General features: G+C 42.3%; 4 protein-coding genes and 2 long non-coding RNA genes across 9 annotated transcripts; 1 reads left to right on the top strand and 5 right to left on the bottom strand.

Annotated features, from left to right (window-relative positions):
• Positions 1-2849: 2849 nt before the first annotated feature.
• Positions 2850-13112, bottom strand: rbm12 (RNA binding motif protein 12). Of its 3 annotated transcripts, XM_035151166.2 has the most exons (4): positions 12967-13112; positions 10820-10902; positions 8951-9019; positions 2850-7679 (listed from the first exon to the last, which is right to left on the bottom strand). In XM_035151166.2, the coding sequence occupies exon 4, from the start codon at positions 7649-7651 to the stop codon at positions 4943-4945; it is 2709 nt and encodes a 902-aa protein (XP_035007057.1). In that variant the 5' UTR covers positions 7652-7679; positions 8951-9019; positions 10820-10902; positions 12967-13112; the 3' UTR covers positions 2850-4942. The 3 variants fall into 3 exon arrangements, with proteins under 3 accessions (XP_035007057.1, XP_035007056.1, XP_035007058.1); XM_035151165.2 differs by lacking the exon at positions 10820-10902; XM_035151167.2 differs by lacking the exons at positions 8951-9019; positions 10820-10902.
• A 1074-nt stretch (positions 13113-14186) lies between these two features.
• On the bottom strand, positions 14187-19951 carry nfs1 (NFS1 cysteine desulfurase). Its single transcript, XM_035152758.2, has 13 exons — positions 19598-19951; positions 18776-18852; positions 18570-18686; positions 18321-18404; positions 17391-17543; positions 17166-17259; positions 16876-17010; positions 16627-16784; positions 16439-16544; positions 16238-16319; positions 16058-16141; positions 15604-15693; positions 14187-15349 (listed from the first exon to the last, which is right to left on the bottom strand). Exons 1-13 carry the CDS (start codon positions 19701-19703, stop codon positions 15286-15288), a joined length of 1350 nt encoding a protein of 449 aa, XP_035008649.1. The 5' UTR covers positions 19704-19951; the 3' UTR covers positions 14187-15285.
• Positions 19952-21041: 1090 nt separating this feature from the next.
• On the top strand, positions 21042-28007 carry c3h6orf89 (chromosome 3 C6orf89 homolog). Of its 2 annotated transcripts, none has more exons than XM_035151966.2 (8): positions 21042-21346; positions 21996-22262; positions 22773-22938; positions 23362-23510; positions 23844-23995; positions 24131-24266; positions 24850-24973; positions 26044-28007. In XM_035151966.2, exons 2-8 carry the CDS (start codon positions 22074-22076, stop codon positions 26124-26126), a joined length of 999 nt encoding a protein of 332 aa, XP_035007857.1. In that variant the 5' UTR covers positions 21042-21346; positions 21996-22073; the 3' UTR covers positions 26127-28007. The 2 variants fall into 2 exon arrangements, with proteins under 2 accessions (XP_035007857.1, XP_035007858.1); XM_035151967.2 differs by having other exon boundaries at positions 21043-21204.
• Positions 28008-28106: 99 nt separating this feature from the next.
• On the bottom strand, positions 28107-32741 carry dram2b (DNA-damage regulated autophagy modulator 2b). The gene is made up of 8 exons (XM_035151968.2): positions 32497-32741; positions 31095-31311; positions 30827-30894; positions 30582-30724; positions 30318-30495; positions 30106-30188; positions 29489-29581; positions 28107-29016 (listed from the first exon to the last, which is right to left on the bottom strand). Exons 2-8 carry the CDS (start codon positions 31223-31225, stop codon positions 28882-28884), a joined length of 831 nt encoding a protein of 276 aa, XP_035007859.1. The 5' UTR covers positions 31226-31311; positions 32497-32741; the 3' UTR covers positions 28107-28881.
• Positions 32742-40791: 8050 nt separating this feature from the next.
• LOC124851556 lies at positions 40792-43543 on the bottom strand. Its single transcript, XR_007032582.1, has 3 exons — positions 43365-43543; positions 41917-42086; positions 40792-41816 (listed from the first exon to the last, which is right to left on the bottom strand). It is a non-coding gene; the product is annotated as an uncharacterized LOC124851556 (long non-coding RNA).
• Positions 43544-54948: 11405 nt separating this feature from the next.
• Positions 54949-56250, bottom strand: LOC124851553. The gene is made up of 3 exons (XR_007032578.1): positions 56119-56250; positions 55331-55500; positions 54949-55230 (listed from the first exon to the last, which is right to left on the bottom strand). It is a non-coding gene; the product is annotated as an uncharacterized LOC124851553 (long non-coding RNA).
• Between the last annotated feature and the right edge of the window lie 4698 nt (positions 56251-60948).

Here is a 60948-nt window from a genome sequence, read left to right as displayed (position 1 = left end):
AAATGCAATACTTAGGTGTATGGATAAAAGTATGGCATTTTTGGTATTTCTAATATCATAGGAATTGTATTGTCATTATAATCTCAATGTATGTGTCTCAAGTCTGAGCTGCAATTTAGCATCACAAAAGCCAGACTAGAAATTATTATTTTGTATTAGGAGGTAGGGAGGCTGCAACCACATTTGCAAAAACAAAGGCCACTGGTGTCTCTTACGCTTAAAACACCAGTAAGGCTGCAAATTATTTAATAACCTGCTGTATTAAGAATGCCGCCTACGAAGCAAATGGAGCCACAAAGCCTTAAAGGCCATAACTAAAAGAGGAGAGCACAAAACCAAGAGATGAGAGGAAGAGAAAGGGCCCAAAGAAAGTACTATGTACCAGACTGCTCAGTCTCAAATCAATGGTCCTTCTGGTCTATCATATTGGTCCTGTAAAACACTAAAAAAATCTAAAGGGCTGAAAGCAATTGTTCTTATTCAAGGTATTCAGGTTTTATAAATGTTCAGCTCAATGACACGACACAAGGAATAATATGATTTACAGTCTTGTGCAGAACTGGGTGTATTTAGACAAATTATTAATATCCACTGCAGCTATAAAAGGTACAGTAGTACCTATACGATAGATGAGTCTATACCACAGACCAGCAGCAGTGTTTGGACATTTTAATTGGTGCATTACAAAGCAAAACTACTTGCACTGTGTTCAATTTAGACACTTTGCCAGCCTTGTCTGTAAATCTTTCACATTCACTAAATAGAATTTAGTATATTCTTTATCCATTTTACTTGATACGACTGATTTTAATATATTTCTTGGTAAAAGGAATTATTTAATACCACATACTGCCACTTCAAAACTTTGACCAAAAAACAGCTTTCAGCTTCAACTATATCTCCTGGCATACGTCAGTAGATTTAGTTTGTTTCTTTGTTATGGAGATGGTTAAAGCTGAGAACAAGTGGTGGCACATGCTTTGGATAAAAACTGACAATATCTGCTGAGGAAGACTGTGACATGGGGTTGAAATCTCCAGAAAAGGCAAGTATGTGAACTTTTAGCTACTAATCTTGTCAAACTACTGTTCTCAAAGTTAAGAATGAATTTCCACACGCTCTTCAAGACTGATTAAATTGTGTAATTCTGTGATGTTGAAAAGCAGAAACTAAAGGCGACTGCAGCAGAACTGTGTCTGATAAACTTTATCCACTGGGATAAAACAGGAAAGTCAGAAGTTCAATTGAAAACAGTTCAGGCAGAGGAGAAACTGAATAAACTGAACACAGCAAGAGCCAGAATCCTCACAAAGAACCATGAAGTTTAATTTTATTCATCCTTTGCAGCAGAGGAGTCAGAAAAAGCTGCTGAGCGCCAGCCAATAGAAAAACCAGCACATTTTAATTTAATGTGGAATCCTGTAACACACATACACATACATACATACACACACACGCACGCACACACACACACACACACTTAATTTGAAGTTATAGTGAAGGTGACAGACATTCCAAAGACCCCAAATCTGTGAGACTGAATTTTGGGGGAATGATGCAGCCTTTGGTCTGAATAACATCATATAGCTTCAATGAAGAACCAGAACAAGCTTCTAAACAATACAGGTAACATTATTACAGGCTAAAATCTATGTACCATCTACAGGCTAACATGTATGTACCATCTACTGACCGCTAACTACAGGCTAACATGTTTGTACCATCTACTGACTGCTAACTACAGGCTAACATGTTTGTACCATCTACAAGCCACAAGCTAACATCTCTGAACCATCTACTGACTGCTAACTACAGGCTAATATCTATGAACCATCTACAAGACACAGGATAACATGTATGTACCATCTACAGGCTGTTAACCACAGGCTAACATCCATCCTACTAACATTTATGTACACAACAGACCAACTACAGGCTAACGTCTGTATACTATCTACAAACAACTAACATCTACAAACCCTTTACAGGCCGCAAGCTACAGGCTTACACCGATGTACCATCTATAGGCCACTAACTATAGGATAACATTATACATGCACAATCTACAGACCACTGACATCTATGAACCTCCTACAGACCGCTAACTACAGACCAACATCCTAGACCATCGGCCACTACCTGATGATTAAAACTACAATGACACTATCCACTATGCTACAAACTAATACGTACCATTTGCATGCCACCATCTAGTGTTACAAACTAGGTGGCAAATGAATGCCTCCACCTGCAGACCACCATCATCTCCAGACTACCATCCAAACTAATATGTACCACCTACTGATAAAATACAACAACCAACAGGCCTTTATTTAAAATGTACACACAACCATCAACCAATCATTTGTATAATATCTACATGCTGTCATCTACCTTATCAACACCATCTACATGTAACATAAGTGACAATCAACTTAGCACTACCACCTCTATAGGCGATGATTCAATTAACATTCAAAGTTTACCGTTACCATCGATCTACAAGGTATCATACAGCGAGTCATCACTGTGAAGGATTGAATCCCTTTAAGGTGGATCTAAGATTGTTGATGATTGTCCACAGGCTACAACTTAACATTTACAGCTCTTCAATAGACTGCATCATTTCTCTCGTCTTCTAAATGGACCATCTTTATGTCTGTCACTCACCTTTAAGTCCTGCTTTCTGTCTATTGATCAGGAGGAGGGGGGCCTCAGCTGGTGATTAACAGGTCGGTGTCAGTAATTCATCAATGACCTCTCTACAACTTCTGCAGACCTGCATCCAAGTCTTTCCGAATTTTTCTTTACTTTAACACTTTTCTTTTCCACACGCACGCACGCCCAGGCAGTGTTTTATTTCACTTTATTAAGACCTCATGCACACAAACAAACACAGTGAGCACAGCTAGTAGAGCATTGCGATCAGGGTAGCCATTTAGAGGTAAATCATTTCCTGAGCAGATGTTTCATTTTGAGTCAGAACAACCTCTACTGATGCTTTCTGCTAGTGAAGTTCGGTACAGCTGCATTTGTGCACCAACTATAAATGGTTCAGTGGCTTTATTTTCACACCACACAAGCTAAGAGCAGATGAGGTGACAAACAAGATTTAGACCATTAGTCTTGAAAGCATTGACGTTTTTCAGGCAATATATAATTATACATAACATTAAATCATGCCAAATTAATCCAATAAAAAGGTGGTAGCTTTGTCTCCATGATGGCCTGTCAGCAATTTGCTTCCCTGCTACTGTAGCAGTGACCAGCAGTTAGCATCTATCAGCCACTGTTTGTCAGAAATGAAAGTTAAATATTGGGCCCAGCTGCAAGCAGAAGTGACAGTTTCAACTTCATATTTTGATCCACTATATAGCTAAATTTCCAATATTAAAAAAAGGCAAAGATTGCTTTTGACAAAGTTTAAAATTTAAGTACCTCATACTGCACTGAAAATGTCAGAATGAAAGTCATCCGTGTTCCAAATAAAACCAACTCGGATTACAATTCAAGATGAAAGAAAATTGACCCAGAAACTCAAAAATGAATGAGTTTCCATCATCCATCCATCAGCAGACAGTGAAGAGCAGGCAATTAGAGAGAGCTGATTGCAGGTGAGCATTAGTGCATCAGGAATGTCCTTTTATTAACCAAAGCAAAGACGACTCCACATCATGTATGGTTATATGATCATACACATTTGTTTACACTGACAATAGGAACAAAAAATGAGCTTCGCGGTGGAAACATCCAAAACATTGTCAAATCTACATACAACAAACAGCTACCAAACTAAAAATGCTAGACCTCATCTCAACGTTCTACAATCCAAAAACCTACTGAGCATGTGCAAAGGAAAGGCTTGGGGGGTGGGGGTAGTCGCATTGTCAAAACACAGCAACATCAGAAAAATAAGACAGAGGGAAAGGATTCAGCAGCCCCAGTGCATTATTTACAAAATTAAACAAGAGTAAGGAATCTGTCCATCCCACATCCACAGAGCACTGCAAAACAGAAATGTATAGTCATGTTACCATAGCAACAGGATCAGCCTCTTACAACAATGCAACAGGGCATGTCAACATTTCACCACAGCAACAGAGCATTAACTTTAGATAACAGCAACATAGCTTTACATTATGATTTTATCGTAGCAACAGGAAATGCAAAGACATTACCATAGCAACAGAGCACCAAGATGTAATCTACAGCAGGTTTTACCATAGCAACACAGCATGTTAAACTTGTCATTGCAACATGGCATTTGAAGATTAGACCACAGCAAAAAAGCATTTTAAGAGTTTATCATAGCAACAGAGCATTTTAAGATGTTACAATAGCAACAGAGCATGTAAATATTTTTACCATAGCAACAGAGCATTGACATGTTATCATGGCATTTGTACTGTGACTTTTCATCATATATTTTTCATAGCAACAGAGCATGATATCATCTTACCATTGCAACAGCACAGCAGCACAGCATATTGAAGCGCATAAAGCAAGAATTGCTCATTAAACCATCATGTTACCATAGCAGCACAACAGGTGTAGAGTATGTTCAATGCATCAACTCTTGACATTATTGGACAAAATGCTGCAAAGCTGTCATGGAAACAAGGCAAGATGAGACCAAAATCACCAAAATCATCATTATCATCCGTTTGTGTTACGACAGTCAGTGGAGGAGCTGCAGGAAAGAACAGTCTGGATCAGAGTCTTCCTATTGGACAGACTGCAGGGGCTGGGGCCTACCTGCTATTATCTACACACAAGGAGAGGGGGCGCTTTAGTAATAACTGACAGTGAGCAGACAGGTCAAGGTCTAAACTGAAAAACATTGAGTTTTAAATCCAATCTGGTATATTTGCTTTTACCTAGATTGTTGATCCAGGTAGGTGTAACATCTTGTATCTACAGTTAGTCTGTTTTGGGTAGGGCTTTACCCAAGGCTTATTTTGACTTTACGAGCGCCAATAGGTCGGTCATTGAGGTCCATGACAGCAGCAGCAGCCTCCTCATGGTTCTGAAAGGCCACCATGGCCTCGCCAGTTGGTAGGCCTTTCTCACTGAACTGCAGGCAGACTGAGCCTTGCAACACCTGGTAGCCATAGAAGAAGTCCATGATCTCATCCACGGTTACAGTGAATGGCATGTTCTGAAGTTTTACAATTGTTGGGCCAGCAGCACCACGTTGACTATTGGGATTGTTGGATCCGCCGGGGGCTGGCTGGTTACGGAGACTGTCAGCTCCTTGAGTGAACACCTGCTGCCCACCTGTGGCCCCACCACCTGGACGTCCTTGGTTGCTGTTAGCACCTCCTCCTCTATTCTGTCCTCCTCCACTTGCTTTTCTGTTGGCACTTTCAAAGGGCACCAAGCCTCTAAGCCCATCTTGACTGAATGGAGCTCCTCCTCCAGTTCCAGTTCGAAAGCCTGGTGGCTCCATGATTGGTGCTCCAGGAAGACCGGCAACTAGTGGTGGAGCCACACCCAGATTCACGTCTCCCAGCCCTGCTGTCAGGGGAGGCAGAGGAGGAGGGCCTGCCAGCCCATTCCCTGGGGCTGAGAATGGAGTCACAAAGGGGGCATTATTGAGGTTCCCCATAGTGTTTCTGAGAAAGTTAAACTCTTCCCCACTAATCCCAGCAAATGGGTTGATCTGGGGCTGCTGGGGACTGGGCTGGGTTTGCTGGTGCGGATTCTGATTTTGGCCCTGCTGATTTTGGTTGCGTTGACCCCTCTTGTTCTGAGGGGGAGGATTTCTCTCGATTTCCTTCATTTGCTCAAAGGTCACTAGGTGGATAAAGGCATCACGGCCATTGAGTTTTTGACGGTGCAGTCTTTCAGCTTTGCGGGCGTCTTCCTCAGTTCGCAGCTGGAAGATGGATTGCCCTAAACCATTGCCATGGCTATCTGTCAGAACCTTCAGGGTGTCCTCATAAAGCCCTACACCATCGAGGAAGGCACGAACATCCTTCTTGGAGATGTTGTAAGGAATGTTGGTGATGTGGGCGCAGTTCCTGGGAGCTTTCAGGCCATCCTGGTTCTTGCCATCACCCTGTGTTGCTTCACGTTTGCGGATGGAATCAATCTTTTCAAGCATTCCTTTCCGGCTGATTGGCTGGACCTGTATAAAGCGGGTGCCCATGTACTGCATGTGAGCACCCAGAGCAGTCTTGTGGTCCTGTTCTGCTTTGAACTCAAGGAAGCCTTCTCCTGTGGCTCGCCCATTGGGTCCATAGGCGATGTAGACACTGTCCTCGACAATAGACAAATTGTTAAAGAACTCCTTAATCTGTTTCTTGTCTGCCTCATAGGGAAGGCCCTTCAGGTAGACACAGAATTCCTGCCGGTGGGGAGATCTTGACCTTCCTCGCTGATCCCTACCTCCGGACCCAGCATTACCACGACGGTGCTGGTGGTCGTGAAATTCGTTGATGTGATCTGATTTGCTGCTATTATGTGGAGCATGACCCATCATACCGTCACTGAGGCTGGCCCACTGCCGCTCAGAGGATGGAGTGATTTCAATGAACCTTTGACCCATCATGCCACCTCCCCGCTTCACTGCTTCAAAGCTGTCCTGAGGTGAGAAGAACTTAACCATAGCCCTGCCAGTTGGCCGACCTTGCCCATCCCTCAGCAGACGAGCCCCATCCACACCCAGACCCCGGAAGAATTCCCTGACCTCCACCTCTGAGCAGGAGAATGGGAGATTCTGCAGTAGGACAAACAACTCATCCGGATTAGCTATTCCTACCCCAGTGGCTACAGCCGCTGCAGCCTTCATGTGGGCCTGAAGGCCAAGAGAGGCCAGGGGGGAGAGAGGATTAAACAGCATTGAATTGGGGGTTCCAAGAGGAAGACCTGGGCCTAATCCTGCTGGGGGAGGTAGGGAGGGGTTAAAGGGAGGCAGGGAAGACATGTGGGAGAGGTGAGACATAGGAGGCATTGGAGGGCCTTGTGACATGGGGGAGACAGTAGGGACAGGGGGTAGCGAGGACACTGGAGGTGGAACTGGAATGCTGGGCAGTGTAGGCATGGGGGGCATGGAAGGCATGCTGGGAAGTGGAGGGATGGGCGGGGGGCCTGCATTGAGTGATGCAAGGGCTGTGGTGATTGTAGGTGTTGAGCTGTAACTGTTGGGGAAGCAGTGCACTATGCTAGCCAAGCTGGCTGCTACTTTGTGGCTTGGTGGCTCCTGTATTGAGCTTGCAGCTGTCACTGAGGCAGAGGTGTTACTGAAACCCTGGTTTCCATGGCTACCACTTCTCCCCCCTGCCCCTGGCTGCACTGTGGGCATAGGGGCTGTGCCCCCTTGCCGATTGGCATTCCCTGCTGTAGGTGCAGCTGTTTCAACAGCACCTGCTCCAGCCTCAAACCTGCGGCGACTGAGTTCAATCATATTCTGCATTTCTGTCTTACTGCTCAGCAACAGCGACACTTTGGAGCCTTTAATGGACCCGCCTGTACGCATCATCCCCAGCCGAGCATCCTCATCAGTGGCAAAAACGATGAAGGCCTCGCCATGCTCACCCCCTACGATGTGCACTCCCCCGTCAGGGATGGTGAGGCCTGAGAAGAAGTGTCTGATGTCCATGGTCCCAGCCACTATGGGCAGACCCTGCAGTCTGATGACTACCGCCATACTGACTGCTAAACCACAGCCCTACAACCTGGGGAGAAAGCAACATTACTGTCAGATGAAGAGCAGAAAGAGGGAGACCAGTGGTTTCCAGATGTTTTCTTGGGAAGCTAGCATGAGACTCAAATTGAGAGCTAATAAGAGCTTAGCCAACATTGCTTACATTTCAGTTTCTAAAGAATAACCACAGATCAATCTTTGAGCAACCATTTTTAGATCCTGACATTTGGAAACCAGTGGTTTTTGGACAGAGTTTGTGGCTAAAATCTTAGCAAAATAGGCAGAAAACAGCAAAACAACCCTAAATTGATAGTCTCCAGCCACCTATAGCTTTTCATACAATTGATTAACCTTTTCTGACTCTTTGAAAATCATTAGATCAAGCTAAAACCCCAACAGTAGCTATTTGAAGCATTAAAATAGCATCACTGTCCGTAATTTTTAATGTTGTAAAAGAAATACACGAGAAAGAATAAATAGCACTGATTTTAACAGTCAAATATTTATATATAAAAGGGAATAAAACACCTCAGATCACCACACTGAGGCTGAGCTGATGCTGCTCTGATACATGGTATATTTTCTTCAACTGTCCGATGTTATGCATTGGAAATTATGAGCAACTGAAACAAGGTAATGGGTTTGCAAAACAGACTGAAACATTTCTCAACTGCTGGTAGCTTTCATTGTTGAGCCTGAAAAACGTTTTCCAGCTAGCTAACTACGCCAATTTCCTTTTTCTGAAGCAAGCATGCACCAGGGTCAAGTCACATTTTATGACTCATCCCAGTGAATTCTGATTGGTTTCTTAAATAAAAACCCAACACAGTTCCAACACGTCATTTAGATTCCTGTAGACTTTGAAGTACCTTGTGGTTTTACCTTCTCTCTTTCAATGAAACTACACAGCCTAATGTCAGACTTGCACAAGAAACGTTTCCATGTTGGAAATTTGAGTCTACAGTATGCTTCAACCTAGGTGCTTGTCAGATGATCTAATATCATCTGAAACCCCATTTCAGAAGATGGAATCAACAGTTTTAAAACTTTAAACAGACAAGCAAATATTGGATTTAAATATATCATTCAATTTAGTTTGTTTGAAGATTACAGTGACCTTCAATCTCAAAAGAGTTGCTCTATATTAGCCCAAAAGTTTGAATTTGTGTAGATTTGTTTTTTTAAAGTAACCTTTACTGTTTCTATCATGCAGTGCAAAGATATTGCTTGTATGTTTGGCGGAGTCTTAAATATTTCGTGCAACAGTAAACCTTCAAGAATCTCATGCAACTTGTAACTCACCAATGCAACTAAGCTGTGTGAATAGTTTCACTGTATACCAGACTGATGATTTCTGTAGGACACTGAAACCTGGTGAAAAAGTCAGAGAACAAACATTCCTGTTCAAGACATCTTGAATGGATTTAACCTTTTACAGAACAGAACGACAGTAAACTTTTACATTAACTTCCGGTGTTGCTTGGCGTTTTGAGCAGTTGGCCCGTGCTTCATCAGTGTGAATAACTGGCTCTCATTAAAACTCAAAGTGTTGAATATTTAAGTGTTGTGTGATGTAAACTGCAAAATCCAAGAATTCTAACAACTACAGAAGACTTTCAAAACTAACAGCAGGAAAACCACATCTTGCAGACACACCTGACACTAGACTTGAATTGACCACAAAATAAGCAAAGTAAAAATAGGACAAGACATGTGGCGCTATAATGCGTCCAATGATCTTAACAACCAGCCAGCAACCACATGGCAAACAGCCAGCAACCTCCTGCAAACACCAAACAACCACCAGGCAACCTATGCCTATCCGAAAGCCAGCAACACCACACAATTGAGCAGCACTGATCCAGCTGCTTCTTGAATCCTTAAGCAGCACCAAATCAGCCGAAAGCATTTCAGCAACTGGTTGTAGCACACCACTACACGAGCAAAGTGTCAACCACAGAATCTGCAATGCATTGTCAACAAACATTAGCAACATGTCAACAGGAGCAACAGCAGTAACTTGTCAACAAGAGAAGGAGAAGCAACATCATCCAACATTTTAACAAAAGCAATGTCGGGTACAGGTAAACCAAAGCAACATTAGCATACTGTCAACCAGAGCAAAATTAGCATTATATCAACCACAGCAACATGAGCAGTAATAAACCAGAGCAACATTAGCATTATGTAAACCAGAGCAACATCAGCAACTAATGGCCGGCACCAAAGATAGTAGCAGATCAGAAGAGAAAGCAAACAGAAGAGAGGTGCAACACTGATAAAAAAACAACTGAACAATCCTCCGTCTCATCACTGGTGGTAACAATGTCTCTCAGACAACATCCTCTGGTTTTTAGGTTTTAACTGTGATCCTTGACTGCCACTTTATAGATTATAGTACTGGATGAATATCAAACAACATTGACATTTCAGCCAATCTTCAGCTCATGAAATTTGTTACCTGAAACAAAACAAAACTTATCTATTTCAGGCAGCTCCCTGGAGCTCACAACTTTCAACCATAGACTGTATAAAGATGGTCAACATGACAGATCCCCAAAAGTATGGCCAAAGCAACTCTACTGCCACCAGGGGTATGGCTGCGGTATTGGTAAATAAAACCTTGCCTCCTGCATGTTAGTGGGTGGAACATAGACCAAACAAAAAATTTAAAATAAAATTGTATCTTTATCTTATCACACTGAAGTATGTCCAAGTGCAGTTAAGTTCAGATTTAATTAGAGATGTGTCATCCATCTTTACCTACAGTCTATGCTTTCAACACAAAGTATGACAAGATCAACATTGTCATCAGGTCAACCACAACACAGACAAATCCCCCAAAGCGGAGATATGATTGGCAATTCATCCAATGCTCCTTAAAAAAAAAATCATTTTTCAAGGGACATCAACTCCTCTCTTCTGAGTGTCAGCCTGCATCACGTCTGGGTGAAGCGTCAACAGCAGCAAGAGGTTAAAACTCAAGAGAGGAAACGGCAACAGCAAATGTCAGAGAGAAAGCCAGAGTATCCAAAGTGAGGGACAAGGGTTTCACTGAAGCTGCAGTTTGCATTCACATGAACAAAGAATCACAAAGGAGACTGAGAGAAACCTCCTTAACAGCCAGAAAACCAGTGCAAAAAAATCCAGAAATATAAAGCAAAAGACCACCTTGATTTCCCAAATGTTGTCGTCAACCTCAAAAACACAGCAAAACGTGTAACAGAAGGAAAAAGTGGGACGCCGCCAACAGCCTGCAACTCAAACACAAAGAGAAAACTGCTTTTAGAACAAGGATGAGCCAACCTAACAGAACAATGGTACATAATCTGGAGTGATGAGGCCTGGAGCCCACAGCCCGACACAGGTCAGAGATCCACTGACCTGCACTGAGGACCAAAAGAGAACAAAAACAACAGAACAGTTTCAACTCAATATACGAGGAATCATTCAGAGACTCAAATACAGCCCCTTTCAGACATGCAATTTTCTTAAAAAACCTCCAGATACTTTTAAGCAAACGTCACAACAATTAGATGAGGTCGGACCTGCAAAAATAAATAAAAAGACGTCAGAAGAATTAAGAAAAAGTTTGAAAAACAGAGAGAATGTTTTGAAGAGTTTATAAATTCTTTAAGTGAAAAGTGTTTCCCAGAATCTTTTTAAATGATTTGCCCCAAGGCTTAAACATAATATAGAAAATCAAATCATCGGTCCCCATACATTTTCAGCTTTCATTCCTGTTCACTCCTTATAGTTAGAATGCATACACAATATAAGCAAAATAAATATTTAATAAATAATAGCCTAGCAATAATCCAGACTGAAAGTGTATTGTATGTTCTGTCTAATAAATTAATTATCTTATAGTAAAATATATTTGCAGATCTACAAAGTTGATCACAACTGTAGAATGGCAACAGTGTTTCAAAAATGTTGTTAGGATTTATATTCTTAGTCAATTACCAGACACTTAATGTTTAGGTGCTGTATGTATTCTGCAGCACAACCCCTAACCCAATCAAATAGCAAGTTATTAAGAATAATCTTCACAGACAAGTCCTGCAGCAGATGGTCTGACTCCATGGAGTCCTGATCTTCATGGAGTCAGTCTGGGATTTAATGAAGAGACCAAAGATAATGAGAAAAACTAAATCCACCAAAGAACAGTGAAACAACATACCTGTGTGGTCACAGCTAACATGCATTTTTTTTCTTTTAACTACTGTTAATATTAAATGAATTAATAAATAAAAAATGTTCAAGGTATTTTTTAAAAAAGCATTCCGTTTCTATTTATGGAGCCTAAAACCATTGATAGCACAATGTAGCTATCTGCAACGAGCTAATATCTGTCGAATATCTGAGCTTAAACGGTTGTTATATCAATTATTTGATTACTTGTTTACATATTAAAGAACTTTATAAATTGTAGGCAGTGACAGTGTCAGAGCTTGATACGTAAACTAGACCCAAACAAAATTAAACCCCAAAGATCAGTTAAGTTAGTCCAAAGAAGGTGGCAGCAGTTTTCACAATATATAATTTAAGAAAATCACTGATGATGATTTTATAGTGAAACAGAAAACTTGAATGAACTGTTCATTCTTCGATCCTTCTTCAAGGTAACTTAGCTTTGATTGTTTTTACAGACTTCACGTCAACATCACCTTCAACCACCAATTGACAGCAAGCTAGACGTTCTCCATGACAACTGTCACTCACATTTGTCAACAGTCCATATGCTCAGCTGATGACGTTGTGTGTGTTTGTGTGTGTGTGTGTGTGTGTGTGGGGGGATGTCAGGACCCGGGGGCGTGGTCTGTGGTCTCCTGGTGTGCTGCTAAAAACTACAAAAACCTAAACCCCTGTGAACTGAGATCAAAGCCACACACACCTCCTGCCCTTTTCCGGTGACGTAAGATCGTGAAAACTGATAAACTGAAAAAAAAAAACCACTTTGAGTCGACTAGCTAACCGTAGCTAGCATCTTTTTTAGCAAACACCACGTTAAAACAGAACATGCCCGATTCTTTTCACCAAGCAGTGATTCCATTAAACACACGTCCGGCTGTGAGAGGCTAGCACTCGTAGCTAACTAGCTGAACGACGCCTGTTTAGCACATCTTAGCTGCCTGAGCGGGGCTAGCTCTCTGTTAGCCACCTAGCTGCTGCTGAGCCTCGCTTTGTGTGTGTGTGTGTGTGTGTGTGTGTGGGAGCGGAGCAGCGGCCAGGGTGCGCGCTTCTGACGGCTCCTCTCGCGCTCAGCTCCCGGTGCGAGTGCGTAACTGAGCGCGCTGCCGTCGCCGGATTCTTACCGAGAGTTTTGTGCACAAACACCCTGAGGTTGAGCTCGTGAACCGGAGGAACCGGAGGCCTCAGTCTCTGCTGCTGCTGCTGCTGCTCGGTCTGCAGCCTGCGACCGTGGCTAATGTCGGAGCTAACACCGCGAGAGCTCACGTGGTGACGCGAGAGCGGGCGAGCAGCGGCCCCGTGACGTCAGAGGCACGTGGGCTGGTATGAGATAAAATAAGATAGTCCTTAAAATAATCCTTAAAATAAAATAAGATAAGATAATCCTTTGTTAGGAGGGGAAATCTGCAATATTACAGCAGCGAGAGTCAAAATCAGGCATCAGTAGGTAATAAGTAAAATGCAATACTTAAGTGTAACTGTATATACATTTATCTGCTGCATATATATATATATATATTTCCTCATCTGCTGCTACCTGGTCCTGTGCATATGTTCTTCATTCACCTTAACTGTACATCATTTATGTCTGTATTACCTTCAGTATTTATCTCCTTTTAACGTCACGTACACGACTCTTCACTTTATAATTTTAGTAGACTGCCATGATCTTTAACTGTCCGTGGGCATTGCACTGACGTCATCGTTGTTTTCTTTCTTGTTTTTACTTGTTGTCTTGACATGCTCCCTGGGCCTTAGAATTGCCCTCCGGGGGACAAATTAAGTTGTTTTGAATTTGAATAAGGAAAATAATGCTTAATAATACTAATACCTATACTGGCAATACTACTGTTTAAATATAAAGGGCCCATTTTAGGGTAAAGAAAACAACAATTCTTACAATTTAGATGATTACACACTGGTGAAAACATCACTAGGATTATTTTGTATTCAGTTTCTGCCAATAGTAACTGAATACAGTTTCTAAGGCTTTCACCTAAACCTTTAAACCAGAGTTAATATAATGTGATCACATGTAGTTCTACTGGGAGCAGGGCTGGTTGCAGTCTTACTGCTGCAGGAAGCAACGACCTGCGACACGGCTCCTTCAGACACTTGAGTCAGTCTGATACTGAAGGAGCTGCCCAGTGTAATCAAATGAACTCAAACTAATTTTCAATATCAAGTATTGTCATATCACAGGAAGTCTGATTGAAGCCTGTATTCAGATTTTCAGTGTTGAACTAATACCACAGGTTGTACTATAAAATCTACTGTGTGCAGCATTTTCCATTAAATGTACTTGTTTGTATGATAACAAATATTTAATAAAAATAAGACAGAATTTTTTTTGCATAACCAAGAAGCAGCAGTTTATTGAATAACAATATATATGATGAGAGTAACAGTAAATACTGGAGTCTATGAATATAAGTAAGAGGCTCAGCTGACAACATCCAGGAACACACAAACAATAATTGAAATCCTCCTTCACATTTATCAAGTGATTCCGTCAGTTTGTTTTCCTGTTCAGAGTCTCAGGATCAATGTCAGACACTCGCATGTGACGAGCTGCTGTGGTCAAATCACTGCCTCAGTGTTGTAAAGTGTTCCGGATCTAAACAGAAGATGATGTGGGAATAGGAACAAAAATAAAATTTAACACTTTTCTTTAGGTCTTGTATCTGTAGTTCTTTACATCTTTAAAAACAGTCTGAATAAAAGGTGTTATCATATAATTATTATTATCATCATTTGTTCATCATGAGACAAAAAAGCAAAGACGTCTCTTCTGAACATTTGAAAATACTTAACATATTTAAAATGCCTTTTCAATACATCCCACACTCCTGTAACCTAGCTTTGAACGCCTCAACTTTAAATCTCTGGATGTAAATCCTGTGTTGAGAAATAATAATTTACATATAGTATATCACAGTTTCATGTCATATCATCACCAATAACTCCTTCTCTTGCACGTAAATATGTGTGAATCAAAGCTGGTTTAGTAAACTCGGAGCTAACGGTGCCAAATAAAAAACACCTTCATGACAGCATCACTGAAGTCAAACTCAGTGAAACCAGGTGACCCAAAGAAATCAGATTAGGACAAAAAGAGTTTGTGATCCAGGCCTCTGACAATTTCTCAGTCAACACACAGAAGCAACTTGTTGAGCGACAGAGGTCGACTGATTTACAACAGAGTGAAAACAACAACAAGAGGTTGTCGCTCAACTCTCTGAGCAACGTCTCTCGACAGCAACTACAGGAGCATCAACAGAGCAACAGCTACAAACAGACTTCAAGTCAAGACAGGAAGATTGTGCGTGTTTGTGTACGGGAAGAAAAAAGCTGGTCCGTTCCCAGAATTCCCTGGGAACCATTATAATTGCCGCTATCATCTTTGTCAGCAGCTAGGAAGTGGAACTAGTAGTGGGAGGAGTCTAGTGCTGGGTCCACTTGATGCTCTTCAGGTCGATGCCTTCCTGAACCATCTCCCACAGCGGACTGACATAAAGACAGACACAAAGTTAATGGGTGTTTCACATAATAATATTAGCATTTAAAAAAAATGTTAACTTGACAGATTTACAGACACGTACTGTATGTATAGGTTAATGAGTCGGTTCCAAAGTACCATGCTCATCATTTCTATCAGTAATAATAACATTATGTTCACTAAACACAAGATCACATCACTTGGGAGAATTGTAGAAAAAAATACTAAAATAAGAGAAACCCTGGAATCCAGGTGAACTCACCTCATCTCTCGGAGTCTGCTGACCTGTTGGATACATTTCTCTGCCGTGTAGTCGACTTCTTCCTCTGTGGTGAACCTGCCAATACCAAACCTGACACACAAGCACAGGTTCACATTAATCTACGTGAGATTAGGATGAAAAAAGGAAATAAAAGGACTTCTTCTTGTGTGTGAGTCTTTAATGTGACATACGATCTTAACAAATGTACTTTGGTTTTGACGGCTTCTTTTTACAACAAATTAACTTAAACTTCTTTAGAATCTTGACGATCAGCAGGATCATAATTTATACCCTGGACCTAAAGACATTTTATTTCACTGAGATGACAAATAAAGTTGATTCAAATCAGATTAAGTTATTTTCAAGATTTTAGTCTGGATATTATCATACTTATTATCAGGATTATGATCCATTATTACGATCTGATTCCAGCGAGGATGACCAGTGTTTATACCTGATGGAAGAATGAGCCAAGTCTTCATCTGCTCCGATTGCTCTGAGGACATATGAGGGCTCCAGGGACGCTGACGTACATGCACTGTCCATTGAGACAAACACAAATATTAATTCATCTTGAAAGAATAAACTTATATTTTCATAAAATTCGCTCCTGTTCATTTAGAGCGACTCTGACCTGCCAGATGATAGAGCGATATCCTTCAGTGCCATCAACAGACTCTCTCCCTCCACGTAGGCAAAGGACAGGTTGACACAGCCTGAAACAAACACACGCACAGATAAGTTCATCTGTCTCATAAAACCGAAACCTCGAACATTAAGTCAGACAAGACAAAGGTTTAGTTGAAATTGAAGCAAGACTGTGGTGTGTGTGTACCAGGGTAGCGTTGGACTGAATCTCCGTTCATTGTAACGTCAGGTGTCGCAGCCTGGATCTTCTGGACCAGGCGATTAGCCAACATGGACACTCTGTGATGATCATACTAAACACACACACACATACACACGCTTAAGGATATTTGGGTACATTTGCTGTGTTTGTGTGTTTGACTGTGTTTGTTTTACCTCCATCTCCTGCTGGGCGATGCTGCAGGCAGCTCCCAGCCCGACAGCCAGTGGGGTGGGGACAGTACCGGAGCGCAGCCCCCTCTCCTGCCCGCCCCCGTTCTGCAGCGGCTCCATACGCACCCGAGGCCGGCGACGCACATACAAAGCCCCCACACCTGTACACACAAACACTGTCTCAATCTAACTTACAGGTATGGGTGGATCTGCACAACCCACAACCCAATAACTGCTAATGCTTGGGCTAACCTTTGGGTCCGTAGATCTTGTGACCACTGATGGACAGCAAGTCAATCTTCCAGTCGGTGACATCCATGGGAATCTTTCCGACAGCCTGAGCAGCATCGGTGTGAAGGAAGACTCCTTTAGAGCGACAAATCTGACCTGAGAACAGGAAGAGGAAAATTCAATGAGTCCACAGTTTTGATCAGAGTAACATATCGTAAACATGGTGAAGGCTCCACATGGTCACAGGGATATGATTTATTGAGACAAATTGAAATGGGGAGTAAATAACATGTACGTGTTGTCATAGTTACCAATTTCCTTGATAGGCTGCTGGACTCCAATCTCGTTGTTGACAGTCATCACTGACACCAGACATGTGTCAGGACGAATGGTGGCCTCAAGCAGCTGAAAACATGCACACACTTATTTTTAAATACACATATTTACTTCTGTATGTTTAAAAAAATGCCCAGTACATTTTCTGTTGTATATGTTGACTCTTGTGTAGGTTCTGTGTGTAAATTCTGTGTGTGTACCTCCAGGTCCAGCAGTCCATTCTGCTTGACTGGCAGGTAAGAGATGCTGAATCCTTCTGATTCCAGAACTCGACACGAGTCCAGGACACATTTGTGTTCTGTCTGTGTGGTGATCACGTGACGCTTCTTGGCCTGGTAGAACCTGGCCACACCCTGCATGGGACAAAGAGGTGTGGTCATTAATTACCTCATAAAACTGGTTCCAACTCTGTTCCAGAACTGTTCTTACAGTGTTCTTCTGATCTTAATGCATTCTCATAGCGTTCTTGTTTGGTTCTCACTGCATTTTAATTTGAATTCGCAGGGTGTTCAGGCATTTTTATATCATTCTGTTCAGTTCTTAAATTGTTATAAATGCACTCGCTTTTGTTTTTGTTCTGTTCTTATTGTAATAGTTCTCACTGCATCCTCGTTCTGTTCTTTTTCATTCTCATACTTTGAGAGACACCTGTGTCCTTACTGTTCTCAATCCATTTCCACGTATTCTAAGTGGGTTATGAATATGTTCTCACTGTGTTCTCATATAGTTTTTAACATCAATGTTGAGTATTATCAATTCTCTGTTTTCTTACCTGTTCTCAAGCTGTTCCCACTGTTCCTGTTCTGTTCTCAGGGCATTTCATTTGTCCTCATTGCATTCTTAATTTGTTCTCATTTTTAACGAGTCCTACTTCAGTTCTTGTTCTCATGCTGTTCATAAGGTGTTTTCATTTTACTCTCAATCTGTATTTGCAGCTACATTCTCTGTCTCTTCTTCCTGATTCTCATTTGTTAGTGTTCTCAGTGTGATCAGACTGCGTTCTCCTCCGCTCTTGATCTGTTCTCATTGATAATCAAAACAAAGGGAGGAGGGGATAGTGGTGAGAGGAGGGGAAGGACAAGGTGATGAAGAAGAGAACAAGGAAGTGATGAAGAGGAGCAGAGTGAGACCTTGATCGCCATGTTGTTGGACTCTGTGGCTCCACTGGTGAAGATAATCTCTCTGGGATCAGCACCAATCAGGTCAGCTACCTGCTGCTCAGAGAGAGAGAGAGAGAGAGAGAGAGAGAGAGAGAGAGAGAGAGAGAGAGAACACAGTTATTGTCGCTCTATCAAACTAAGTCTTCATGGAATGAAGAACATGATTGAAATCAAATGTTCTTTACAACATTTACAAAATAGAAATGATTGTCTGTCTACCTTCCTGGCAACCTCCATGGCGCTCTCGCTCTCCCAGCCGTAGGCATGTGTCCTGGAATGAGGGTTACCGTAGTAATTCACCTGGTAGGGCAACATGGCGTCCAACACCCGGGGGTCCTGCACACACACACATTAGTGAGTTCAGGACTAAATAACTCTTCCACTGAATCTAACATTTACTACATCTATGACAACATAATTGTTACCATAGGTGTGGTGGCCTGAAAATCCATGTAGAGGGGGCGGAGCTCATCTTTCTCCAGTTCATGTTTCTTGATGAGCTCTGCAGCACAACAACAGGCAGAAGGTCAACATGAGTTTAATCAGATCGAATCTGAAACAATGAGTGAGACTTCTGTGACGGGGGGGTGGGGGGGGTCTGTCAAGTACTGAAACCAACCACTACACAATGTTGGAATAAAGAATAAACCTCAATCAATATTGATTTGTGGGAACATATCGTCTGTGAACGACTCACATGTTGATTGAAGTGTTTTGTTCCTCATGGCTCTCTAGTCTGTGGTGCAGCTTAAATATATTGATCGATACCAACAGACATTTATATTATATTTTTTAATCCCACAATAATCCACAGTGGTCAGGGCCCATCTCTAAAACCTGCATAAACCCAAATAATCGCTAAGATATTCAGGGAAATCACATAAAACAATGCATAACATAACTAAATAAAAATTAAAAATGTAATTAAGGCTATAAATATTTGAAATTCAAAACAGAGCTGGTGCCATTTAATATAATAAAACACGTTTGCTTGATAATCTACTTGAACTATTGATGAATTATCAAACTTAATTTCCAGTCAGATATCTCGTTCTGTGTTTTATTGTTTAAAGTGAGTTCGTAGTATTTTCTTATCGGTCACGTGTCTTTTATCTAACGCTTCACTCCTCGGTTTGTTTGCTGTGACGGTTTCTCGTGTCCTCGCTAAACTGCGTCACTTTGGGATTAGCTTCATGCTAACCGCTGCCGCTGCCCGGAGCCTTGGACACGGGTTAGTTTGAGGTTACCTTTCTGCAGGGAGCTAGCGGCTCTGCCCTCTGAGCCCAGCCGCAGAGGGAACCAGGTGGCCGGCCTGAGCAGCCGGGAGGAGACGGTCCTGCCCGGGGAAAGCATCTTCAAAGGCGGGCTGGTTTCACTTGGAAGACCCGCTGACCTCCGGAGACAACAACGAGCGGACCGCAGCCGAGAGTGAACCGGGGTGAAACAGTCGAAGCGGCCGGTTGCAGAGGAGGAGAAACCGAGGAGACAATTAACGAGTAAAACCAGAGAGAACAACGTGGGTGAAGTTTGATGTAGTTTGAGAAGCTGCTCAGTCACATCCAGGTCAAAGTGAAGGTGGAGGACAACACGCACTTCCGACCTGGACCTTCACAATAATGCACTGTCAACAAAAACAGTAAAACGACAGGATGCTCAACCAGAATAAATGTGGTTAAATATATATTTTTATATTTTTAACACTACCTATCCTGCATGATTGTTATGGAGACAGGGTATTTGGAGATATTTGGCTTTTTAAATTGACTTTGTTGTCCACGGTTCACGTTTTACTTATTTTATTTGTCATTAGTTCATATCTGATGCTTGTTGTTTTGTTTGTGATTGTTTTATTTTAGTGTATGGCTGTTTTCCATAGTAATTACTCTCATTTTGTATTTCCTGTTGTTATATTTTTTTTTTAAGCCACATTAAAACATTAATTTTTTGGATTCCCGGAACATGTTATCATCCATACGGCAGCTTGACGCATCGCTGGGTCGGTGCAGTATTTTAGTTGCACAAGCACCGGAAACAGGCTTTGTGACGTCTACCGGACACCCTGCGCTCTCATTGGTCAGTCTGAGTGTTTTGTAACTACCGGGGGCGGGGCTAATGTTGTTCTCTGTCCTCTGATTGGCTACAAATGGGAGTTTATGAAACGTGGGTTCAGCTCCTCTGGTGTTATTCTCAGTTCCAAAGATCATTTTCTCACATTATCTGGAACATTGTTTTTTGAAATTTAAAGTTCTACGACTTATTCCCACACATTATATCAACACGTTCTACCTTTCTGTAATCCTTTAGATGTTTTCTAACCACACCAGCAGAAAGAATGGAGATATATTATTGTTCTTTGTGCCAAAAAAGAACATTCTGCCTGAATTTGATTATCTGGGACAGGTCACTTTAATGTTGGACACTATTATTAGGATTTAAGACTAAATCACCTCGGTTTATGCGTGTCAGGCTCTATATTACCAATTTTTAAAAAAGCATGATGAAAAAATTACTAAGAAAAAGTATATTATTCATAAAGTTATATTTTTGTGTGTGTTCTTTTTGCTCATCATTTATAAACAGTATCCACAGTTTGTATCTCTGTGGCTTTTAGATTGAATTAAACAACATGGTTTGTGATTGTTGTGGCCATATCTTCACCCAGCAGGGGGCAGTAACATGCGCGGAGGCGTCACAACTACCCAAAAAACAAAAGGAGAAGAAGAAGAGCACCGTCGGTTTGTGGCAGCCATGCTCCGTAGTTAGCAACTTAGTTTATTTCCTGTATAAAACATTGATTTGAGTCCGTGACGAGAGACATGAGCGTCTCCTCAGCAGCGGCGGATCTCACGCTGAGGTCAGATCTGCACTTTGTGTCCGGAGTTTGTTTCTGCACGGAAACTGAGAGCGTTAGCCGAGGCTAGCATCACAAGCTAACCTGTCAGTGGACTGCTGTCAGTACGTCAGACACAGCTGCTCTGTGCTTCTCTGCGCCTCCGGTAATAACTTGCGTTGTTATGGCGAAACCTTCGTCAATGTGATGATCACGTTGCTTCATTGCGTTTCATCGCGACTGTTTTCACGTAACCAGCGAGTGACGTTTAGAAACTGTTTCGCACTCAACGACATCACGCGTCTCTGAATAAACTAGTTCATGTTACGTAGTTAACTAAACTTCTAGCCTAGTTCATTATATCAGGTCGCTTCACTTTACTTCGGTTCAAAACGGTGAAGTTTACCAAAAATAAAGGAGATATACAAAATATGTATTCATCTATCATGACTTAAAAGTTGTATTACACTTCATCTCAACAGTAACAGTCTACCCTTTGCTGTAATGCATGTTATAAATACTCGAGCACTTTATGTTGTGTGTTATGTTTATATTGAAAAACCCAGTCCTTTTCTCTCCTTCCTGCTCTCTGTCTGGATGACATCACAGGAAACCACAATATTTGGTTCTATTTAAAAAGCCAAGGATACGCAAAACTATCTACCATGGCTTTTACAGGTTGAGCACAGGTTGAGGAGTAAATACAACTTTCTCTCTGCAAAAGGAAAACGAGTTGATGAATACCACAGAGCCATAATGATCAACTGGTGTTGAAAGTTATGATGTGTCAGCTAACATCTCAGTCCACTTTACAGGGCACACCATGCTCCTAGACCCCAAAGCGGCTGAAGATTGATGCGTTTGACCACGAAGCTGCCGTCACCGCTGCTGCCATGGGAACGACGACGAGCGAGCCATGTATCTACGACAAACTGTCCGAGAGCATAGACATCCTCCGCCAGTCGGGCTACCGCTACGGCATGTCGGAGAGGGAGATCGAGAGGTTCATCAAGCAGGTCCTGGAGACCAACGAGCCCAGGAGAGAGCCCCCGCAGTTCCCCATCCTGAGAGCCACCATCAAGGTCAGGCAATGCAAATATTACACTGCACAGAAACTCAATTATTCACCTAAGACCCGTAGAGCACTTATCATGTCAATGTCTGTTAACTGTGAGGATTTTCTCAGCTTGTTATTGTTTTTAATAGATTTCTCTTTTAGTTTTTTAAGTGTTTGTCGGACAGGAGTAACATTTTATGACTGAGGCTTTGGTACAAAGTTTTTCCCTCAGTCGGCAGCACGGCAGCAATAAAACGGCACAGAAATTTCACATTAAATGTCTGAAGCTTTACTTCTTTCGGCGAAAGCAGAAAACTGAAGCTTTATATTCGGCCCAAATTTTTCCTAGAAAGCAATCGAATCAGATCAAGCTGCGAGATGAATTTATTTCTAGAAAATACAAATTATACACTTGTTCTAAAACAAATCATTTATTTGTCAGAGTATACAGACATTTAAGGTTTACTCACACTTGTCTCTGCTATGAGGAAGGACACGTCTCTCTGTGTTGCTAATGTCCCTGTTGTCTTTGCAGTTTGTGGTGGCAGTGGGCCTCCTGCTGGTGGTGGTGCTGGCCTTCACCTACCCTCAGACTTCCCCCCAGCTTGGTCTGGTCAACCTGGGCTGCTACAACTGGTCGTCGCCCCTCAGCCACGTTCGCCTGTTGTCTCTGCCCATCGCCAAGAAGTACAACCTGCAAGGTCTGAACACCATCACTCAATATTTCTGTTTCCAATAGCTCTCACAAACGCACACATAAAACCACACTTACATTTTTTTCACTGAGAATGTCGCTTGTATCGAATGAAAAGTTTTATGTTTTTTTTTAGTCAAACACAGATTGTTGATTTCTGACACATTAAATGGTTGAACAACCACAAAAAGTGGGAAAGATGACCAACCACAGCAGACTGGGCATTTTGGGCTCAAGAGCTAAAATTTAGCATTCACCACAATGGGTGAAAAGAGGCACTGTAGCATGGGATAGGAAAAATATTGAATATTTTTAACATGAAAGCATGTTAACCCATCAAAGTTAACCCTCAAATTACCTGTAAATGGCGCAAATATGGTCAATTTAAGACTTAAGTAGTTTGATTGGAGTAAATGTGTGGTTTGTGCAGGTTTCCATGAATGGTGGAGCGCCGGCTCGCTCAGGCACAGTCTGGTGAACTGTTCGGGCTGTGCAGAGATCTCCTCTGTGCTGGAGGTCCCAGAAAGCCTTAGAGGGACGGTGAATCTGCGACGGGGGCCACAGCTCGTCCTGCTGAAGGTCAGAGATCAACACAGCCGCAGTTAGCCATCTGAAAGGCCAACCCCCCCCCCCCACGTCACACCCATGGCGGCAAACTTTGTGAACAGCAACTTTACAGAATACAAAATAAATTTATCTCAGGTTTTTTTAAATGTGAATGATTAACAGCTTCAAGTTGGTTCGGATGAGACAAAAAAACATAACATAACAGTGCAGGATGTTTGGAAACATGTTTGTCATTACTTTTTAAATCTGTTTGCACTCTTACCACATAACGTCATATGAAAAGTGTTGTGTGATCATGTCCCCCCCTATTCAACCAAACCCTCTTGTTCGTGCCGGTCCCTGCAGGGTGGGGAGTCTCTCAGCGTCCAGCGGCAGCAGCTGGAGGAGCTCTACTTGGCCCATTCAGGGTCCATGTCCATTCTGCTGGAGGAGGACGACGGCCTGCAGAACCACAACTTCGGCCTCCCTCAGGGACCCGCCAACTTCACCCTGCTCTGGTGCACAATTGTGTTAAATTATGAGAGAAAACTTCACATAATTTGGATTCATGTGTAATATTTCGTTCAGTTTGATAATCTGTTGCCCACAGTGGTATGTAATGATTGACGGTGTGTGTTGTGTTGTCTCTGCAGGAGGTTCAGCTCTGGAACCAGGGAGAAGGTGTTGAGGTGGCTCTTCCCCAAGGCGGAGCTCTGTCCCCTGCTGGACAGTGCGGGGACCATCCTGCAGCGGTGCCTGGTCACCCACAGCACAAACTCCCAGAGCAAGGTGAGTCCAGCTGAGTCCAGACGTCCCCACAATGAGAGACACAAGGACTAAATAGACCTAAATAGGGTCTTATCGTTACTCACAGGAAAACTACAACAATAATAACTATCCGTAGTAAAGTTGATGTGTCCTTTCAAAATAAAATGACAAAATAACAACCAGTCTCTGAGACAAATGAAACACATATCGGTGTCATGATGTTTGATATTACAGACACAACAGGATGTCAGACATACATCACTGCCCTACACATTTCCAGTTTCTACACAGGTTTCTATCTAAGAGCAGACTGTGATTGATTAATGCTGCTTTCTGTTCATTTGTGGACATGAAATATTAAATAATTGCTTTTGATAAATTGCCTCGTGCACACAAATATTAGTTTTCTTCCATGACAGCTGCGGCTGCTGCTGCTTGATTTACTTCCACTCTAAAATATTTAATTTGCTGTATTTCTACAGAAGTCTGTGCAGTATGCATATGTGCAGTTGTTAGGTAGCAGACTGTGGGACGTCAGTGGTGGTCTACAGCACTCGATCATCATTCAGTGTTTGTTGTGGGTTATCTGCTGCCTGTGTTACAGGGCGTCAGGGTGCTGGGCTGGCTGGTGGTGGGTGAGGGGCTGCCCACAGTTCGAGTTCTGCCTGTTCATCGCTGTCAGAAACACTGCAGCTCCTTCAACCTGTGGCTCACACCTGGAGACATGGGTAACGTCTGCTGCTTCTGTTTCTATCCACAAACACATCAAACATGTGGACATGGGAAAGAAATAACTACTTAATACTACAAATCACATCAGGCTACAAATACATTTAGTCTCTATCACAATAAATTCATTATTTAATCAGAGCCCCTGAATTTATACAATATAGTTTTTATCTTGTTCTCACAAATTATCAGCATTTTCTGTGCATTATTATTTGAGAAATTATTAAGTAAATTACTAATTCAGCCTGATGAGGATTTTTATACAACTGATAAGGACTTGTATACATTTGAAATGTGTTTTTTAAAAGGTGCTTTGTAGAAATGATTGTTTTTTATCTTGTACACACACATTATTATGTAGGAAGTTAATAGTGGATTATCACACTAGACTGATGAGAGGTTTTACAATTCATCAACTCACTTACAAGACCGTGCAATAAATAATTTGATACATAAATTGACTTTCCAGATATCAGATATCTGTCCTATCACTATCCACCTGTTAATCTAAAGGCATCAACAACTACTCAAATCCAACCAAACTAACCATAATAATGAGATAATGAAAACAACAAATATTAATACAAAGTAGCAACCAAATAAATGAAAGAAATATTTACTGAATATTGCAAATAAAATCAGTCATCAGCGGCCTGTGATCGTCTGGGCACGACAATGTACAACACTGATATTAATATTAGTGCATGAAACATTTACAGTCATTCATCTGCTCATACGACAAAACTCCAGATTCCGTCATGAGACTTTCAGCTCAAACCACAAACCTTATCAAATGCACCACTTCAAAGTCAAGCAAGTATTTCCCACAGAATCACAACTGCTTCTTTCAGGCTGCGAACAGTTCAACATGTCCACATGACAAACAGGAGAGAAATGATGGGAAAGATCATAGGTGAACTAAAGCGAAGCATCTGATCTGCGAACAAAGCAGCTTTTCTAAAACTCTCCCGCGTAGAGTTTGAGGTGTGTTATCTGCAGGAACTGTTTCATGTGGCTGCTGAAGCTGCCTGGTCTGACAGTTGTTCCCTTTGACCTTTGACCTGTGCAGTGTACGCTGACCCTCGTTACTGGCAGATGGAGCTTTTCCCCGGCCGAGGCCAGAACATCATCTGTGACGGATCGACCTTTTAACTTCCGGGCGGAGCGCAGCGAAGGAGGACAGAGTTGAGGACCGGGAACACGCAGATCAGCTGTGAATGTTTAAGACTTCCTGCAGAGGCGTTTCGGAGCGCGTCGGCCTCTGTGCGGCCCCGTCCACTGATGCCTTATAACCCTCCTGTCTTTTACCCATCTAGTAAACCTGGGGGAACTCCTCAGAGAACTGGAGACCACCGCACACATGACTTCATTTAGGAAAAACTGCAGTTCCTACTTGTTTAAAGAGTGGAGGTCGGACGTTTCATCCATGTGAACAACACGTTAGTGAACTCTCTGCATTAGCAGCTCTGATGTCCTGCATGTGCTTTTGCCATAGCTTCAAGCAGAACTCAAGATAATAGGTGTTTCTCTTTTTCAGAAGGTAGTGGATCACCTTTTAAATCCCCACGCACATCACTGATCCGTCTGATCTGCTGTCGTGTCCATTTACAACCGTTTCCAGTTTAAAAAATCCTCATCAATCACAGCGTTGTAATGTGATTGAGAAAGTGGATGTCATCTTTTTGTCTGTTAAGCTCTGCACCCGAACAGGTTGTTGGAAATAACAATGTCGACTGGACGGATACGAAATAACCACTTCTCCCAAACAGAGAATATCACGAACACCATGTCAGACTCAAGAAACATGTTCAGTTTGAGGGTCAATGCAGCTGTTGTTATGTTTCCATCGTGTATTTCCTAATTGAATTTATTCAGGAAGTTTAGAACCACATGGAGCTCAGTAAGAACCCACAGCTCACTTTTTGTCCCTGGCCTCTAATAACTTAATTAAATTAGTCCGAGCATCATGTTCATTCACTCTGAACTTTCTGGGAATTGATTGATTTTGGCATCAGGAATTTCTAATGACATCTTAAAACAGAGCTGGATTCGACCAAGTCCTGCTGCAATGAAAAGAATCCCCTGAAGCTCGAACAGTTTTTCCACAGGACTCGACCTGCAAACAAAATGTTAGTATTTCTACTTTCTAAACCATGAAAGTTTTATATTTGTAATTATTATTACTGTGCCACCTCACCTTCTGCTCTTTAACTGGTTCCTCGTGTTAAAAGGGCCAGTTCACCCAGCTGAGTCTTCTCTACTGGTTTCCAGAACACTCCGAACTTGATCACACACAAAAGTATTTTCCACAGAGAAATCAGTAATTAAGCTCCTATTTTAGTTGTTAAATTTAGAGCTTTAATTATTAGTCAATTTATTAATTATCCATTAAAAGGACAAATGTGTCTACAATAGAACTACAACATTCAGACTCAAATAATATCACTGGAGGAGTTTTGTTCTGTTATGTGGGTGAACTGAACCTTTAACAACAACTTACAGCTCAAACTCACAACACATCACAAACCCAGACATATTTTATAGTTTATTTTCCTCCCACATGTTGTTTATCTGCTTAAGATGTTTTTAATTTGGAGATTTTATGGACAAAGCTGCTTATCTAATTTCAGTGTAATTATTTATTGTCATGATTGTATATATGTTGAAGCCATTAACTATAATTAATAATGTGTTGTAATATTATTATACTTGTGATTATCAGGACAGAGGTTAACAGGTCATCTCCAGCAGACTCTGAGAAAACAATAATCCATGAAGAAGCAGAAGAAATATTTTGTGCATGATCAGGGTTTTTTCACGGTGTCGACAGGAGTCTATGATAAAATCAGTTTGCCAAAGTAAAAGCCTGTCAAATCTGAATTTCTGTGTTTTAGAGACGCACGCCCTCGTTTTGTTCAGGTTTCCAAACGCCACTTCTGAGAACAAATCAGGGGTGAATCTCTAAAATTGTTCGCTTTGCATAGAAATGTCATAGTTTTATGAGAAAATTAAAAGTCGCTGTATTTGCTTCCATCTGTGTGAGATTTTTTGAAGTGTGTTAGAAAATGTGGTTTTACTGAACAGACAATGCAATGAAAACATAACCTCCGTGAAAAAAAGAAAGCCATCAACTCACTTTCTGTCTTTAAGTGAATTTACATAATATCAAACGATCTCGTTAACATTGGAACAGGTTCAAGGTGTATTGAAGATAAACAACCATGTTAAACAGATCGAATTTAAAGTAGTAATCAGTTCAGCTTTTGACTGAAAGACTAAGTCAATTACACAGAGCTACATTTGCATGAAAAAAATACAGAAATGTACTTATCAAACGTTACATGTATTTTTTTTATATATTTGTTTTAATATTGCATTATATTAGTGAAACTTGAATACAAATACTTTAAAAAATTATTGATTAATGAAAAACAGTTAAATTATCATAGAAATGTGTAATTATTCTACAGGTTAGCACTAACGCACGTTAATTAAGCTTCTGATTCCCCAGCAGGTAAAATGTTAAGTTATTGTCAGTGATACGTCCCCGACTTCAATAAAAGAGCTGTAAATATTAAAACCCTCCTCAGAACAAGGCATTAAAATCACAGACGTTAGAAAATCATTAAGCTGCTGTAAGCTGAACATGGTGGACTGGAAACAATACATAGTGTTTCCCCCCCCCTGACAGTTTATATAACCATTGGCTCACATTTAAAATACAAAAAGAAATATACAAAATTCCACCGCTTGGTATCTCTATGATAGATACAGGCAGAGGGAGGAGAGAGGGTATGTTTGGGTGAACTGACCCTTTAAGTGCCAGCACAGCTTTTAGAAACTCTCTAGAAGAAACTGTTAAACATGATTAGAACAAGCGGTTTTTCTTCAGACGTCCTTTTGTGGGTCACGTTCCTCCTGCCAGCAGCGGAGAAGACTCGGAGGCTTCACGTTTGTGGGGATGTGAATCCGCGAAGCTTCCATGTGGAGAGTCGTACAGGTGGCTGCTCTGCAAATCTACCTCCGCTCGCAAGTTTATTTTCTACATTAACAGAAAAAAAAGAAAATGTTTGTCAGTAGTCTCTCAACCCAGATCTTTAATCGAAAAGGACGATTTTTAATCAATCTCGTTCTCTTGGTGTCACACAGCTGGACGAGAGATTGACGCCACTCTTATATGTATAATATGAAGCTGGGCGTGGTTAGCCTAGCTTAGCATAAAGTCTTGAAGCAGTAAAGCTGGATTCATCCAATGTTCAAAAATACAGATAACAGCATCTTTTAACACATAAATCTTTATTTAATCTGTACTAAAACAGAAATTAACTAAAAATATGTTTGTGCAATGAGATCCTGTCTGGAGCCCTCGTGGTAATTCTACCAGCCGAGAAATAGTCCGCAACATAACCCCCCATAAAACACAACTTGACGTTTTTTGTAAATTTTTTGGATGGATTCAACAAACAAGCAGTGAATTTAACAAAAAAAAAAAGCAAGAAGATGAGACTAAATACCTGGAAATCTCTGATGTAGGTGAAGAAGAAGCTGATGAAGGAGAAAGCCAGAGACCATTCAGACACGGTGCTGATGATGTGAGTCGTGTAACCCTGGAATAAATGAAAACCATAAATTTAAATGTTGTGTATCCATCTTAAGTAGTGAAAGCTGAATTTAAAATGTTTGGTTTAATGCTTCTTCTGATTTAAATCCTAACTTAAATGTTAACATTTCTCTAAGCAAAAGTGTAACTCAAGTACAATTACTGAAAGTCAGAGATTAGACAGGACAAGTTAAGGTAAGTTAAGATAAGTTAAGACAAGTTATGATAAATCCCACTAAATAGATAGTAAAATATCTATACAAGCATAAACACAGGGAAATATAAAAATATTACAAATACTAAATATCTAATATAAACATTATATAAACAGTGTAAGTGATTGCACATATAAGATAATGACATTTCCCAGATACTGAAATTGCAGTTAAATTCAGTTACACCTGAGTGGAGTTGTATTGCAGTTACAGACTTTGATGCATCTGGTCTAATGTGGTCACATTGGCACCACAATATTGAAAATTAACAACACAACACACACACAAGCACACAGACACACATAGGACTACTGACCTTCTCTCCAGGAGTCCAGTGCAGTTTGTGAGGTAAGTCCACTCCTGGTAAACTGCTGTACAAGATGACTGATGATACAAACACTGACAAACTGTTAAAGATCACAACTCATTGTTCCCATCGCAGCTGTAATCAAACAGAGAAGATCTGAGAGGATTGTGTCTCTGTTCACTACAACTGTGCTCTTACTGACTCACTGTGTTAAAGGATACTGGAGATGATGCTGCCCAGGGTCCAGACTCCGATGCTGAGGCGGATCAGGTAGATGCTCCTGCTGTGGACGTGAGGTTGCATCTTGAGCGACAGCAGCGTCTGAACCAGGATGTAGAGAGCCCCGACCCCGAAGGTGAGCACCGCACCCAACAGGTGCATGGAGAACAGCGTGGTCTTCTGCTCCGACACACACACACACACAGTTACACATTTACTGCCGGCCCTGCACAGCTGTGAACTGATCCAGGATCAGCGGCACTCACCTGGAAGTTGGCGACAACGCACATCCCGAGGGAGCTGATCCAGCCGAGCAGCATGCCGAAGCGGTTCAGTCTGTGCAGCGTGAGCTTCTCCTCACCTGTCAGAGCCTCCACCTGTTTGTAACGCACGTAGACCGTGGCCATACCTGCAAACACATCAGTTTAAATACATTTTAAAAAAATATATATACTCATTGATCGGTGCTGATAAATAATATGGACAAGACAAGGGAATATATATTTGTTACCTAAAAAGGCCGACACATCCAGCATGATGCCGAACACACACCTCTCTGGTGCCATCGTTCCCGTGTCGCTGCAACACACAACAAACGGACAAAGACGTTTGACTCATTGAGTTAAACAGAGAAAAAAGAGAAGCCAAAACAAAAGATCTGAAACTTTTCCAAACTAAATGTCTTCTAAGGCCCTGTAGGGGGAAACCAATATTTTGTATGTCTTTTCATCACCCAGAGATATAACAGAGGTGACGTGTGTGTGTGTCCAGACTCACACCTGATGTACGGCACAAGAGGATCCACATGTCTCAGCACCACCGATGTGATATACGCAAAGACGAAGGACGCCGACGTCCAGACGACCAGAGCGGTGGGCAGGAAACACAGACCCTGCTGGAACCACCACATTGCCTCTCCACCGAGTGTGTGTGTGTGTGTGTGTGTGTGTGTGTGTGTGTGTGTGTGTGTGTGTGTGTGTGTTGGTTCACTCCGCCCTGTACACAACACACAAAGAGTGATATACACACTGACACACACATATACAGTACACTGCTGTGATCAACATCTGAGCTGCAGCTTCATTCTCTCCTACAGAACATGAATGAAAAAGACAATTATTTTCATTCATTTATTATTCTTTATCTTATTTTTTATAATTTGCATGTATGTGTATGTTTGTGTTACATTGGATAATATATAACATAACAATTATACAAAGTAAAAATGCTAAAAAACAAAAGGCTGGATTTAGATTTCAGTTTATCAGTCAGATAAGTCAGAAGAATCATCAGATGTATAGATAATTAAAATCGATGTTGGCTACAGCAGTTCTCCTGTGAAGGGATAATACTGCCCGACTGCAGTTTTCTATAGGTTTATTATATGACAAAGAAAGAAAAGTCTTCTGCAAATCTCTAATATATTTATAAATAATTAAACTACATCGATCAAAATGATATCGAACAAATCTTGGACCCTGAGCAGGAGTCGAAGGTTTAACCAGTTGTTCATCTAACAAACAAAACATCTGGAAACACCTCCCTGGACATTTTTCTCCATTTTAGGCAAATCTAGAAAAAATGTGTTGGTACAATTTTGGGAATATGTAAATATGAGGGTTAGGGAATAAAACATTTTAATACCTAAATTATTGGATGTATTCAGAGTAAGAATCTGACAAATATAAATTGTATTGATTTGGAGTGTGATCATGTGACTTCCTGGAGACACAACACTGATCTTCAACTCCCTTTGTAACAGAGTCATCAAAGGACACAGATCATCCCTGTGATCTCAGTGCGGAAGTGAAAGTGAATGTAACAACTGTCCTCCCTGATCACAAACCAAACTCCATTTAAAAATCAAGTCAATTTAACGCGTTTGACCAAATCTGAGCGACATATATCATAAAGTATCATGTTAACTTGCTCAGAAGATAACAAACACTACAGGACGCACGCATCGGCTGACACTGAACACACGTCTGACAAAACATACAGTAGCATTAAGCTAAGTGGTTAGCAGTCACTACGCAAAAGAACAGCCGATAGCTGGATAACGTCAGCGAGCTACAGCAGCGTTGTAAATAACGTTGTTCACACTTTAAGCGCAAACCTGCTGCTCGACTGAAGAAGGTTAAAATGCAGCGGTCACGTGGACACAAGCATAACGAAACTCACGTTACTCGGTAACGAACATGATTCTCCTGCGACGACGCCAGTCACCGGACTGTAAACCAGGAGCTGGAGCCGCGAGAGTAAAAGTTAGACACCGTCCAGATGCTGAGAGTTTCCAGTTTGACACGTGAAGTTTAACAAGTTCACAGACTCGATGTTATTTAGGGTCTCGGTGACAGGAGGGCAGGGATCTTCTGCCCTGGATTAGGACTCACAGGCAAATCTACGGTGGCCGAGAGAGCCCAACGCGCCGCGAATTAAGAGAAGACACGCAAATAGAAAAAAGACAAGAACAGGTTAAGAAAAAACAACATCATCGATTTGATGACACGTGCGCTGCAAAGAAGTCTCACCACGTGCAAACACAGAAACCTTGTCATTCCTTGTCTGCTGTTAGCTCTAAGGCTTTAAGCAAAGCCACACATCATTGAATATATTTTTGAAAATGGTTCCTTAATTGTTCATGAATATTGTTGCATACGTTTTTTTAAAGCCTTCTGACATGATCCTGGATCAGATAATACAGTTTATCAATATTAAATCGATATATTAAAGTCACAACACATGCAGATACAGAAACACACATATGCAAATATGTGACTTTTTGCAGCGCATGTGTCGTAATATTGATCAAGATGTTGGATCTGTTTTCTTATTTTGCAGTGTGTTTCCGTCTCTCGGCCACCGTACCTTCTATTGTTCCCTGTTCTCTCCCCAAACTCCAAAATCACACATCAAAATGATGAAATCACTTCACTGCTGTCACTTGTCTCTGCTGTGAACCTCCCATCATCAGTTCTTCCCCAGCATGCTGCTGTTCCCAGAGGCCTGCTACAGTCTCCCCCTTGTGGTTGTTCTGAGTTGGTGGTCGAGAACATACAAACACAGATTTGCGTCATTGCTTTCGAAAATATTTTAGCAACAATTTACAAACTGGACAGACGAAGAATCTTCATCTACGTTTGTATGAAACGTTCTTGGGTCAGTTTTCTATTAAATATCGGAAAATATTTATTGAACAGTTTCCTCTGAGACTTAAAAATGCTCTGCTCTTTATCGACTCTTATTCATACTGTAAATATGACAGTTCAGTTGTTTCCACTGTGTCAAATAGTGTAAATTGTTCTTTTACCTGCACCAAGGAGGAGATGTTTTCACCTGTTTGTTGGTTTGTTTGCAAGATTAAAGAAAACAAGAGTAATGATTTCCAGCAAAGTCGGTGGAAGGATGTTTATTGTGCATTAAAGCAGAGACAAGTAGAAACAACAGAACTTTTCTTTTACTTTTTGTTACATCTGGTTCGTCCCAGAGGAAATGATCCATGTGTTTGACTCATAGACGGAATATAAAGGCTTTGACTGGGATGTTCTGCTGTTATACAACAGTGCCACCTGTGGGTCAAAAAGTAGAATAGCAACCACTGCACTGCACCTGATGCAGAAATGAAAAAGTCCCATTTTTAAGTCCAGAGTTTTGATCTTTTGTGTCAAAGACAAAACTCTGATTTTAAACTCAAAATTATTTAAATGTGTTTCACTTTGTGTCGAACTAAATCAATTTGTGATGTGAATCCAGGAACTTTAAGCTCATAAACAATCAGATACACAGAATGTGGTTCTACACACATGGAGATATACTGAGAAAGGTGAGAATAATAAAGGCAAACTTAAAAACACTATATGTGAGTGTTTATACAGTGTTTATATATTCTGCCTGGTGTTATGTCATTTCAATAAACTGATTCTTCATGTGAATAAAGCATGAGTGTGTCTGCAGACACTGAGTCAAAGGACAGAGCAGCAGCAGCTCCACTGATGAAGCTGTGTCACATCCACAGGAACACACAGGGAGGATGGTGGACTGGACACTGTGTGACAGCTGATCTCAGAGCCGTGCACCTCCTCTGATTCCTCTGGAGCTCCGTCTCCTCTCTGCCTCCAAGCAACAAGGCCCAGTCAGAGCCGCTCTACACACAAGCTGCTGCTGCTTCAGCCTCTGGACAATGATCCAGCCTCCATCTGTTGAGAGAAGAAGACATCAGTGTTTACAGATGCAGCACATCCAGTAGAAAGAGCTGCAGGGTGAGGCTGTCAGCTGTGGTCCAGCTTCATTTCCTGTTCACATGAAAACAACAACAACTATCGTCTTCACATCAGCTCAATCAAATGATCACAAGCAGCTTGTGGCTCGTCTGATTGGCCGACTGTTCTCTCTCTGTCCAATCCGGACATCTGTCCTCATTGTCCTCTCACAGCTTCACTGAGGAAACACTGAGTCCTGAACTACGAAGCCACTTCAACATGTCCAGGAGATCTTTCTGAGATCAAGCTCAACTTAACCTGACAAACACAGTCAGGCTAAGTGGTCACATGACGCTGGTTATCAACTCGTTAAGTTAACTCAGGTTTTCCTCAACAAGATCTGAGCCTGTGCACATAAAAGGGGCGGGGTTTACTGCGGATGAGCAATCACAGACATGGACAGTTTAACTGACAGCAGAGCCTCATATTTCACAACGAGGATCAAACTGTTCTATAATAAAAATCAGAGGAGAACAAACCTACTCTGAGGACACACACTGTCTCACTGACTCTGAGGACACACACTGTCTCACTGACTCACACACTGTCTCACTGTCTCTGAGGACACACACTGTCTCACTGACTCTGAGGACACACTGTGGTGGAAACCTCTGACATCACTACTCAATAAAAACACATGGACCTATCTTCAGGAAGCTGACTGAGTGCATCTGGTGTTTTGGTGACAGGATGAGTCTGGAGAGATTGAGATGTTCTGGGTGAGTTAGAGATCAACTGAACCAACCAGACGTTGATTTAAACTTCCCTTATCCTTCCCTTTAAGGAGAGTGTGCACCACACAACAGTGTAGAGTCACTGTGGTCAGTGGGCGGAGCTTTTATACGGGTTGATCTCCAACTTAACCTGCTCCAGCGCTAGTTAGCCGTTTATCCTTACCAGTTACCATGGTGATTTACCCTGATAAGAAGTGAACGAGCTTCGTAGGATTGAAAAAACTAAACCTGAAGTTAACCTGATAACCACAAATCCTGCTTCTTAGCACCGACCCTGGATCTGTACTGTGATACTGACTGTGTTTAGTAAAATACTGATGAAAGCAGCGTGGACTGACTCCAACCATCTACTGACCTCACAGTCTCCAGTCGACAGGTTGGACTCTGCTGTAGATCAAGCAGCTCCTTCACTCCTGAGTCCTGCAGGTTGTTGTTACTCAGATCCAGTTCTCTCAGATGAGAGGTCTTTGACCTCAGAGCTGAAGCCAGAGAAGAACAGCTGGTCTCTGACAGTTTGCAGTCCTCCAACCTGAATAACAGTTACAACTTAACTGTAAATCAAACTGAGTTCATGTGTGAAAATAACAAACAAATATTCACGTCACACAGACTCATAACATGGAAGATGAATATGAAATCAGACATGTTGGACTAAAAACCAGTCCTGATTCAGTAAAAATAGATTATTTGGACCCGGTCTCTGTCCTGAAGATCAGTTTAGGAAAACCAGAACTAAACTCAGATGTGTTTTAACAGCTGAATATTTAAAATGTCACAAATTAATTAATGAATGGATTCAAGTTATGTATGAAGAGGAATTATGTTAAATTAGAATTAAATGAGATAAATTGTGTATGAATGCTGTATTATAGATATGAGATCTACAAAAGTCAGTCAGTGAACTGACCTCAGAGTCTCCAGTCGACAGGTTGGACTCTGTAGAAAACCACACAGCTCCTTCACTCCTGAGTCCTGCAGTTTGTTTAGATTCAGATTCAGTTCTCTCAGATGAGAGGGGTTTGACCTCAGAGCTGAAGCCAGAGAAGAACAGCTGATCTCTGACAGACTGCAGCCAATCAACCTGGATAAAGAAATATGAATATTTGAATGTGTCCTCCTGTTGTTGTGGATCGTCATCATGTCAACACAGACTCTCAACATGCTGCTGACCTCAGTCCAGTCTGTGACCTGAAGATAAATATCAGATCTATACTTATCAACTGTCCAACGTGTTTCAATAAGAATGTGTCTTATTTTGAAAACCTGAGGAGGACGAGTGCTCGGCCTCAGTCCACATGTTATTTACTGACACTTTCTTAGTGATCAGGAGCAGGTGAGTGCAGGTGAATGGAGTTGGGCTGATGAGGTGGACGTGACTGACAGGCTGGGTGAGTGACAGATGACTGAGGGACAGTGAGCAGAGCAGAACAGTGACAATCCAATTCAATTTAAATAAATATGACAAAATAAGAAAAACAATTGTAACAGTGAACATTCAAGGATTTAAGAACCTCAGAGTCTCCAGTCGACAGTTTGGATTCTCCAGTCCAGAACACAGCAGCTTCACTCCTGAATCCTGCAGCTTGTTTCCTCTCAGATCCAGTTCCCTCAGATGTGAGGGGTCTGACTTCAGAGCTGAGGCCACGACTTCACAGTGAGTCTCTGAGAGTTCCAAACCAATGATTCTGTAATTAAAGAAAAATGTAGACTAACAGATGAACTCATTAGATTCGGGTGGTCAAGGTCAAGGTCACATAACCTCTCCACATATATATATATATATATATATACGGTACAAGTCAAAAGTTTGGACACACCTTCTCATTCAATGGTTTTTCTTTATTTTTATTTCTTTCTACATTGCAAATTAATAGTGAAGACATCCAAACTATGAAGGAACACATATGGAATTATGTGGTAAACAAAAAAAATGCTCAACAAACCAGAATATTTTTTATATTTTAGATTCTTTAAAGTAGCCACCTTTTGCTTCGATGACAGCTTTGCACACTCTTGGCATTCTTTCAATCAGCTTCATGAGGTAGTCACCTGGAATGGTTTTCCAACAGTCTTGAAGTGTTCCCAGAGGTGCTGAGCACTTGTTGGCTGCTTTGCCTTCACTCTGCGGTCCAACTCATCCCAGAGCATCTCAATTGGGTTTAGGTCGGGTTATTGTGGAGGCCAGGTCGTCTGATGCAGCACTCCATCACTCTCCTTCTTGGTCAAGAGTCCCTTACATAGCCTGGAGGTGTGTTTGGGGTCATTGTCCTATTGAAATACAAATGCTGGTCCCACTAAGCGCAAACCAGATGGGATGGCATGTCGCTATCAGAATGCTGTGGTAGCCATGCTGGTTAAGTATGCCTTGAATTTTGAATAAATCACCAACAGTATCACCAGCACAGCACCCCCACACCATCACACCTCCTCCTCCATGCTTCATGGTGGGAACCACACATGCAGAGACCATCTGCTCACCTTTTCTGCATCTTACAAAGACATGGCGGTTGGAACCAAAAATCTAAACTTGGACTCATCAGACCAAAATACAGATTTCCACTGGCTTAATGTCCATTCCTTGTGTTTCTTGGCCCAAGTAAGTCTCTTCTTCTTGTTGTTCTTCCTCAGTTGTGGCTTCTTTGCGGGAATTCGACCATGAAGGCCTGATTCACGCAGTCTCCTCTGAACAGTTGATGTTGAGATGTGTCTGCTACTTGAACTCTGCGAAGCATTTATGTTGCCTCTAATCTGAGGTGCTGTTAATTTGTGGTTTCTGAGGCTGGTAACTCTAATGAACTTATCCTCGGCAGCAGAGGTAACTCTTGGTCTTCCTGTCCTGGGGCGATCCTCATGAGAGCCAGTTTCATCATAGCGTTTGATGGATTTCGCGACTGAACTTGAGGATACATTCCGGATTTACTGACCTTCCTGTATTAAAGTAATGATGGACTGTTGTTTCTCTTTACTTAGTTGAGTGGTTCTTGCCATAATATGGATTAGAACTGTAGTCGAATAGGCCTATTCACTGTATAGAACTCTGCACCAACCCTGCCTCTGCACAACACAACTGAACTGCAGAAAGGCTGCACTAACAGTGTTGACCACTGCAACACCATGCTGCCCAAAACAATGAGATTCATTTAACACTGAGTGTATTTGAAGGACGACTCATCTACACTGATTGAACATGTTATTGATCATGTCTGGACTCACAGAGCCTTCCTGCAGTTCCTCACAGCTGGGATCAGTCTCAGTCGACCCTGGTCTGATGTGTTGAACTTCTCCAGGTCCAACTCATCCAGAACCTCCTCTGACATCTGCAGCATGTAGGCCAGAGCTGAGCAGTGGATCTCAGAGAGTTTCTTCATTGGTTTGTTCTCTGACGTCAGGAACTTATGCATCTGCTGATGAACTGAGTGGTCGTTCGTCTCAGTCAGACAGTGGAAGATGTTGATGCTTCTGTCAGGAGAAATGTCATCACTCTCCATCTCCTTCAGGTTGTTGATGATTCTCTTGATGATCTCTGGATTGTTCTCTGTCTGACCCAGCAGGCCTCCTAAGACTCTCTGGTTGGACTCCAGACTGAGGCCGTGAAGGAAGCGAACAAACAGGTCCAGATGACCATTTGTACTGGTGAGGGATTTCTCCATGGTTCTCTTCAGGAGGTCATCCAGGGAGGAGGTACCCCTTCTGTCCCAATATATTCCCAAGAAGTTGTTGAGTTCTTCTGCCTTCCTCTTGGTGTAACAGTGGAACATGTAGACTGCAGCCAGAAACTCCTGAACGCTCAGATGAACAAAGCAGTAGACTGATTTCTGGAAGATCACACACTCTCTTCTGAAGATCTCAGTACAAACTCCTGAGTACACCGAGGCCTCTGTGACATTAAGACCACACCGCTCCAGGTCTTCTTGGTAGAACATGATGTTTCCTTTCCTCAGATGTTTAAACGCCAGCCTCCCCAGCTTCAGGAGAACATCCCTGTCAGCCTCCATCAGCTGCTGTGGAGTCGTCTCATGTCCCTCACCGTACTTGTTGTTCTTCCTCTTTGTCTGAACCAGCAGGAAGTGTGAGTACAGGTCAGTCAGGGTCTTGGGCAGCTCTCCTCTCTGGTCTGTGGTCAACATGTGCTCCAGAACTGTAGCACCGATCCAGCAGAAGACTGGGATTTGACACATGATGTGGAGGCTCCTGGACGTCTTGATGTGTGAGATGATTCTGCTGCACAGTTCTTCATCACTGAATCTCCTCCTGAAGTACTCCTCCTTCTGGGCGTCAGTGAAGCCTCGTACTTCTGTGACCCTGTCAACACACGTAGGAGGGATCTGATTGGCCGCCGCAGGTCTGGAGGTTATCCAGACGAATGCTGAGGGAAGCAGATTACCCTGGATGAGGTTTGTCAGCAGCACGTTGACTGATGACCTCTGTGTGACTGACACAACCTTCTTGTCGTTGAAGTCCAGAGAAAGTCTGCTTTCATCCAGGCCGTCCAAGATGAACAAAGGTTTACAGACAGCGAGCGTCTCTGCCGTGAGCTTCTGTAACGTTGGATGGAAAACACGGAGCAGCGTGAGAAGACTGTGCTGCTGGTCTTTCACCAGGTTCAGCTCCTGAGCGAAAGCACAGTCAGCAGACCACATCTTGGTTTTCTAAACCCTCTGCCCAGTCCAGAGTGAACTTCTGCACCGAGAAGGTTTTTCCAACGCCAGCGACGCCGTTGGTCAGGACGACTCTGATGCTGCTCTGCTGGTCAGTTGAGGCTTTAAAGATGTCGTGGCACTTGATGGGAGTGTCGTGGAGGCTCTTCCTCTTGGAAGCTGTCTTAAGCTGCCACACCTCATGTTGAGTATTAACCTCTTCACTCTGTCCCTCTGTGATGTAGAGCTCAGTGTAGATCCTGTTGAGGAGGGTTCTACTTCCTGTTTCATCAGTTCCTTCAGTCACATGTTCACATCTCCTCCTCAGACTGAGCTTATGTTCATCTAAAACCTCCTGCAGACCACGATCTGCTGAAAGACAAGAAACAATGTCAGAGACAGAGAATCTGAGAATCTGCTGATTGTTTTCATCAGATACAGAAAAACTACAGAAAATAAAAGCTTTTTAACTCTGTGGTTTTATAACGATGTTAAATGTTGATGCTGTATGAAGGAACAAAATAAAACAACATGTGCTGATGTCAGAAGTGAAGACATCAGCAGACACATGTACAGTGCTGCTCTGACCGGCTGTCTGAGCTCCAGCTCCTGTTCTGGATCTTTGTCCACACTGGGGACAGGAGGAGACTCCTGAAGAACCAGACTGGTCCCAGTATGAGGTGATGCACTGTCTGCAAAACCAGTGTCCACAGCTGGTGGAGACTGGATCCTTCAGGACGTCCTGACACGAAGCACAGCAGGACGACTGCTCCTCCTCAGAAACATGACTCCTCCTCCTCTCTCTGTGAAGACATTTCCTGGTAACTCAAATGTCACAGTCACAGGTTGTCATTACTTCTGTCAAGGAGGTTTAGTTTTCACCCTGTATGTTTGTGTGTTGGTTGGTTCGTTAGTCGGATCATAAAAAACTACGGATACAGATAGTCAATTTGGAGGAAGGATGTGGTCTGTGAACCAGATCAGGGAGAGGGGAGTAGGGGTGTGCCATATTAGGAAAACATGCGATATCGATAACGTTGTTTAATATCGCGATGAAGATATGACTTGCGATAAATAAACATAAACAGTCCCTGGCTATGGACCCGGACGCAGAGACCACAGACAGCTCCTCAGGCGGGAGAAGGCGCACAGCCCGGTCACAGCGCCACCAAGTCCGGGGCAGTTAATTTACTGCTCCTCTGTGTGTCTATCATTCCGTCAAACCGAACGGAGCGCTCCCCTCCACCTCCTCCAGCTCCATACTTTTACAAAAAAAAAACATGTTTGTTTGTGAGTATGCGGAAAAACCCGTCAATGATTTTATTGTCTTTCATTTATCATCTAAAGCGGCCAAATATATTGACATCAGAGTATGAATGCGTGGCGCATGGATCACAATCGATAATACTCAATAACGTGAGCTCACACGTCGTTTAAACCACAATTAAGATATTAATTACTGATCGCAAACCCATAAGGGGAGGGTTTCTTTCTACTTCCACAGACATGTTCAGAGGACTGATGTTTACCAGTGTGTGGAATTTGGTGCAGATCCAAATAAAAATGAGTATCTAGTGAATTCCAAAGTGGTTTTATAAGGAGCGTGTTGGTTCTTGGTGGAGGTCTGAGCTCTTTGAGTGATTCTGAGAGATTAGTCACTAACTTCAATGAAGCTGTGTCCTAATGCAGGGGCCACACTAGAGGAAACTAAATCCTCTTCAGAGCAGTTCACAGTAGAAACAGTCTCTTACTCTGTTTGTGAGGGTCCAGGATCATTACTGAAGTTTGGAGGCTCTCCTTTGGACCAGTCACTCTTCAGAGACACACAGCTGGACCCTGGAGACTCTGCTCTCAGTCTGTGGTCCTGACCTCTGCAAACACAAACATGTTTTTATTCAGAACACATCATTCACTGGTTCATTCTCTGAGGATTCAGTTTGGAGGTTCACATGTTTGTAGCAGGTCTCTTACTTTGTTTGTGAGGGTCCAGGTTCATTACTGAAGGTTAGAGGAAGTTCCATGGACTGGTCACTCTTCAGAGACACACAGCTGAACACCGGAGACTCTGCTCTGTCCTCCTCTTCCTCCTCATAACCACTCATCTTCAGTCTGAGAGGAAAAACACTGACACTGACTGTGAGCTGAAACACACACACACACACACACACACACACACACACACACACACACAAATCTGGGATTCATCAATATGTTCGTACTCTGAGAACAATTTAGAACTTCCTCAGACCATGTGTACGCACAAATGATGAAGGCCCGGCTGCCCTAGAAAATGTAAACATACCCTTTTGACTAAATGCGTGGTATATTAATACTCCATTTATTTAAATAAAAATAGTAGATAGACAGCAATAATTACATTTTCTGATGAATTTACCAAATGTAATAAAAAAACTATAAAATTGACGCCCTTTCATGCTCATCATCTCTATAAAAAAACTGCTGAATTCATATGAATGTTTCTGGATAAACGGGGCGTCGCTTCTTCTGCAACAATGAAGTTAAAACACCGCGTTAAGTCGTAATCTGCGGGAGGAACTCTTCTGTCTGCGGGGGCCTGAGTGCGTGTTCGTCTCTGTCCCTCTTCACACGAACTGATGATCACATGTGTTCAGGTATTAATCGATGATGTCGGATCATGACTCTGGATCTTCCCGGTCACTTTAACCCTGATGTCCTGACCGTGCGCCTCACGTCTCGTGTTGCAAACAAACACAAAGTAAACGTCAGTCCTGTACGTGTCCTAATAACTTGTGATCAGTGTTTACTGTTGAAGTGTAAAGTGAGCGCAGGTCAGAGGAGGAGGAAGCTCTGACAGAGACACAGGACGACCGGACAGTTAATGTGAGTCTGTCCTGAAGCAGCGGTGTTATAACTATTCAGCGGAGTCCGTGTCCACGTCGCGATGCATCTGAGAGACATGTCCACAGCGTTCAGCGCCTCAGTTATTGCAGACCAGGTTAACCTTGTTCGCTCACACGGATTTTCTCTGCTCACTTCTTACTCTCTACACTTCCGGCGGAGTATTTAGGATACATACGTGGCTTCTCTCTCTCTCTGGGACACTTCCCCTTTTCTCTCTAAACGTCAGACCTCTCGCAAACACATGTTGTAGCTCAGGCTATATCTGATGGAGTTGGGCAGTTTGGGAGTTTCCCACAGTTTAACGAACTCAGAAATATTGACTGATCAGACCAATCGCAGGGAAATACATCTTCATGCGAGTCTAATAAATCAACACTTCAACAATATTAACAATAACATAGATTGGGCTATTTACCAATGAAGCCAGCTATACGTAAATTCAGTGTTTCTTCAAATATAACAAAGTCAACCCTCCTACATTGTTTCCCTTTCGTCCGATCACAGTAAAATAATATTAATGTTGTTCAAACACTTACCAGCCTCTGACTTCACGTTTGCTCCGTCTGCTCTGGCGCTCTCTCTATCTACTCTCTCTTTTCCTGCCTTTCCGGGCTGATGGGAGAATCTCTCTCTGCATTTACTGGAAAACCATAGTGGAAAACACATAACTATGTGTGCGTGTGTGCGTGCGTGTGTTTTGTGGGCAGTGTTCAAGGTTCCCCATGTGGACACAGGTCGTCACTGCAGGTTCAGTTCAGGAGCAGCAGTAAACACCTCCACAAGTCAAATTAACAGGTTTTTATTAACAGGAACAAAGTTTGATCTGATTCTCCTCAGTCACCAACTTAAAAACTGTGATGTCGTCACGTCACCTCATCTCCTGCTCATTCAGTGTTCAGCCTCAGCAGTTGTGGTTTGTGGGGGAAACTTTGTGTCAAACACATACAACAAAAAAACTAAGTGGTTCAGTATAGTAGAATAATCAGTCGCCAACACGGGAAGGAGTGAAAAACTCACATAAATAACTCATTGCAGCAAAGTGGTCGTTCAGTTTAAAGATTATCTTGTATTTCATCATCATCAGCAGCAAATCCCATGAAAAGACAACAACTAAAAACCTCCTGTTCCTGAAGCTTTATAAAAGTTACACTACACATTCACAAGGCTTTTCTAAACTTGTGTGTCTTCAGTGGGAACCTGTGACCTTGGAGCCGAGTGCCACAGACAGTGGGAAGTCAGACTCAGTTGGAAGTCTTTGGAATTTTCATGGGATTTGTTGAGAAGATTACAGAATAAAAACATAAAAACACCAGGTTGAGATGAGGGAGTGACAGAGAGCAGAGGAGCAGTGGAGTGATCGGTGACACAGCAGCAGCAGCAGAGTGAAACTAAAGTGAAGGAAACACTGATTCAAAGCAGCAACTTTAACATGTATTGATCTTATGACTGAAAAAGGTGAGAAAATATGAACATAAACATTAACTTGTGACCTCAGTGGTTCACTTACATTTGCAAAACTCCGACTGTGGGCAACTAAAGACATTCTTACATGTGTGCACAGTGAATCTTCAAATATTTACAACAACACGAGTAACAGAGAGGAAGACTTAAAACAAATGAGTCACTTCAAAAGTAAGCATTTAAGAATATATGACCTATAATAATAATAAATAAACACAAAATCCCTCCCTGGTCTGAGTTAAATCCAACGTGTTAAGCTCTGATATGTTAAAGAAAAATAAAATTAAGTTTCCTCCAAAAACCACGTTGTGCTGGTGTGAAACAGTCGTGATGCTTCCTGTGATGTGCAGGAGATGAAGTTGCTGCTGAGTGGAAATAAGTACATAAAGATGTTTGAAGGGACATCAAGCTCCAGTTTTACACAAACTTCTTCTATCACACTTTCATAAAACTTTCCAATATATATATAAGGATGTTTTCAGTCTTTAATAGAAAACTATTGGAACATAACGGTAGATTTGGCTTTTAAATGATCTTTGATATTTATGTTATTCAACACTTTGTGTTTATAGTCTTCTGTGTATTTTAATGTTGTCTTTAACATGATGGTGTTATCAGTGTGCTGTTGTAAATGTGGTCTGTGGCGAGGAAAGGTTGGGTTAAGTCCCAGCTACAAACTGAAAGTAAAGATGAATATACGATAACAAAGAAAACTCATTCCAGATGTTTCACTTTCTTCTGTTGCATCTGTTTTCTTATTTTGCAGTGTGTTTGCGTCTCTCGGCCACCGTATCTTCTATTGTTCCCTGTTCTCTCCCCAAACTGAAAAATCACACATCAAAATTATGAAATCACTTCACTGCTGTCACTTGTCTCTGCTGTGAACCTCACATCATCAGTTCTTTCCCAGCATGCTGCTGTTCCCAGAGGCCTGCTACAGTCTCCCCCTTGTGGTTGGTCTGAGTTGGTGGTCGAGAACATACAAACACAGATTTGCGTCATTGCTTTCGAAAATATTTTAGCAACAATTTGGGTCAGTTTTCTATTAAATATCGTAAAATATTTATTGAACAGTTTCCTCTGAGACTTAAAAATGCTCTGCTCTTTATCGACTCTTATTCATACTGTAAATATGACAGTTCAGTTGTTTCCACTGTGTCAAATAGTGTAAACTGTTAATTTACCTGCACCAAGGAGGAGATGTTTTCACCTGTTTGTTGGTTTGTTTGCAAGATTAAAGAAAAACAAGAGTAATGATTTCCAGCAAAGTCGGTGGAAGGATGTTTATTGTGCATTAAAGCAGAGACAAGTAGAAACAACAGAACTTTTCTTTTACTTTTTGTTACATCTGGTTTGTCACAGAGGAAATGATCCATGTGTTTGACTCAAAGACTGAATATAAAGGCTTTGACAGGGATGTTCTGCTGTTATACAACAGCGCCACCTGTGGGTCAAAAAGAAGAATAGCAACCACTGCTCTGCACCTGATGCAGAAATGAAAACGTCCCATTTTTAAGTCCAGAGTTTTGATCTTTTGTGTCAAAGACAAAACTCTGATTTTAAACTCAAAGTGATTTAAATGTGTTTAACTTTGTGTCGAACTAAATCAATTTGTGATGTGAATCCAGGAACTTTAAGTTCATAAACAATCAGATACACAGAATGTGGTTCTACACACATGGAGACATACTGAGAAAGGTGAAAATAATAAAGGCAAACTTAAAAACACTATATGTGAGTGTTTATACAGTGTTTATATATTCTGCCTGGTGTTATGTCATTTCAATAAACTGATTCTTCATGTGAATAGAAGCGTGAGTGTGTCTGCAGACACTGAGTCAAAGGACAGAGCAGCAGCAGCTCCACTGATGAAGATGTGTCACATCCACAGGAACACACAGGGAGGATGGTGGACTGGACACTGTGTGACAGCTGATCTCAGAGCCGTGCACCTCCTCTGATTCCTCTGGAGCTCCGTCTCCTCTCTGCCTCCCAGCAACAAGGCCCAGTCAGAGCCGCTCTACACACAAGCTGCTGCTGCTTCAGCCTCTGGACAAAGATCACTCCCTCCATCTGTTGAGAGAAGAAGACATCAGTGTTTACAGAGACTCACTTCATCAGCTGTGAGTCAGTGATGCAGCACATCCAGTAGAAAGAGCAGCAGGGACTTCAGTCCTGTTCAGAGGTGGAGCAGCTTCCTCTCTGCTTCATGTTCACGTGTTGGAATGAACACGCTAAGAGCTAAGTGTGTTTCCTCTGCATGTCAAAGTGCAGAGTGGACACCTGAGAGGTGGATTTACTGCTGTTACAGGTGAAGCCATGTTTCACTGTGTGTTGATGAACATCTGCTTCTGAGAAACTGACCAGATGAGACAGATGGACCTCAGCAGAGGTTCTGGTCTGTATAAAGAGCTCATGGTTACCGTGGTGATGATGAGAGGCTTCAGTCACACTGATCTCAGAGCTGTGACAAAGATCTAACCGATCAGTTCTTCACTGACGAAGTGAGAGAACAAACTGGCTGTGTGAGGCTGTCAGCTGTGGTCCAGCTTCATTTCCTGTTCACATGAAAACAACAACAACAACTGTCGTCTTCACATCAACTCAATCAAATGATCACAAGCAGCTTCTGGCTCGTCTGATTGGCCCACTGTTCTCTCTCTGTGTCTGTCCAATCCTGACGTCTGTCCTCATTCTCCTCTCACAGCTTCACTGAGGAAACACTGAGGCCTGAACTACGAAGCCACTTCAACATGTCCAGGAGATCTTTCTGAGATCCAGCTCAACTTAACCTGACAAACACAGTCAGGCTAAGTGGTCACATGACGCTGGTTATCAACTCGTTAAGTTAACTCAGGTTTTCCTCATCAAGATCTGAGCGTGCACATGAAAGGGGCGGGGTTTACTGCGGATGACCAATCACAGACATGGACAGTTTGACTGACAGCAGAGCCTCATATTTCACAACCAGGATCAAACTGTTCTATAATAAAAATCAGAGGAGAACAAATTGACTCTGAGGACACACACTGTCTCACTGACTCTGAGGACAAACACTGACTCTGAGGACACACACTGTCTCACTGACTGAGGACACTGTGGTGGAAACCTCTGACATCACTACTCAATAAAAACACATGGACCTATCTTCAGGAAGCTGACTGAGTGCATTTGGTGTTTTGGTGACAGGATGAGTCTGGAGAGATTGAGATGTACTGGGTGAGTTAGAGATCAACTGAACCAACCAGACGTTGATTTAAACTTCCCTTATCCTTCCCTTTAAGGAGAGTGTGCACCACACAACAGTGTAGAGTCACTGTGGTCAGTGGGCGGAGCTTTTATATGGGTTGATCTCCAACTTAACCTGCTCCGGCGCTAGTTAGCCGTTCATCATTACCAGTTACCATGGTGATTTACCCTGAACCCCTGGATCTGTACTGTGATACTGACTGTGTTTAGTAAAATACTGATGAAAGCAGCGTGGACTGACTCCAACCATCTACTGACCTCACAGTCTCCAGTCGACAGCCTGAACTCTGCTTTAGATCAAGCAGCTCTTTCACTCCTGAGTCCTGCAGGTTGTTGTACCTCAGATCCAGTTCTCTCAGATGAGAGGGGTTTGACCTCAGAGCTGAAGCCAGAGAAGAACAGCTGATCTCTGACAGTCTGCAGTGATACAACCTGGATAAAGAATAAAACTTAACTGTAAATTAAACCGAGAACATGTGTGAAAATAACAAACAAACATTCATGTCACACAGACTCATAACATGGAAGATAAATATGAAATCAGACATGTTGGACTAAAACGAGTCCTGATTCAGTCGAAATAGATTATTTGGACCCGGTCTCTGTCCTGCAGATCATTTTAGGAAATCCAGAACTAAACTCAGATGTGTTTTAACAGCTGAATATTTAAAATGTCACAGATTAATTAATTGATGGATTCAAGTTATGTATGAAGAGGAATTATGTTAAATTAGAATTAAATGAGATAAATTGTGTATGAATGCTGTTTTATAGATATGAGATCTACAAAGGTCAGTCAGTGAACTGACCCCAGAGTCTCCAGTCGACAGGTTGGACTCTGTAGAAAACCACACAGCTCCTTCACTCCTGAGTCCTGCAGGTCGTTGTCACTCAGACCCAGTTCTTTCAGATGAGAGGGGTTTGACCTCAGAGCTGAAGCCAGAGAAGAACAGCTGATCTCTGACAGTCTGCAGCTCTTCAACCTGAAGAAAGGATAAAACTTGACTGTAAATTAAACTGACTTCATGTGTGAAAATGAAGGACATTGACTAAACATCAGTCGCTGTTTTCAGACCTGAAGTCTGAGTCAAGTTGTTCTGAACATGTTCCACAGTTCATGTGTGAAAAGAGCAGTTATATGATCGTGTTTTCTTGAAGTGGCGATGATCTGAGAAGCAGTTTTTTTGACAAGTTGACAGTGGTGCAGGGAGTGTACAGGGCGGTACAGAGATCTAGTGGTGAAAAGATAAAGGCATGGACGACTCTGTGTAAGTCCTGTAACCATAGGACCATGGTCACGCTGTCATGTGGTCAGTCCACAGGACCACCAGGACAGATCCTGGTTAGCTTCCACAGAAACATTACATGTACACATTGTCCAGCATTGGATTGTTTATCTGTCAGTTAAACTTCAGTCACGTTGAGCCTGACTCAGTCCTCAGCACTCATTCTACAAACATCTCTCAGCTCAGTATCAGAGTTCACTGTTAGGAACACATGTTCTGCACTTTGACCTTGAAGCTCCAGTGTGGAAGATTCAGGTGAAAGGATCCATTGTTAGAAACTGAATATAAAATAATCCAGGGGATGTTTTCACCTGTTTCATCTAAATTGTACGAATTGTTGTTTCCTTTACTTTAGAATGAGCCTTTTATATTTACATACTTTATATTTACATACTCTATATTTATATACTTTAGATGTACATACTTTATATTTAAATACTCTATATTCACATCAGGAGCGGGTCCTCTCTACAGAGGCAGCCATGTTTTTTACAGTAGCCCAGACTGGACAAACTAAACCTTTTGAATTTCTCTGACAACTGAAGCTACCACAGGTTCTCGTTCATGTTTGGAAGGGGGGGGGGTGTTCAGCTGCAACATGACACTTCACCACTAGATGTCACTAAATTCTACACACTGAACGTTTAACATTAAAACATGATGTCTGACCTCAGAGTCTCCAGTCGACAGGTTGGACTCTGTAGAAAACCACACAGCTCCTTCCCTCCTGAGTCCTGCAGCTTGTTTAGACTCAGATTCAGTTCTCTCAGGTGAGAGGGGTTTGACCTCAGAGCTGAAGCCAGAGAAGAACAGCTGATCTCTGACAGACTGCAGTCCCACAACCTGAAGAAAGAAACATGAATATTTGAATGTGTCCTCCTGTTGTTGTGGATCGTCATCATGTCAACACAGACTCTCAACATGCTGCTGACCTCAGTCCAGTCTGTGACCTGAAGATAAATATCAGATCAGACATGTTGGACCATTGTTTAATTTATCAGCTTCCTCTCTGTGTTTGGTCACTGAGCAGGTTTGTGTAATTAAACACTGTTTAAAGTAGGGATGGCTCCTGACAGTCACTTCCTGTTTGTTTCTATACTTATCAACTGTCCCACATGTTTCAATAAGAATGTGTCTTATTTTGAAAACCTGAGGAGGACGAGTGCTCGGCCTCAGTCCACATGTTATTTACTGACACTCTCTTAGTGATCAGGAGCAGGTGAGTGCAGGTGAATGGAGTTGATGAGGTGGACGTGACTGACAGGCTGGGTGAGTGACAGATGACTGAGGGACAGTGAGCAGAGCAGAACTGTGACAATTTAAATAAATTTAAATAAACAATGACTGAAGAAGAAAAAAAGTTGGAAAAGTGAACATTCAAGGATTTAAGAACCTGACCTCAGAGTCTCCAGTCGACAGTTTGGACTCTCCAGTCCAGAACACAGCAGCTTCACTCTTGAATCCTTCAGCTTGTTTCCTCTCAGATCCAGTTCCCTCAGATGTGAGGGGTCTGACTTCAGAGCTGAGGCCACGACTTCACAGGGAGTCTCTGAGAGTCGATAACCACCGAGTCTGTAATTACAGAAAAATTTAGACTAACAGATGAACTCATTAGATTCGGGTGGTCAAGGTCAAAGGTCAAGGTCACAACACATGTATTTGACCTCTTGAACATGATATCTCAGGTCTGTCTTTAGGTAATTTCGTCACATTTTGACCAGTTGGACTCAAGATGAACTTATTAGATAAGTTAGATTTCAGTGGTCAAAAGTCACAGTGACCTCATATTATTGTGAATGCAACATGTCAGGAACCTGGAGGGACTCAGACTGCAGTGGTTGGCGGCGTACAAACACCTGTTCTGCTTTAAAGGAACAGTCAGTGATTCTCATCCAAAACACTTCTCCTTCTCCTCACACTATGCTAGCTGTTCGCTCAGAAAAAACCTTTCCACATATATATATATGTGGAAAGGTTTTTATATATATATATATATACATACTTTTATGTATATACAGTATATACATATATATAAAGTATATACAATAATCTCCCTTGTACCCCACATGGTGGTATGTCTGAACCCTCAAACTCCCACACAGTGATCACATTGGATTTCACTCTCCACATCTGAGTTGTTCTCATATGTACATGAGAACACACACACACACACACACACACACACACACACACACACACACACACACACACACACTAGCCAGTAGACACTTATCCTTTAGTGGTCACAGTGAGCTGGAGCCAATCTCAGCTGACACTGAATTTCAGTCTCCAATCAACCTAACTCCGATCTACATATTTTTGGGTTTGTGGAGGAAGCTGGAGAACCCAGAGAAAACCCTGCAGACACAAGGAGAACCTCCTCCTCACAGCAAAGCTGCACTAACTGTGTTGACCACTGCAACACCATGCTGCCCAAAACAATGAGAATCATTTAACACTGAGTGTATTTGAAGAACGACTCATCTACACTGATTGAACATGTTATTGATCATGTCTGGACTCACAGAGCCTTCCTGCAGTTCCTCAAAGCTGGGATCAGTCTCAGTCTACCCTGGTCTGATGTGTTGAACTTCTTCAGGTCCAACTCATCCAGAACCTCCTCTGACATCTGCAGCATGTAGGCCAGAGCTGAGCAGTGGATCTCAGAGAGTTTCTCCTTTGATTTGTTCTCTGACGTCAGGAACTGTTGCATCTCCTGATGAACTGAGTGGTCGTTCATCTCAGTCAGACAGTGGAAGATGTTGATGCTTCTGTCAGGAGAAATGTCACCACTCTTCATCTTCTTCAGGTTGTTGATGACTCTCTGGATGATCTCTGAATTGTTCTCTGTCTGACCCAGCAGGCCTCCTAAGACTCTCTGGTTGGACTCCAGACTGAGGCCGTGAAGGAAGCGAACAAACAGGTCCAGATGACCATTTGTACTGGTGAGGGATTTCTCCATGGTTCTCTTCAGGAGGTCATCCAGGGAGGAGGTACTGTCTGTGTTCCTATATGTTCCCAAGAAGTTGTTGAGTTCTTCTGTGTTCCTCTTGGTGTAACAGTGGAACATGTAGACTGCAGCCAGAAACTCCTGAACGCTCAGATGAACAAAGCAGTAGACTGATTTCTTGAAGATCACACACTCTCTTTTGAAGATCTCAGTACAAACTCCTGAGTACACCAAGGCCTCTGTGACATTAAGACCACACCGCTCCAGGTCTTCTTGGTAGAACATGATGTTTCCTTCCTCCAGATGTTCAAACGCCAGCCTCCCCAGCTTCAGGAGAACGTCCCTGTCAGCCTCCGTCAGCTGCTGTGGAGTCGTCTCATGTCCCTCACCGTACTTGTTGTTCTTCCTCTTTGTCTGAACCAGCAGGAAGTGTGAGTACAGGTCAGTCAGGGTCTTGGGCAGCTCTCCTCTCTGGTCTGTGGTCAACATGTGCTCCAGAACTGTAGCACTGATCCAGCAGAAGACTGGGATTTGACACATGATGTGGAGGCTCCTGGACGTCTTGATGTGTGAGATGATTCTGCTGCACAGCTCTACATCACTGAATCTCCTCCTGAAGTACTCCTCCTTCTGGGCGTCAGTGAAGCCTCGTACTTCTGTGACCCTGTCAACACATGTAGGAGGGATCTGATTGGCCGCCGCAGGTCTGGAGGTTATCGAGGCGAGCAGAGGGAGCAGATTCCCTGGATGAGGTTTGTCAGCAGCACGTTGACTGATGACCTCTGTGTGACTCAGACAAACCTTCTTGTCGTTGAAGTCCAGAGAAAGTCTGCTTTCATCCAGGCCGTCCAAGATGAACAAAGGTTTACAGACAGCGAGCGTCTCTGCCGTGAGCTTCTGTAGCGTTGGATGGAAAACACGGAGCAGCGTAGAAGACTGTGCTGCTGGTCTTTCACCAGGTTCAGCTCCTGAACGAAAGCACAGTCAGCAGACCCACATCTTGGTTTTCTAAACCCTCTGCCCAGTCCAGAGTGAACTTCTGCACCGAGAAGGTTTTCCAATGCGACGCCGTTGGTCAGGCCGACTCTGATGTTGCTCTGCTGGTCAGTTAAGGCTTTAAAGATGTCGTGGCACTTGATGGGAGTGTCGTGGAGGCTCTTCCTCTTGGAAGCCTTCTCAAGCTGCCTCACCTCATGTTGAGTATTAACCTCTTCACTCTGTCCCTCTGTGATGTAGAGCTCAGTGTAGATCCTGTTGAGGAGGGTTCTACTTCCTGTTTCATCAGTTCCTTCAGTCACATGTTCACATCTCCTCCTCAGACTGAGCTTATGTTCATCTAAAACCTCCTGCAGACCACGATCTGCTGAAAGACAAGAAACAATGTCAGAGACAGAGAATCTGAGAATCTGCTGATTGTTTTCATCAGATACAGAAAAATGTTGATGCTGTATGAAGGAACTAAATAAAACAACATGTGCTGATGTCAGAAGTGAAGACATCAGCAGACACATGTACAGTGCTGCTCTGACCAGCTGTCTGAGCTCCAGCACCTGTTCTGGATCGTTTCCCACACTGGGGACAGGAGGAGTCTCCGGAAGAACCAGACTGGTCCCAGTATGAGGTGATGCACTGTCTGCAGAACCAGTGTCCACAGCTGGTGGAGACTGGATCCTTCAGGACGTCCTGACACGAAGCACAGCAGGACGACTGCTCCTCCTCAGAAACATGACTCCTCTTCCTCTCTCTGTGAAGACATGTCCTGGTAACTCAAATGTCACAGTCACAGGTTGTCATTACTTCTGTCAAGGAGGTTTTGTTTTCACCCTGTATGTTTGTGTGTTGGTTGGTTGGTTTGTTCGTTAGTGGGATTATAAAAAACTACAGATAACCAGTAAACTTGGTGGAAGGATGTGGTCTGTGAACCAGATCAGGGAGAGGGGAGGTTTTCTTTCTACTTCCACAGACATGTTCAGAGGACTGATGTTTATGAATGTTTGAAATTTGGTGCAGAACCAAATAAAAAATTAGTATCTAGTGAATTTCAAAGTAGTTTTGTGATAGATTGATTTAATAAGGAAGCTGATCATTGATATAAGTTCAATAGCAAATAAAAAGAGTCATAGGGTCATACAGAAGAAAAAGGTAATAACTTGTAAAAAGTCCTGTGAAAGAGGTTAAACTGTTGAACTCCTGTGTAAAAGGTTAAAATGTTTAAAAAAGAGGTAACAAGGTTAAAAACTATTTAAAAGTATAAGGATACCCTCCCGACAGAGAAGTTAATCTACACTCTACTGATTGAGTCTTTTTTGAAAGATGACGCTTGTGATTGTTTAGTCATGCCTGCTGAGTCCGGAAGGGGGAGCTCTCGGCCACGACGCGCTGTTCTCAATGAAGCTGCCTGAGAGAAAGCATCGCGTCTGAGCGTCTTTGTTGCTATCTCCCCTTTTCAGGTACGAAGTGAGTATTTATGCTCTTAAACTTTGGAATATGTTTGTTAAGTCGTTTTGTTGGTGTTTTTAAACATGTTCACTGAATGTTCAGTGTTTTGGAAGCTATGTTATGATTTCTAGATTGATGATTGGTATACTGTTAAGCAGCTTAAACTCAGTTCCCTCAGTGGCTCGCACGGAGCGGCACGAGGCCATCATAGGCTCAACACCTATCGTGTGCATTTTGATCGTGTTTAGCTCAGTAAGACACATTTACAGAGAATGAGGTTGCTAATGTGTATGGTTACGTTTTACTATGTTTATGTGTGTAACGAATTACTAATACATTTGTGTTTTCATTACTAAAGTAACTGTCTATGATAAGGAGCAAGGAATATAACAATTAGAAGAGACAAGTGGTTACTAATGTTTTACACAATGTTTTTGTTTATTTCCTGTACATTTAAGTTTGATCATTTAAGGTTATGTTTATTGATTAATAGACCAGTTTCATAAATATTTAGCTGTTACATCTGATTTGACATGTTTAAGAAAGAGTGAGAAATTATAATATACTTCCTCGTTTACTTGCCTGTGAAAGAAAAGTGAAAGAAAACTATATTGGAAAGTTGATCTTGAAATTGAGAGAAAATGCAATTAATTGTTCGGAGCTTTATGTAAAAAAATTTGTACAGCAAATACTGCTGGAAATAATATGATTCTCAATGAAGCCCAAGCGGAAGCATCGTGTCTGAGCGTCTTTATTGATATCTTCCCTTTTCAGGGCGTAACAGTTTCATAAGGAGCCTGATGGTTCTTAGTGGAGGTCTGAGCTCATTGAGTGATTCTGAGGGATCCGTCACCAACTTCAAAGTTCAATCAGTTCAAAGTAGAAACAGTCTCTTACTCTGTGTGTGAGGGTCCAGGTTCATTACTGAAGTTTGGAGGAGGTCCCATGGATCGGTCACTCTTCAGAGACACACAGCTGGACCCTGGAGACTCTGCTCTTAGTCTGTGGTCCTGACCTCTGCAAACACAAACATGTTTTTATTCAGAACACATCATTCCCTCATTCATTCTCTGAGGATTCAGTTTGGAGGTTCACATGTTTGTAGCAGGTCTCTTACTTTGTGTGTGAGGGTCCAGGTTCATTACTGAAGTTTAGAGGAGCTGCCATGGACCGGTCACTCTTCAGAGACACACAGCTGAACACTGGAGACTCTGCTCTGTCCTCCTCTTCCTCCTCATAACCACTCATCTTCAGTCTGAGAGGAAAAACACTGACACTGACTGTGAGCTGAAACACACACACACACACACACACACAATGGGCCTCATTTACTAACAGTGACGCACGAATCTGGGATTCATCAATATGTTCGTACCTAAATTTGTTCGTACTCTGATAACAAATTAGAACTTCCTCAGACCATGTGTACGCACAGATGATGAAGTCCCGGCTGCCCTACAACATGTAAACATACCCCTTTGACTAAATGCTAACCCTAACCCCTGCGTGTTCGTCTCTGTCCCTCTTCACATGAACTGATGATCACATGTGTTCAGGTATTAATCGATGATGTCGGATCGTGACTCTGGATCTTTCCGGTCACTTTAACCCTGATGTCCTGACCGTGCGCGTCACGTTACGTCTCTTGTTGTGTCGCAGGTTTAAACATGTGTCTCATAAACTCTAAAGCGAGTCAAACAAACACAAAGTAAACGTCAGTCCTGTACGTGTCCTAATAACTTGTGATCAGTGTTTACTGTTGAAGTGTAAAGTGAGCGCAGGTCAGAGGAGGAGGAAGCTCACAGCACCTGCCCCTCTAAACGTCTCTGCACGGCCCTGCCTGAGTCAATTGTGCTGGACTCAGCCGATCACAGTAAAATAATACGAATGTGTTCAAATACTCACCAGCCTCTGACTTCACGTCTGCCCCATTTGCTCTGGACAAGTTTACTTTCACTTTCTAGGCTCCTCTGTCTGCATTTACTGGAAATCACATGACTGTGTGCGTGCGTGCGCGTGTTTTGTGGGCAGTGTTCAAGGTTCCCCATGTGGACACAGGTCGTCACTGCAGGTTCAGTTCAGGAGCAGCAGTAAACACCTCCACACGTCAAATTAACAGGTTTTTATTAACAGGAACAAAGTTTGATCCGATTCTCCTCAGTCACCAACTTAAAAATGTGATGTCATCACGTCACCCCATCTCCTGCTCATTCAGTGTTCAGCCTCAGAAGTTGTGGTTTGTGGGGGAAATTTTGTGTCAACCTAAAAACAAAAAAGGAAGTGGTTCAGTAAAGTAGAATAATCAGTCGCCAACACGGGAAGGAGTGAAAAACTCACGTAAATAACTCATGGCAGCAAAGTGGTCGTTCAGTTTAAAGATTATCTTGTATTTTATCATCATCATCAGCAAATCCCATGAAAAGACAACAACTAAAAACCTCCTGTTCCTGAAGCTTTATAAAAGTTACACTACACATTCACAAGGCTTTTCTAAACTTGTGTCTTCAGTGGGAACCTGTGACCTTGGAGCCGAGTGCCACAGACAGTGGGAAGTCAGACTCAGTTGGAGGTCTTTGGAATTTTCATGGGATTTGTTGAGAAGAGTGAAGAATAAAAACATAAAAACACCAGGTTGAGATGAGGGAGTGACAGAGAGCAGAGGAGCAGTGGAGTGATCGGTGACACAGCAGCAGCAGCAGAGTGAAACTAAAGTGAAGGAAACACTGATTCAAAGCAGCAACTTTCACATGTATTGATCTTATGACTGAAAAAGGTGAGAAAATATGAACATAAACATTAACTTGTGACCTCAGTGGTTCACTGACATTTGCAAAGCTCCGAATGTGGGCAACTAAAGACATTCTTACATGTGTGCACAGTGAATCTTCAAATATTTACAACAACACGAGTAACAGAGAGGAAGACTTAAAACAAATGAGTCACTTCAAAATAAGCATTTAAGAATATATGACCTATAATAATAAATAAACACAAAATCCCTCCCTGGTCTGAGTTAAATCCAACGTGTTAAGCTCTGATATGTTAAAGAAAAATAAAATGAAGTTTCCTCCAAAAACCACGTTGTGCTGGTGTGAAACAGTCGTGATGCTTCCTGTGATGTGCAGGAGATGAAGTTGCTGCTGAGTGGAAATAAGTACATAAAGATGTTTGAAGGGACATCAAGCTCCAGTTTTACACAAACTTCTTCTATCACACTTTCATAAAACTTTCCAATATATATAAGGACGTTTTCAGTCTTTAATAGAAAACTATTGGAACATAACGGTAGATTTGGCTTTTAAATGATCTTTGATATTTATGTTATTCAACACTTTGTGTTTATAGTCTTCTGTGTATTTTAATGTTGTCTTTAACATGATGGTGTTATCAGTGTGCTGTTGTAAATGTGGTCTGTGGCGAGAAAAGGTTGGGTTAAGACCCAGCTACAAACTGAAAGTAAAGATGAATATACGATAACAAACCCTCTTTCTCTCTCAAACTGGTACATTTCTCTCTTCTAAATTGGCACAGTCTGTCTCTCTCTCAAATGGAAAGAGTCTCTGGAGCCGGCAGCAAGCACTAGGCACCCATTCAATTTCTAGTTTGCAGTGTGTTTGCGTCTCTCGGCCACCGTATCTTCTATTGGTCCCTGTTCTCTCCCCAAACTGAAAAATCACATTGCAAAATTATGAAATCACTTAAATGCTGTCACTTTTCTCTGCTCATCAACTATTTCCCAGCATGCTGCTGTTCCCAGAGGCCTGCTAGAGTCTCCCCCTTGTGGTTGTTCTGAGTTGGTGGTCGTGAACATACAAACAGATTTACTTATCACAAACTGGACAGACGAAGAATTTTCATCTATGTTTGTATAAAACGTCCTTGGGTCAGTTTTCTATTAAATATCGTAAAATATTTATTGAACAGTTTCCTCTGAGACTTAAAAATGCTCTGCTCTTTATCGACTCTTATTCATACTGTAAATATGACAGTTCAGTTTCTTCTGGTTGTTTCCACTGTGTCAAATAGTGTAAATTGTTCTTTTACCTGCACCAAGGAGGAGATGTTTTCACCTGCTTGTTGGTTTGTTTGCAAGATTAAAGAAAAACAAGAGTAATGATTTCCAGCAAAGTTGGTGGAAGGATGTTTATTGTGCATTAAAGCAGAGACAAGTAGAAACAACAGAACTTTTCTTTTACTTTGTGTTACATCTGGTTCGTCCCAGAGGAAATGATCCATGTGTTTGACTCATAGACTAAATATAAAGGCTTTGACTGGGATGTTCTGCTGTTATACAACAGCGCCACCTGTGGGTCAAAAAGAAAAAAAGCAACCACTGCTCTGCACCTGATGCAGAAATGAAAACGTCCCATTTTTAAGTCCAGAGTTTTGATCTTTTGTGTCAAAGACAAAACTCTGATTTTAAACTCAAAGTGATTTAAATGTGTTTAACTTTGTGTCAACTGAGTGTTTATAGAGTGTTTATATATTCTGCCTGGTGTTATGTCATTTCAATAAACTGATTCTTCATGTGAATAGAAGCGTGAGTGTGTCTGCAGACACTGAGTCAAAGGACAGAGCAGCAGCAGCTCCACTGATGAAGCTGTGTCACATCCACAGGAACACACAGGGAGGATGGTGGACTGGACACTGTGTGACAGCTGATCTCAGAGCCGTGCACCTCCTCTGATTCTTCTGGAGCTCCGTCTCCTCTCTGCCTCCCAGCAACAAGGCCCAGTCAGAGCCGCTCTACACACAAGCTGCTGCTGCTTCAGCCTCTGGACAATGATCCAGCCTCCATCTGTTGAGAGAAGAAGACATCAGTGTTTACAGATGCAGCACATCCAGTAGAAAGAGCAGCAGGGTGAGGCTGTCAGCTGTGGTCCAGCTTCATTTCCTGTTCACATGAACAACAACAACAACAACAGTCGTCTTCACATCAACTCAATCAAATGATCACAAGCAGCTTCTGGCTCGTCTGATTGGCCGACTTTTCTCTCTCTCTGTTTCTGTCCAATCCTGACGTCTGTCCTCATTGTCCTCTCACAGCTTCACTGAGGAAACACTGAGGCCTGAACTACGAAGCCACTTCAACATGTCCAGGAGATCTTTCTGAGATCCAGCTCAACTTAACCTAACAAACACAGTCAGGCTAAGTGGTCACATGCCGCTGGTTATCAACTCGTTAAGTTAACTCAGGTTTTCCTCATCGAGATCTGAGCGTGCACATAAAGGGGCGGGGTTTACTGTGTATGACCAATCACAGACATGGACAGTTTGACTGACAGCAGAGCCTCATATTTCACAACGTGGATCAAACTGTTCTATAATCAAAATCAGAGGAGAACAAACTGACTCTGAGGACACACACTGTCTCACTGACTCTGAGGACACTCACTGTCTCAGAGGACACACACGGTCTCACTGACTCTGAGGACACACACAGTCCCACTGTCTCTGAGGACACACACTGTCTCACTGACTCTGAGGACACACACTGTGGTGGAAACCTGTGACATCACTACTGAATAAAAACACATGGACCTATTTTCAGGAAGCTGACTGAGTGCATTTGGTGTTTTGGTGACAGGATGAGTCTGGAGAGATTGAGATGTACTGGGTGAGTTAGAGATCAACTGAACCAACCAGACGTTGATTTAAACTTCCCTTATCCTTCCCTTTAAGGAGAGTGTGCACCACACAACAGTGTAGAGTCACTGTGGTCAGTGGGCGGAGCTTTTATATGGGTTGATCTCCAACTTAACCTGCTCCAGCGCTAGTTAGCCGTTCATCATTACCAGTTACCATGGTGATTTACCCTGAACCCCTGGATCTGTACTGTGATACTGACTGTTTAGTAAAATACTGATGAAAGCAGCGTGGACTGACTCCAACCATCTACTGACCTCACAGTCTCCAGTCGACAGGTTGGATTCTGCTTTAGATCAAGCAGCTCCTTCACTGCTGAGTCCTGCAGGTCGTTGTATCTCAGATCCAGTTCTCTCAGATGAGAGGGGTTTGACCTCAGAGCTGAAGCCAGAGAAGAACAGCTGATCTCTGACAGTCTGCAGTGATACAACCTGGATAAAGAATAAAACTTAACTGTAAATTAAACCGAGAACATGTGTGAAAATAACAAACAAACATTCATGTCACACAGACTCATAACATGGAAGATAAATATGAAATCAGACATGTTGGATAAAACGAGTCCTGATTCAGTCGAAATAGATTATTTGGACCCGGTCTCTGTCCTGCAGATCATTTTAGGAAATCCAGAACTAAACTCAGATGTGTTTTAACAGCTGAATATTTAAAATGTCACAGATTAATTAATTAATGGATTCAAGTTATGTATGAAGAGGAATTATGTTAAATTAGAATTAAATTAGATAAATGTGTATAAATGATGTATTATAGATATGAGATCTACAAAAGTCAGTCAGTGAACTGACCCAGAGTCTCCAGTAGACAGGTTGGACTCTGTGAAAACCACACAGCTCCTTCACTCCTGAGTCCTGCAGGTCGTTGTCACTCAGACCCAGTTCTTTCAGATGAGAGGGGTTTGACCTCAGAGCTGAAGCCAGAGAAGAACAGCTGATCTCTGACAGACTGCAGCTCTGCAACCTGAAGAAAGGATAAAACTTGACTGTAAATTAAACTGACTTCATGTGTGAAAATGAAGGACTTTGACTAAACATCAATGTCGCTGTTTTTAGACGTGAAGTCTGAGTCAAG

This window comes from Hippoglossus stenolepis, chromosome 3 (assembly GCF_022539355.2).
Source record: "Hippoglossus stenolepis isolate QCI-W04-F060 chromosome 3, HSTE1.2, whole genome shotgun sequence".
Lineage (NCBI taxonomy): Eukaryota > Metazoa > Chordata > Actinopteri > Pleuronectiformes > Pleuronectidae > Hippoglossus > Hippoglossus stenolepis.
The sequence above is the reverse complement of the archived record's forward strand: the minus strand, read 5'-3'. Positions and strand labels throughout refer to the sequence as shown.

Excerpts from the sequence above, each read along its gene's own strand:
- c3h6orf89 (XM_035151966.2), top strand. The coding sequence starts at position 22,074 with ATGGGAACGACGACGAGCGAGCCATGTATCTACGACAAACTGTCCGAG. Across the intron at positions 23,996-24,130 it reads GCCAACTTCACCCTGCTCTG|GAGGTTCAGCTCTGGAACCA; the intron begins GTGCACAATTGT and ends TTGTCTCTGCAG. Across the intron at positions 24,267-24,849 it reads GCACAAACTCCCAGAGCAAG|GGCGTCAGGGTGCTGGGCTG; the intron begins GTGAGTCCAGCT and ends CCTGTGTTACAG.
- dram2b (XM_035151968.2), bottom strand. The coding sequence starts at position 31,225 with ATGTGGTGGTTCCAGCAGGGTCTGTGTTTCCTGCCCACCGCTCTGGTC. Across the intron at positions 30,496-30,581 it reads GCGTTGTCGCCAACTTCCAG|AAGACCACGCTGTTCTCCAT; the intron begins GTGAGTGCCGCT and ends GTGTCGGAGCAG. Across the intron at positions 29,582-30,105 it reads ACTGGACTCCTGGAGAGAAG|GGTTACACGACTCACATCAT; the intron begins GTCAGTAGTCCT and ends CATTTATTCCAG.
- rbm12 (XM_035151166.2), bottom strand. The coding sequence starts at position 7,651 with ATGGCGGTAGTCATCAGACTGCAGGGTCTGCCCATAGTGGCTGGGACC.
- nfs1 (XM_035152758.2), bottom strand. The coding sequence starts at position 19,703 with ATGCTTTCCCCGGGCAGGACCGTCTCCTCCCGGCTGCTCAGGCCGGCC. Across the intron at positions 15,694-16,057 it reads TTGGCTCATTCTTCCATCAG|GTTTGGTATTGGCAGGTTCA; the intron begins GTATAAACACTG and ends CTTGTGTGTCAG. Across the intron at positions 15,350-15,603 it reads AGCAGACTCCGAGAGATGAG|TCCGCTGTGGGAGATGGTTC; the intron begins GTGAGTTCACCT and ends TCTTTATGTCAG.